The sequence below is a fragment of the Hakea prostrata genome, chromosome 9 (genome assembly GCF_041222555.1).
Source record: "Hakea prostrata isolate BN-2017 chromosome 9, UWA_Hpros_2, whole genome shotgun sequence".
Taxonomy (NCBI): Eukaryota; Viridiplantae; Streptophyta; class Magnoliopsida; order Proteales; family Proteaceae; genus Hakea; species Hakea prostrata.
In genome coordinates this window covers 10,535,937-10,608,025 of record NC_142608.1, presented here as the reverse complement: position 1 = coordinate 10,608,025, position 72,089 = coordinate 10,535,937, and the positions used below count along the sequence as shown (strand labels likewise).

At 37.1% G+C, this 72,089-nt stretch overlaps 3 protein-coding genes, 1 long non-coding RNA gene and 1 pseudogene across 5 annotated transcripts; 4 read left to right on the top strand and 1 right to left on the bottom strand.

Annotated features, from left to right (window-relative positions):
* Nucleotides 1-8,419: 8,419 nt before the first annotated feature.
* On the top strand, nt 8,420-10,291 carry LOC149004608 (polyphenol oxidase, chloroplastic-like). Its single transcript, XM_089135681.1, has 2 exons — nt 8,420-9,554; nt 9,645-10,291. Exons 1-2 carry the CDS (start codon nt 8,420-8,422, stop codon nt 10,211-10,213), a joined length of 1,704 nt encoding a protein of 567 aa, XP_088991807.1. The 3' UTR covers nt 10,214-10,291.
* A 10,311-nt stretch (nt 10,292-20,602) lies between these two features.
* Nucleotides 20,603-22,555, top strand: LOC149004607 (polyphenol oxidase, chloroplastic-like). The gene is made up of 2 exons (XM_089135680.1): nt 20,603-21,737; nt 21,987-22,555. Exons 1-2 carry the CDS (start codon nt 20,603-20,605, stop codon nt 22,553-22,555), a joined length of 1,704 nt encoding a protein of 567 aa, XP_088991806.1.
* A 10,896-nt stretch (nt 22,556-33,451) lies between these two features.
* On the top strand, nt 33,452-35,742 carry LOC149004606 (uncharacterized). Its single transcript, XR_016175677.1, has 3 exons — nt 33,452-33,489; nt 35,074-35,168; nt 35,537-35,742. It is a non-coding gene; the product is annotated as an uncharacterized LOC149004606 (long non-coding RNA).
* Nucleotides 35,743-42,791: 7,049 nt separating this feature from the next.
* On the top strand, nt 42,792-45,188 carry LOC149004605 (polyphenol oxidase, chloroplastic-like; annotated as a pseudogene). The gene is made up of 2 exons (XR_016175570.1): nt 42,792-43,944; nt 44,421-45,188. The product of XR_016175570.1 is annotated as a polyphenol oxidase, chloroplastic-like (transcript).
* An 8,347-nt stretch (nt 45,189-53,535) lies between these two features.
* LOC149004604 (uncharacterized) lies at nt 53,536-59,106 on the bottom strand. The gene is made up of 9 exons (XM_089169601.1): nt 58,605-59,106; nt 58,040-58,216; nt 57,806-57,901; nt 57,595-57,721; nt 54,964-57,499; nt 54,666-54,831; nt 54,407-54,571; nt 54,161-54,313; nt 53,536-54,049 (listed from the first exon to the last, which is right to left on the bottom strand). Exons 1-9 carry the CDS (start codon nt 58,665-58,667, stop codon nt 53,834-53,836), a joined length of 3,699 nt encoding a protein of 1,232 aa, XP_089025727.1. The 5' UTR covers nt 58,668-59,106; the 3' UTR covers nt 53,536-53,833.
* Nucleotides 59,107-72,089: the final 12,983 nt, after the last annotated feature.

Here is a 72,089-nt window from a genome sequence, read left to right as displayed (position 1 = left end):
TAGTCCAGTGAGACTCTCTGATATTATTCATAAGCCACTGGTTTTCCCCATCTCTTTGAAGTCCAGTGGTCTCTTGTTATTCTAGCTGGTTTTCACCTCTTATGAAAGTCCAAGTGAGACTCTCATGAGATGGATTATTCATGCTTACGTCGTAGCCTGGAGTTTTCCCCACCTCTTATGAAAATCCAAGTGAGACTCTCATGAGATGGAATTTCTAAGCGTCACACTTGGGACCTCACTGGTAGTCACCCTTAATAAAGGCAATGGCATCTCTCGGAGAACCGTGGGGGCTTCTCGACTCGACGAGACTTTAGAGAAATGATGGCTATCATTCAAGCGGATTGGAATTTCTTCAAAAGAAAAAACCTTCAAAGAGGTATGAGAAAAGCATTCATACACTCGGAACCGTCGCACGGAATGGGGGGCTCTGTTGTGGGGAGCTAGAGTCCCGAGTCCCCATCTCGGGAGAGAAAGGCACCCCCGTGGGCAGGTGCATCTCATCCTTGAAGAAGGTCCCGAGGGCCTCATTCGGGAGAGATACCTCCCTCTTGGGCAGGCTCGTTTCTTCGTTGGAGAAGGTCCCGAGGGCCTCATTCGGGAGAGATACCTCCCTCTTGGGCAGGCTCGTTTCTTCGTTGGAGAAGTGCCACACTTGGGAAAAATATCCAACTCTAGCATTTCTCAGAAGACTCTCTTGACTAAGTCAAGAAGAGTTAGTTACTCATAAACACTCAGCATATCTATTCCGAGAATTGGGGAGGTGAGTCATCATAACGGCGATATCAGGTGCGACAAAGAAGGAGCCGTTATTCCACTACTCCACTCACTCCTCAACTATCGATCCGGAATCTAAGGAATCGCCGCCTCCAGGTAACTTCTATATAAACCTACCTCCAACATGGAGAAAGGAAACGAGAACTTTCATCTGAGTACTTACTCATTACGTTCTTGAGAACTCTCTCAAGAACCTTTATTGTTACCTAGGCTGATTTGAGCGTCGGAGGCGGTTCCTCGGCCAAAACTAGGCCGGACCGTTCTTGCTTTCTTTGTGTGTGCAGGCATCTCAGTTATTCCAACTTGGTTGGAGAGCTCTTAAGGTGGTCATCTCAATATCCGACTCTCGAAGAAGTTCTATACGCAACAGACACAATTGAGTTACGAGATTCAATTTTGAAACTGCTCTTTGGCTCTCTCTCTCTCTCCCAAAAACGCAGGAACAAAAGAAAAGCTCCGTGAAAGTTTTTCTTCTTCTTGGTTTGATCTCAATCTTTAACCATCCATCCACAATGGTATTTGGGTTGTAGACTTTCTTCAATTTTTCTCGAAATTGTGGAGAATTTGCCAATGACGATTTTTTGTGAAGGAACGAGAACGTAGATTCTAATTAATTTTCTTCTTTATTTATTTTGGGAATAGTGAATCCAAGTGAGAATCTATCGCTTGTTTTACTAGTACGATTACCTAGATTATCTTCGATGTTAGATAGATAAAGATAGATGAAACATTGGCATAAGAGCCATAGGTTCACACGAGTACTTAATTCCATCTAGAATCTATTGATTTGATTTTGGATTGGATCCAATGTATGATCCAGGGTTTAATTTAAATCATAAATAATTGTGAAACTATATTCTTGGATTTTTTTTTTATTAGGATCCAAATGGAAGGATCTTTGTGATTTACCCTTTTTTATTTTTTTTTTGGATCTAAATGAAACTATCTCATATAGAATAACTTGCATGAATTGTTAATTCATCAAAATACAATTTCTTTTATGTTTATTGAATTTTCCCATCCCGACGGAGCCCGTTTCGTACATGGAGCATTGTACGGCCATCTGGTCCACAGACGACCAGACAAAATTTTCTTCTTTAAGACAACGATCCCTCTGACCGTCAAAGCGTGATTTGACTTTCTGGACACTTTAGCCCGACACTTTGGGTGATGTTTGGGCATTAAAAGCCTATTGGGGCTAAGTGAGAGCTATTGAGGTAGAAACGTTCTATGTGAGCCACCTTATAGCATGAACATGACTTAGTGTTTTACTTTTGTAAGTAGTAAAACAATTTTGATTTGGGTTATTTAATCATGCTTCTAGTGTAGAATGAAACTAGTATATAAATTTATATGTAGATTTATATGAGAATTTGATTGGATGTTTGTTAACATTTCTTTTTGTTCAAATGCTTATCCTGTAGGTTGACCATACTAGTGTGGATTTGTTGCTGCTTGTGTTTTTTTTTGGTATAACTCATCATTGTATATAATGTCTCTACTAGATATGGGTGCAATTAAGAACATTGTTGCTGAACTCATCAAAAGAGATAAGTTGAATAAGAGGAATTATGACCTCTGGCATCGAAATGTGCAATATCTTTTTGAAGAGTAGGACATGTTGGAAACCATAAACCAGACCGTGTCCCTACTTGAAGAATGTACCATTGCACAACATCGCATGGACTTTAAGATTTGTAATTCCTAGAAGAGGAATGACATGGTAGCTAGGATTACCATCTTGAGCTTTATGAAGGATGATTTGATGCTTTGATTTGAGAAGCACCGACTTCAAAATCTTTGTTGGTAGGCAATGAAGTTCTACCATGGAGGGACTTCTATCACTAGAGGCCGCTAGCTCAAACTCACTTTTGATGGTTACAAGATGCACCAGGGTCATACCAACATGATAAGTGAGTTGAGCCCATGTGGGCGCCAAAAGATTGATGTGGAGCAAGTCTCTGCAGTCATTAGGTCACTGCCTAAGATTTGGGAGCACATGAAGATTTTCTTAACTCATGCTGATAATGTCAAGATATTTGATTAAGTTGCCAAGCTCCTTGAGCTGGAGAGGATTGGTGATGGTAGATGCCCCTCCCACTTAAGTATTTGCTGTTGAAGCAAGCATTAGTAAGGGTGTGAGCTCTAAGCGCAAGAGGGATAAGGCTCAATCTCAGCGTTTCAGGCAAAGTAATAAGGGTGGGAATGGAAACCAGAATGGTCCCAAGCAGCGTTTCAGGGGGAACAGAGGTGGCAAAAAGAAATCACCTATAATTTACTTCAATTGCCGAAAGCCTGGTCACTTTGCTCGTGATTATACTGAGCTGGAGGTATGTACTTTGTGCTATACCTCATCTTATTATGTAACAAGTATTTCAATGTTTGCTAAATTAATTCCTCTGTGGATTGTTGATCTAGGTGCGACAGAACATATAACAAGGGAACGCTCGAGTTTTGTGGAATACCAACATATCTCAAGAGGAAGCAGAAGAATAACAACGGGGAACAATTCAAGTGTGGTGGTCCATGGTGTTGGCATGTGCAAGTTAGTTTTACGGGGTGGCCGGACATTGTTATTCCACGATGTGCTATATGCTTTAAATATAGAAAGAAAGATTACTACAAAATCGATATGGTATGTGTTCAACATGGTCGGCTGTCATGAAGGAAAAATATAGTTCAGAGTTGAAACTTGAAAGTGAGTCATTGTTTCACCTTGTTGCTCGACTGCTTTAATTTGGATATTCCTTATCCATGATGCTTATCCAAAGAAAAAAAAGCCAAAAATGAATTTATCCATGATGCTTATCTAAAGAAAAAAAGCCAAAAATGAATTCTGTAAATCCATTTTGGGCAGGAATAGAAATAGAAAATTCCATGTTTCGACAATCAATTCATAATCAGGCCCTCTCTTTCAAAAATGCATGGCGGGTATTTTTACAACCCTATTCCCTTTGAGTTCATGTTTTGGGAGGTAAATATTTTCCTAAGTGTTATTTCTTTGATCCCAAGACCCAAGCTAAGAGAGGCTCTTGCACATGAAATGCTTTAGTTTACTCTGTCAAACGACCTTAGACCCTTTGTTAATGTCTCTATAGGCCGGGGTTAATTTGCATCTTTTGACATGATCCATAAGTTTAAAATTTTAAACGACTTAAAGTGGGTGCATGACACTTTTAGTCTGAGTTGAAACTTGGGACATAGACATAATATATTGCACTGAAAGAACCCAACATTGATTTAATGTAAATAGGTTATGAATATATTACATATATTACGTACAAATGTTTCAGTCCCAATTGTTAGAGTACTTAGTGACACAATTAAGCTTTTTCTAAATAATTGCCATAGAGACAAAACTTTTTTTTTTTTTTTTTTCATTTACGAAACTAATAATAACACAACAATTATATGTGTTTTCGAGATATTTATGTGACAAATACCAATTGTTTTAACATATTAATTTTTTTTGGCAAAAATATATTGAACTTTAAGGGATTGAAATTTGTTGAAAGAGCTTTTATAATTGTAATATAACCACTATGTTCCTTAAAAATGTTTAAGCAATAAAGACTATTCAACATATCAAATTTTTTTAATGGAATTTAGATTGACATTGTTGAAAAGTAAAAATAATTGTAGGTGAGTAAGACAAGATCAGAGAAGAAAAGAGAAAATGGGAGAGAAGAACCTCGCACAAGTAAGAATCCGGACCCCCCGCGGGGCGGCGCCCCCCAGGCACCCAAAAACCGCCCCACGAGAAAAAAATTTTTAAAAGGTTGTGGGCCCCACGAGGGGCCAGGGGGGCACGCGGGCGTCCGGACCCGAGTCCGGGGCAAAAAAACCCAATCAATAAAAGAGTCAACATTTACAATATCATTATTACATATTTACATTAGATGCATTTTCACCACCTGGGTTTTAATAAGCTCACTACATAAATGGATGAGGAATTAATGATTCCCAAAACTATAGGGACTGCAACAACAAAAAAGTTTATTTAGGTAAAAAAAAAAAAAAAAAAAAAATCATACCAAAGGGAGTCTTACTACAATTATTGTACTTTCAGCCTCTTTACTGAAAAGTCTTCAAACCTCGACATCACCTACTAGTCAATATTTTGAATCGTAAAAGCCAATGAAAAATGATTTTAATGACCATTGTCTAGTGCTTTTTACGATGTTTCATACTTATTGTGTTGGTGGAAATTAGAAAAACTCAACCATATGTTTCTTTTGACAAACATGAAGTGATGTTTGACTTCATATTTTATTTTATTTTATTTATTTATTTTTAATCTTTCAATACCAACAACTTAAAAGAACATTTACGATTAAAGCGTACAGTAAAAAGTTGTATGATTCTATATTTACCCATGAAGAAGCCATTCCATTCATGCATTACCTTTTAAGGCTTCATTAGCTCTATGATATCTCCTCTCTTTGTTTAGCTCATCTTGTGGAGGATATTATGAAGTTAAGGTCAACCTTTTTGTCTTGTTCTTTCAATTATGTTTCAAGAGCCAAAAACACATAGTTGTGGGCGCTCTTGCCAAGAAGGCTCTATCACTCCCATGTGTGATGGTTTGACCAAATTTCGATCCTTGGTTCTAGGAGTTATGCTCTCTTGTAGCCTCGGCTGTATCATGGACTCCCTTTTCTGAATGATTGAAATTTTGTAAAAAAAAAAAAAAAAAAACCTCTATGATATCTGAAAGTGAATGAAAGTTCTTAACTAATAATCATCCTCTAAATTTCCATAAGGCTATCTGCTACCTCTTCATTATGCACCCAAACTTTTAGTTGACACCACGAAGGAGGCCAAGGGAACCCGAACGGGACAAGAGCGGCCGGCATAGAAGAACCCGCGGGCCACCACCAAACGGGCCAGCCGCGGCCCGCCCAACGGGACAGCCGAGGGGCCAAGCACACCGCCCCAAAGAGGAGCCCCACGGAGCAACCCAACGACACCGGGACCAAACGGGGGCAAACCGGGACGCGCCGGCGGACTTACCAAAGCACAAAGGAGGAACACCGATAGAGAAGGGCACACCCTTGGTAGAGGCCAAACCCCGAGATAACTGTGGTGCCGAGTCTTACGTCATATCCGACTTGCCACGGCGCGGCACGCCCCGCATCTAACCTTTCTGCAGGACTCATCGTCCCGAATACGAGAGGAGGCTCAGTCGGATCCAGAAGCATAATTGATCCGCATCACCATCCATGTTGCTTTGATCATTTTTTGCCACTTCTGTTGCAATTATTAAAGTTCTTACCATTGTAACTTCTCTACAAAATGTGTTAGCTACTGTAAATACAATGTTAACTTTTTTAAAATCTAAACACTTAGTTTTAATGTCCACAGGAGAAATATAGGAAATAGATGGTGAAGTTTTTCAGGCTTCCTTTACATGAAGGGCTCGAAATACAGGTGAATTTTTTTTTTCTTCTTCTGTTGGATGAATATAAGAGTAAATTGATTGTTTGTCCAAATATGAACTATTAATTTAGGAGGTCTTAAATTTATATCTCCTATTAAAAAAATAGTAAGACCAAGAAGATCTTAGATTCAAGCTTTCGTCTCTCAACACATTAACTTTCCTCTTTCTCTCTCCTTTGAGCCTATAAGCCCCTAATCCTTATAATTAGGTTGATGATGAAAAGCAAGTTTTATTGTTATCAGAATCATGAGATTGATGGTTTTTGTCAAAACCAAAAAAATAAAAATAAAAACTGACGATTGGATTGAATTTGAAAGAGCGACTTTTTTTTTTGGGTGGGTAAATGAAGAGTGAGTCTCATTGCTATAGAGAGACCAATACTGCAATTGACTTTCTCACTTGAGTAGTAGCTAGACTTGAAATTTCTGAAGTTGATTCACCTTCATCAACCATGATTAGAAGTGAATTAGAATAGAATGCCTCTAGGCACCAGCTTGTTATCTTTTTTAATTATGCAGGCACACAAGATTTAAATTTTGAGGTTCCTATGAGATTGGTGTATAGGGGGCAACTATTGTTATGAGATTGAGTGTTTGAGGATCTCTCAACTTGTGTATGAATTTATTGTTATCGACCTTTTTCACTTTTAATACAAAATGATCTACTAGCGGAAAAAAAAAAAAAAAAAAAAAAAGAAAAAAGAAGATGAGTGAGTTGCTATAATCTAAAATAGGATAATTACTATTCTCCCCTAAAATATAGCATAATTACTACCTTATTCCCTATACCTTTTGAAATTACTAAACCAACCTTAGATTTTGTTTTTAAATTCTGATGCCCTTGCCATTAAGCTCCCTTAGTTAAGCAATGATATATAATATATCATCTTTGATTTATTCAAAAACCCCAAAAAAACCTGAGGTTATATATTGGTTACTTATCCTTTATGTTAAATTACATTACTATCCTTATTAATTAGGAGGAAAATCAAACCTAAACCTAAAATGCTAAACAGGTCTTCTTCTCATCAAAATAAAAATTTTAAAAAAATATAAAAAAAAAAATAATCGTCTCTTCTTTTACCCTGTCAAAAAAACAAGTCTTCCTCATCCTATCCGTCTTAACACTCTATCCAACTCCTTCCTCACCTATTGTTTTCTGAAATTTTGCAAATAAAAATCAAAACTCCCTGTGCCAGTAAAATAAGAGGTGAAGGCTTCAGTAAATAAATATTAAAAAAAAAAAAAAAAAAAACAAAGCACAAACACAATTTTCTATTGAATAATACACCAGAATTAAGACTGTAATAGGTTCTCATGATTCCTGTGATGTAGTGAGCTCCCCCCAGCCAGTTTTCTTGATTTATGTTGGTGCACAAAAGCTAACCTAATCAAAGATAAAGTGTTTTGACTCCCATACCAATTGCGTGATGCCAATTTTGCTGAAGTCGCGGATATCGGCAGGGGAGTGTTGGGGCGTTCTCTGGTTCCGGTTTTGTGGGGGTTGCAGTGGAGGTTATGAGTGGGAACTGAGGTATGAACGTCAGCCATTGTCAGTTTTCGAGAATGACCAGGTTTTTCCCATTTTCCTTATTTATTATTTTATTTTCTTTTCTTTTTGAATATCACTGTCACTACTCTCTCAACCTTCAACAGCTCTATATCGACTTTGGCTAGGTCTTCGTCGTCTGTCGTTCTCATTGAATCATTGAAGAAGACTAAATGAAATTAATGAAGCCAAGGACAATTCATAAACGCAGCTGCTGCGAAAAACAACACATGGCTTGCCCGTTTGACTGTCATTTGCCAAAGAACCAAATTGATTTTAAATTTTTACACGCGAGCGAAAGAAAGATCTCTACTAAAACCGATGCAACAATTTCAACAAGGTCGGCTGTCATGAAGGAAAATATGGTTCCGAGTTTGAAGGTGAGTCGGGTCATGAATACCATTGAGGAGCTGTATGACTAACCATTGTTTTTACCTTGTTGCTCGACTACTTCAATTTGGATTTCCCTTCCATGTTGCGTATCCAAAGAGAAACAGACAAATCGAATTCTGTATATCAATTTTCGGCAGGAGTAGAAGTAGAGATACAGGGTTGAAAATGAGGGAAATCAAGGCTAATAAACGTGGATGAGATAGCACTATTGTCACTTATAAATGAAATAGATCCCAAGAAGAGAAACCGATCAAACTCGACCCAATGGCTTCCACTGTATGTCTCTCCTGCCATGGCTTTCAGAAGAGACTGCAAATCCCTGCTGTTGGTAAGCCAAGATATCTCTCAACATCATCACCTCGCAAGGTCTCCTGTAAATCTAGAGAGAACCAAGAAGGTAGTTCTTCGGTGAGAATAGACAGGAGGGATGTGCTGATTGGCCTGGGTGGGCTTTATGGTTCAACTAGCTTGAGCGCTGATCCTTTAGCCTTGGCAGCTCCTGTTCAGGCTCCAGATATCTTCAAGTGTGGTCCTCCAGACTTGCCTGAAGGTGCACAACCGGTCAATTGCTGCCCGCCACCAAACACCAACAAGATTATTGATTTCAAGCTTCCACCACAGAATACACCATTGCGGGTTAGGCCAGCAGCTCAATCAGTGGACGACAAGTACCTTGCCAAATTCCAAAAAGCTATAGCACTCATGAAGGCTCTCCCAGCCGATGACCCACGTAGCTTCTACCAACAGGCCAACATCCACTGTGCTTATTGTGATGGTGCTTACGATCAGGTTGGATTTCCAGACCTGGAGCTCCAAATACACAATTCTTGGCTTTTCCTCCCTTGGCATCGTTACTATCTCTATTTCTTCGAGAAGATTTGTGGAAAGCTTCTCGATGATCCCACTTTCGCCATACCCTTCTGGAATTACGACGCCCCTGCAGGCATGCAGATGCCTACAATTTATACAAACCCAAGCTCAACCCTCTATGACGAGCTTCGTGATGCCTTGCACCAACCCCCAACGGTGATCGATCTAGATTACAGTGGTACTGATACCAATGTCAGCGAAAAGCAACAAATTGCAGATAATATCACCATCATGTATCGTCAGGTGGTGAACGCCAAGACTCCACAACTCTTCTATGGTGCTCCCTATAGGGCTGGGGATGAACCGGATCCTGGACAGGGTTCGGTAGAGAACGTTCCCCACGGTCCGGTACACCAGTGGACCGGTGACCGGAATCAACCAAATGTTGAAAACATGGGGAACTTTTACTCAGCTGGTCGAGATCCCATCTTCTTTGCTCATCATGGCAACGTCGACAGGTTGTGGACCATATGGAAAAGCCTGGGAGGAAAGAGAACGGACCCCAAAGATCCTGACTGGTTAAACACAGGTAAGCCATAACCCTTAAGCATGGTCTTTTCAATAAATTATGCATATATTGGTCGAAGTAACCCATTTTATTTATTTATAATGCATGCAGAGTTTCTCTTTTACGATGAGAACGCACAGATGGTACGAGTTAAGGTTAGAGATTCTGTGAATGAGAAGAAGCTCAGATATATGTATCAAGAGGTGGACATTCCATGGCTCAAAGCTCCACCAACACCTCGTAAAACAAAAGCTAAGCCAACCGCTGACAGTGGTACTCAATTTCCAGTTTCTCTGGACTCAGTGGTGAAAACAGTGGTGCAAAGACCAAAGAAGTCAAGAAGTAAAAAAGAGAAGGACAATGACGAGGAGGTATTGGTGATCGAAGGGATCGAGCTTGATAGGGATAGGTTCGTGAAATTTGATGTGTTTATTAACGAAGAAGATGAGACATTGTCAGGACCTGGAAATACAGAATTTGCAGGGAGCTTTGTCCATGTGCCACACAAGCATGGAAAGAAGATGATGAAGAAACTCAAAACATCTCTGCGATTAGGGATAACGAATATATTGGAGGATTTAGGTGCGGATGATGATGATTCGGTGCTAGTGACTTTGGTTCCACGACAAGCGAAAGATGTCACAATTGGAGGTCTCAAGATTGAGTTTTTATCCTCTTAGATTTTGCAATTCGCCATGGATCGCAGTTCACTTTGTTAATTACTGCCTTTCTAAACCACAAGTTCTCTTGTATCTTTATCTAAACTCTAATAACAAAATCACAGTTGAGGTTTTCATGTATAAGAATCTCCGCTAGCTGCTCATCAATTTAATAATTTGACTTTTTCTTTATTACATCTGGTGAAAAGATTTTAGGCCATTATAAGCCAAAATAACCCTCAATCTTGTTTAGACTTTCACTTGTGTCTTTGATCATTCTTGCCTTGGTTCCATATTCTCGATTTAATTCAATTGGCTTAATCTAATAAGAGCCAGAACAATTGAAATACTAGTGTCTTGTGTTTGCTTTCATCAAAATATTAGAGGCTGATGTGGCACGCTGATATGGCATTTTCCACAATATATATCTACCAAGGATGTTGTTGCAAGTCAAAGAAGTGTGATCCAAAGTTTGCTTCTAATCCATCTGAGGATATGGATGAGGATGCGAGGAATAAGTGGATGATGGAGGATGGTAATCCTGTTCGATCGCTAACATCAAAGATTCTCTAGAGCTTCCCCACCCACAGACCCTATATATGGATACTTTCTGGGGGTTACCATGGACTCTCTCCTTGCCTTCTCTTCTGACTCAATTTCCTTGATTCTACAATTTAGAGCTGAAGTTGAGGCTCATCATATCATGCATATGTCTTGTTATATGTCTTGTTATGGCACAGCGAATATATTCTTGCTTCCTTTTACAACTTAGTGAAGGCGACATCACTGACAGCTACGTACCCAGGTTTTTTCTCGTATCATTGCTATAGTGATTTCTTTAATGTCTGTATTGTATTTTTATGTCTCTAAATTAGGTATTTGCTACTGCTAATTTAACAAAATTCCTTTTCAAAATCGCAACCATTTCCATGCTTGAGCTCTGTTGAGCCTAGTTTAGAGAATTGGATCCTTATTTTGGTCTTTCCTGTCCCTTGAATCTTCTAGTATATGTTGATCATTTGAAATAGTATGCTTGGAGACTGATTGAATTAATTAGATTTATCTATTATCTTTATCTATTGTTATACATCCATCCTGTGGTTGTGGTGGGTTTCAGTGGCATTTGTAACTTTCATCATAAAAATCTTATTGTGGAATGTTATTGATATACTTTTATTTATTAATAAGAAAAAAAAAAATTTGAAAAAAAAAAAAAAATTACAAATAACCTCAGAAGTTACCACTATAAAGGACAAGAAATATGGGCTGTCACTATAACAAGTTTTGTGGAGTAGGATCTCACTTCACGTAAGTAAGATTATCTGGAACTTTTTCACCAACAACAACCCAAAAAATAGAAAAAGAAGTTGATAGATTTTGAATGCTTTAGTTTTTCTAATCTTCTATCATCAACCTCCAGTCCTTGGAAGGTTTGAAACTATTTATTTTTTGTAAGATTGTTTGAGACGATTTAATAGATTTTGCTAGGGTAGTGTTACTGATGTGGTATGATGTGTCACCTTATAACCCCTTCTCTAATCCCCCCCCCCCCCCCCCCGGGGGGGGGCCCCCCCAAGGGGGGGGGGGGGCCGCCCCCCCGCCCCCCCCCCCCCCCCCCCCCCCCCCCCCCCCCCCTCCCCTTCTTTTTTCCCCCCCCCCCCCCCCCCCCCCCCCCCCCCCTCCCCCCCCATGTAGTGTCTAGCATTAGATGTTTATTACATGAATTTTATTAAATTCTAATCTCTCCAAACAAGGCTTGATTAATTTACAAGAAAAATACGTTTTCACCTAAGTTAATTATACGTGTACATAATGTTTTGAGTGGTTGGGATTTAATAAAATTCACATGCGACCATCTAATGTTGGATGCCACCAAGTATGTGACCTGCCTTGGGTGTCTACATGAGGAGATGTAGATGGAAAGTGCTTGCTGATGGATGAAGAACTGCCTGTGTTTTGCATCATGTAAGTTGGGGCTGTAGATTGTTGTGGAAGATCTTGAGAGATCTGACAATACCCTAAAGAGCAGGGTTTTGAAGTACCATACTGTACAATATACTGATATTTTCCAGGAGCATCTGAAAGAGGCCCAACATTAGGGCATCTTGCACACGCAACACTACCCAAGCAAGCAAGATCCCAATTTAACAAGCAATTGTTTGTCTGGTTCAATCATTTTCGTTTTCAACTTATTTGATATTCTACCGGTCTTTGTTCAATTTTGCACTTAATATACGTATGTAGTTCTTAGAAAGTGACATGAATTTGTGAAGATTGATGATGGATTACAAGGACAAAGAGATCGTAGTCTTTGATTCCAAAAAGATCCAAGTGTCACCTTCCGAAAGTGGTGCAGATATCTCCCATACACTAACTGGTAAGTAATTCGTGTGTTTTCCAAGGTTCAAGGTTGGTTGAGAGGAAGAAGAGAACTAATAGTCAAGAAAAGATCTAATAGTCAAGAAAAATTGTTACCTCCTCTTTTTTAGAGAGTGAATCAAAAGTTTAGAGAATCCATTACATTGCGTTTGGCTCTTTGAAATTCTAAAGAATGTGAGTTTTTTTTCTCATTCTATAGGAATTTTTTTTTCATTAATCCTTTCTCCCTTCTTTATAGGAATCTAAATGTGATTAGATGGATTTTATTAAAAGAAAAATTTTCCACTGTCTTTTATGGAAGTGCATTATATATAATAACTATAATTAAATACATTTTTGCATTTTTCCTTTTTTTATGAATGGTCTAGAGGACAAAAGAAAACATTGAAAAAAATATTGATGAAATTACTAGAGAAAGGTGAAAGAAAAAGGAGATGTAATAATTTAGGGTAAATATCATTTACCTCCCCTCTTAGTTGGATAATATCACTTACCTTCCCTCTTACCTAGTAAAGTTATCAAATGCTTCTCTTCTATCAGATTTCTGTTAAGTTCTAATTTTACCATTAAATATTTTTATAAAATTCTCTAAATTAAAAAGATGTTTTAATTTAAATTTTAAATTACCTTCGAGTAATATTATTATTAAAATCTCAAAATAGTCTTAATTATCTTAGTAATTAAAACATCAAATTACCCTTAATTAATTTTATTACAAGACCCACAAAGGCCCCTATGTCTTTTAATTTAAATGCATTTATTTTATTAAGAAAGAAAGAAAAAAAACCTAAGAAAGACCTTTAAACTTTTTTTTATTGATTTTTTTAGGTTATAGTGAAAAACAAACATATAAATAAAGAACATAGGAGCATTAAAAAATAAAAAAAAAAAAAAAAATAGAGGAAAAAAAAAAGTAAAAAAAAAAAAAAAAAAAGAGGAAAAAAAAAAAAAAAAAAAAAAAAAAAAAAAAAAAAATATATTTATTATGGATGTCCATTACCCCAAAGAGATTGTACTTCCAATTGAAGATCTCAATTACCTCAGGATGCAATATTGGTGAAGATCACAACCATCTCATTACACAATATTGGCAGTCAATATTTCCATTCTATGTACCTTCTATCTTGGGCGGCAATCTATCTTTCCATATCAAGAATATCTTTATTGTGTGCAAGAATCATATATTGTATTTCCATATCAGAGTAGATGTTCCTTCTACTATAAATATGTAATACACTCAATTGAATGAATCACTTCTGATTGAACTCATCTTGTCTTTCTTCTTTGTATCTAATATATTTTCTCTTTATTTTATAACACGTTATCGCACGATTCCGCTCGAAGAACGAATCCGCTCGAAGTATTGCGTTTTGAGAAGAAAGACAAGTAGACAATGTATCATTATGTTTTCTATTCCAAAGTGAAAATAATGATCGATCTCCTCCACGACGTTTTTGTAAACAATGGAGTTTACCTTGTCCATCTTGAAATGTAAGTGCATCATGATAAAAGGTATGTGTTTTATTGAATATAAGAATCAATCAAATAATAAGATATTATGTTGCTTTAATGATTGTGGTTTTATTTATTGTATATAGTGGCTGCTAGCTTTGCACCACAAAGATTGTTAAATGCATCCGAAGTTCCAAGATTTGAAATTGTAAATGAATATAGTTCTAGAGATGCACATGAAGTTGAAAGATTTGAAAGCGTAAATGAATACGATTACAGATGCACATGAAGTTGCAAGATTTGAAGCTGTAATAAATACGATTCTAGATGCACATGAAGTTGCAAGATTTGAAAGCGTAAATAAATACTGATTCTGAGATGCACATGAAGTTGCAAGATTTGAAGCGTAAATAAATACGATTTCTGAGATGCACATGAAGTTGCAAGATTTGAAAGCGTAAATAAGTCGATTCTGAGATGCACTTGAAGTTGCAAGATTTGAAGCGTAAATAAATACGGTTCTACGAGATGCACATGAAGTTGCAAGATTTGAAGCGTAAATAAATACGATTCAGTAGTTTTGAAATTAATTCTCTTTTGAAATTATAAGGAGAAAATATTATTCATGAAAATATCCGACAAATTTTCAAGTTTCAGATTTGTTGTTACAATAGTAATATTGTAAAAGGAGTTTTAAGAAATACTCTGAATGATATCATGCCTATTTGTGGGTGAGTAAAATAATGGACTATTAATGAAAAGTCATGAAGCTCGTCTTATTGGTTCTGTTCCATTCCCCGAAGTGAATGCAACAATTCATGATATGCCCGAAAGAAGGCAAAATTAAAATTATGGTCATGACTGTGGAAGAGGATGAGGCAAAAGACGGAATAATTACCGTCATTATTATGGAAGTAAATAAGAGAATAATAAGGATTCTCAATATAACAATTCAAGAAGTGAAGATAATATTTTTTACCGATTTGGTATGAAAGCTATTAGACATGTATCTATCATACTCCACAATATTTAATTAAGCTTTGTCAAGCCTTAATTAAAGAAATAAAAATAATGTGGAGATAAATTAGATTTTCCAAAATCATGATACTTGAGCAATTTTTGCCTATAAAAGGAATGATTTTGATGGCCTCACATGTACTACATATCTAGATGCTGCAAACTTCTTTGAAGATAATAGTTGAAGATTTGATTATGTAATTCTTTTCTCTTCAAATCTCATCTCATATGTTAGTTTATCTTAAATTTAATCTTTTTCTTCTATAAATTTTTTTTATTGACTTTCTATATATCTTTTAATATATTTTGTTTCATTTTGATGAAGAATGTGAATATTCTCTTATATCTTTGTGACGCATATTATATTGAGAGAAAAATATACATATTTCTCTTATTTGATGATACGGAAGCCAATGTTCATATAAAATCGGTAGTACAACATTGATTGGAAGCTCCGGAAGAGCTAATCTATTATTATCTGGGAGATAAAATTGGTTATAAATAATTCATTATTTTGTAGTAAGTCTCAAAGAAACTTATTAAGTTTCAAAGCTATTTGCCAAAATTATTATCAGATTGAGACTACAAATAATGGTATAAGTAAATATCTATACAAAGTTATTAGATATTTCTCCCAATTTGTACTACGAATATCGCATGGTTGAAACACATGCTTGGGTAAATCAAATGAACATTGATTCCAATAATTTTATTATTTGGCATGACCGGTTGGACCATACCGGATCAAGTATGATGCGAAAAATTATTGAAAATTCAATTGTCATCCATTGAAGAACTAGAAGATTCTTCAATTAAGTGAATTTTCTTGTATTGTTTGTTCTCAAGAAATATTTATTATTAATATTCACCAGCTAAAGTTGAGATTGAACATTCTACGTTTTTGAAACGTATAGAGGGTGAAATGTATGGGCCCATTCACCCATCATGTGGACCATTCGGATAATATATGATTTTAATAGATGCATCTATAAAGTGGTCACATGTATGTTCATTATGAACTCGCAATTTGGTGTTTGCGAGATTGTTTGCTCAAATAATGAGATTAAGAGCATAATTTATGAATTATAAGATAAAGGCAGTTTGTCTTGATAATCTTTGGTGAATTTACATCTCGGGCTTTTATGATTATTGTATAACAACCGAGATCACGGTTGAATAGCTTTGTTACTCATGTTTATATCCAAAATGGTTTGGTAAAATTATTTATTAATTGTCTCCAATTAATTGCTAAACCATTGTTTATGAGAACAAAGCATCATTTGTACGCATCGGGCCAAAAGGTTGTCATAAATTCTCCCTATTACAATTGGCTTATGGTCAGAAGCCAAATATTTCTCATCTTAAAATTTTTGGATGTGCGGCTTATGTTCTAATTGCTCCACCACAGCGCACAAAGATGAGTTCCCAAATAAAGTTGGGAATATATGTTGGATATAAATCTCCTTATATAATGCAATATATTGCCAATGATAGGAGATTTATTTAATGAATTAGTTTTTCCAACATGAGGGGGAGAGAATAAACAGTTGGAAAAAGAGATTGATTGTAATGCATTATCACTATCTCATTAGATCCTCATGACCGAGCACCTGTGAATTTGAAGTTCAAAGGATAATGCAATAAATATTGTGAATCAATTGCAGATTTCTTTGACTGCTAAGAGTTACTAAATCTCATATTCAGTTGTAAATGCTCCAATTAGAATTGATGTCCCAGCAGGACAATCTATCAGTGCAAATGAAATTAAACCACGTTTTAAATGTGGAAGATCAATCGGTTCTAAGGATAAAATCCTAGAAAAAAAGAAAGGAGCAAATGATCAAAATGATCATAAAATGGAGACAATTGATTATGAAAATCCTGAAGACATAACTTTCATGAAACCCGGAAGAGGTTCAGGTACACGAAAATAATGAAGAGATCTCGATTAGTTATGTCATTGCGGGGAAAAAGATGGAACCGAAAAGATAAAGTTGTCGACAACATTTTTGCATATTATGTTATTGTTGAAATAATACATCAAGACGAGGATCTTGAATATAAATTTGTTGATGAATATAAATCAAGAAATGATTGGCCAAAATGTAGAGACGCAATTCAAGCGGAATTGAATTCGCGAAAATTAAAGTTTTGGACCTGTAGTCCAACATCCGAAGGTATAAAGCCGGTGGGGTACAATTGAGTTTTCTGCGAAAAATGAAATGAGAAAAATAATGAAATCGTGATATATAAAGTATGAATTATGGCACAAGAATTTTCGAGATGCTGGCATTGATTACATGGAAACATGTTCTCTTGTGGTGGATGCAATCACCTTGGATATCTTATTAATGGCGGTATATGAAAATTTTGACATGCGTCTAATGGATATTATTACGGCCTATTTATATGGCTCACTCGAGTGTGAAATATATATGAAAATCCCTGAAGGATTCAAAATGAGTGAAGCATATAAAAATTCCTAGGAAGTTTGTTCAATAATGCTTCAAAGATTATCAAGGCATATATGGTAATCTCCTGAGTGGATATTTACTAAATGAAAAGCATAAAAATGATCTAATTTATTATTGTGCCTTTATTAAAGGATATGGATCTAATTTTAGTAAGTATATATGATGATGATTTAAATATCATCGAAACTCTGAAGAGTTTCCAAAAGTAGTAGATTATTTTAAGAAAGTTGAAATGAAAATCTTGAAAAGACAATGTTTTGTCTTGATTTATAAATTGAGCATTTGACGAATGAAATATTCGTTCATCAATCAACTTATATAGAGAATATTTTGAAGAGATTTTATCTAGATAAAATACATCCATTGAGTACCCCAATGGTTGTGAGATCGCTCAATATAAAGAAAGATTCATTTCGACCCCAAGAAAACAGTGAAGAATTTCTTGGTCCTGAAGTACCATATCTTAGTGCTATTGGGGCATTAATGTATCTTGCTGATAATACACAATCGGATGTAGCATTTTCTATAAGTGTATTAACAAGATTTATTTATTCTCCAATACGAAGACATGAAATGTTATAAAACATATATTTCAGTATATTGAGAAATTATTGACATGATATTATTTTATGAATGTGGATATCAACTTACTAGTTTTGCAGATGCAGGATATTTATCTGATCTACATAAAACTAGATCTCAAACATGCTATTTATTTTCAAGTGAATGTTAACTATTTTATATTTGGTTAAGATCAATGATACAACACAGTCATGAAGCATGCAGTCTTCTACTAGAAGAAGGAATTTCAACAATATTATATGAAGATTATGCTGCATGCAAAGCTCAATTGAAGGGATGATACATCAAAGAAGATAGAACGAAGCATATTTCACCGAAATTCTTCTTCACTCTTGATCTTCAATGAAATGGTGAAATATATGTTCATTGAATTCGTTCAAGTGATAACTGACGGGTTTATTTATTGAGGCGTTGCCTACTTCAAATGTTGAGAAGTTGGTATATGATAATGGAATGTACGTATTCAAAGATACTCAATGATGTTATCATCGGGGGAGTAAAATACGTCTGCACTCTTTTCCCTTAACCAAGGTTTTGTCCCACGGGTTTTCCTGGTAAGGTTTTTAATGAGGCGACTACCAATACGTATTATTTAGATATGTATACTCTTTTTCCTTCACTAAGATTTTTTCCCAAGGGTTTTTCTTAGTAAGGTTTTAACGAGTACATTATCTATTGATGGACATCCAAGGGGGAGTGTTATAAATAATATTTATTATGGATGTCCATTACCCCAAAGAGATTGTACTTCCAATTGAAGATCTCAATTACCTCAGGATGCAATATTGGTGAAGATCACAACCATCTCATTACACAATATTGGCAGTCAATATTTCCATTCTATGTACCTTCTATCTTGGGCGGCAATCTATCTTTCCATATCAAGAATATCTTTATTGTGTGCAAGAATCATATATTGTATTTCCATATCAGAGTAGATGTTCCTTCTACTATAAATATGTAATACACTCAATTGAATGAATCACTTCTGATTGAACTCATCTTGTCTTTCTTCTTTGTATCTAATATATTTTCTCTTTATTTTATAACACATAGGAGCATTTTAAAATTATAAAAAAAAAAATAAATGAGAAAAAAAAAAAAAATAAAAAAAAAAAAAAATAGGGGAAAATATAAATAAAAAAAAAAAAAAAAAAAAAAAAAAAAAAAAAAAAAAAAAAAACAAAAAAGGGGGAATTAAAAAAAAAAAAAAAAAAAAAATTAAAAAAAAAAAAAAAAAAAAAAAAAAAAAAAAAAAAAAAAAAAAAAAAAAAAAAAAAAAAAAAAAAAAAAGGGGTGTTTTATTAATTTAAAGAAGAAATAAATAATATTATTCATTTAAGGGTTTCAAATGCCATCTGCTCAACTACAAGGGAAAGTTACTAACATTTACCCAATAGTTTATTACATTTCGGGAGGATTCCGTAGGTGAAAACTTTGTGAGAAAAGTAAATATGTAAAGAATAAATATAGCCGTGAGATTGAACATAAGGAGAAATCTGACTGGTAAGAAGAAATCTGACTGACTCAGTGACTCGTCAGAATTTTGAAAACGAAATTGTCTATAAATAGATTGTGATTCTCTTCGACCAAAAAAGCAAAGAGATAGTCACACTGAAGAATCTTTTGGCCAACAAACAGACTCAAACAAACGCAAAGTTAATTCATCACTAAATTTGGTGTAGATTTTGTAGATTTTCTTTTTGAACATCGTCACTATTTCACTACACTCTCTCAATCTTTAATGATTTTCGTGAGGGTTTAATTCAGTGCTAAGCATTAAATACAAAATATGTATTACCAATTATTAAGATTTCAATCTCGACCGTCTGTCTCGCTTTTAACTACCTATAAGAGAGATGATCTTGAAATTGAAATCTCACTCAACCATTGATAGCAGATGTTGTGCATTTAGTGCGTACCATTAAATCTGCACCAACTTTGGCCTGGTTTTGATCATTTGTGGTTATCATTGAAGAAAACTGCTAAATGAAACTAAAGAAACCATGGGCCATGCATGGACAATTCATAAACGCAGCTGCAGAGAAAATCGACACTTGATTTGCCCATTTGGCTGCCATTTGCCATAAAACCAAATTGATTTTAAACTTTATCCGTAAAGCGAAAGAAAGATCTCTAGTAAAACCAATGCAACATTGGAGATGGCCTGTGTCCAACATGGTCGGCTGCCCTGGATGAAAATATGGTTCCGAGGTCAAGAATCGTTTGTCTCCAACAAATGCCAGGGAACTGGGGTAAGAGAAAAAGCCATTGAAGAAAACTCGGCACAGTTAAGCCATTGTTTTCACCTTGTTGCTCGACTACTTCAATTTGGATATTCCTTCAATGGTGCGCATCCAAAGAGGAAAGCCCAAATTGAATTCTGTAAATCCATTTTGGGCAAGTGTAGAAATAGGAAATAAGTGAAAAAATGTGAATGTGACAGCACTCTTGGCACTTATAAAAGAAGTAGATCCCAAGGAGAGAGACCGATCAACTCAACGCAATGGCTTCCACTGTGTGTCCCTCTTACCATGGTCTTCCGAAAAGACTGCAAGTCCCTGCAGTTGGTAAGCAAAGATATGTCTCAACATCATCACCTCGCAAGGTTTCCTGTAAATCTAGAGAAAACAAAGAAGGCAGTAGTTCCTCGGTGAGAATAGAGAGGAGGGATGTGCTGATTGGCCTGGGTGGGCTTTATGGTTCCACCAGCTTAGGCGCTGGTCCTTTAGCCTTGGCAGCTCCTATTCAGGCTCCAGATATCTCCGACTGTGGTCCTCCAGACTTGCCTGAAGGTGCACAACCTGTCAATTGCTGCCCACCAACCACCAACAAGATTATTGATTTCAAGCTTCCACCACAGAATGCACCAATGCGGGTTAGGCCAGCAGCTCAATTGGTGGACGATAAGTACCTTGCAAAGCTCGAAAAGGCCATAGCACTTATGAAGGCTCTCCCAGCTGATGACCCACGTAACTTCAACCAACAGGCCAACACCCACTGTGCTTATTGTGATGGTGCTTACGACCAGGTTGGATTTCCAGACGTGGAGCTCCAAATACACAATTCTTGGCTTTTCTTGCCATGGCATCGTTACTATCTCTATTTCTTCGAAAAGATTTGCGGAAAGCTCCTTGATGATCCTACCTTCGCCATACCCTTTTGGAACTATGACGCCCCTGCAGGCATGCAGATGCCCGCCATTTATACCAACCCAAGCTCACCTCTCTATGACAAGCTTCGTGATGCCTTGCACCAACCCCCAACTGTGATCGATCTAGACTACAGTAGTACTGACACCAACATCAGCAATGAGCAACGAATTGCGAACAATCTCGCCATCATGTATCGTCAGGTGGTGAACGCCACGACTCCACAACTCTTCTATGGTGCTCCCTATAGGGCTGGGGATGAACCGAATCCTGGTCAGGGGTCGATAGAGAACGTTCCCCACGGTCCGGTTCATCAGTGGACCGGTGACCGGAATCAGCCTAATGTTGAAGACTTGGGGAATTTTTACTCGGCTGGTCGAGATCCCATCTTCTTTGCTCATCACGGCAACATCGACAGGTTCTGGACCATATGGAAAAGCCTGGGAGGAAAGAGAACGGACCCCAACGATCCTGACTGGTTGAACGCAGGTAAGGCATAAACAGACGTACTTGGAAGTTAGAACCCTAATTAAGGTCTTATCTACAGAACCAGCAAATTATGAATCCAGTTCATAATTTTAACCTAGAAACCACATTGTTTAAAATGAAGCAGGAACGGAATGTTCTGTTCTTGACCTAAGCTTGACCCAGATCCAAATTTGGTTTGAATAAATATATGCATGGTTAGATGGATTTGAACTGTAACCCATTTCATTTATCATTTTATATTGCATGCAGAGTTTCTCTTTTATGATGAGAACGCACAGCTGGTACGAGTTAAGATTAGAGACTCTGTGGATGAGAAGAAGCTCAGGTACATGTACCAAGAGGTGAATATTCCATGGCTCCAGGCTCCACCAAAACCTCGTAAAACAAAGGCTAAGCCAGCAGCTGATAGTAGCACTCAATTCCCAACTTCTCTGAACTCGGTGGTGAAGATAGTGGCGCAAAGACCAAAGAAGTCAAGAAGTAAGAAAGAGAAAGACGATGAGGAGGAGGTATTGGTGATCGACGGTATAGAGCTTGATGGAGACGAGTTCGTGAAATTTGATGTGTTCGTCAATGAAGAAGATGAGACATTATCAGGGCCTGGAAATACTGAATTTGCGGGGAGCTTCGTCCATGTGCCACACAAGCATGGAAAGAACATGATCAAGAAACCCAAAACAACTCTGCGATTAGGGATAACGAATATATTGGAGGATTTAGGTGCCGATGATGACGATTCAGTGCTAGTGACTTTGGTTCCACGACAAGCGAAAGATGTTACGATCGGAGGTCTCAAGATTGAGCTTTTATCCTCTTAGATTATATTAGATTTTGCAATTCGCTATGGATAGCGCTGCAATTTGTTATTGCTTTCTAAGCCGAAGTTCTAAATTCTATCTTTATCCGAATTTTAGTCACAAAATCACACTTTGAAATTTTCATAACAATATGCTCCACTGGTTATCAATTTAACAATTTGAGTTTTTCCATTATTACATGTGGTGAAGAGACTTTATCCACCATATGCCAAAAAGTTTTAGAAGTCTCTCACTAGATCGATTGGGTCTTGTTATGGGTGATCCGGAGTGAACTGTTGCACCAGGATGGGTCCGCTCAGAACAGACCATGGGCTTCAGGATCCATGCGAGTGAGACTTGCTAGCCAGGCAAGGGCGCTTCTCATACGACGTCAGGCAGAGAAGGTGTAGCAGAGCTCGATGACAAGCACTGCCGCCCACCAACTTTGCAGCTAGCCCAACGACAAATAGGGGATTTGCAATATACCCCGGGCCCATCGCATTAATTCAGCTATGCCGTGCCCCATTTAATGATCGGGCGCTGATTCGACTTGAAGCTGTCAAAGATACAAAGCGTCACATTAGTGTGATACTTGAATTAACCCTCTAATTCACAAGGGAAATCAACAGCTATCTAGAGGACTGCTCAGGGAGCAACGTCATCCATGCTCAGAAGCCATCTCCACCATCGAATCCTTCCTCAAGGCATCAACCCGCCATTGCAGACAAAGGAGGGTCTCAGGTTCACTATAAATAACGACGGGTCACCTAGGTAGAAGGACATGCTCTCCAGTCATTACTCTTCTTCTTAACTTCACCAAGAACATTCACTTCATTAATCTCCTGCATCATCCTAGAACATTTATTCTTCAAAGAGTAATTCTCAATGTCTTCTTTTAGGACTGACTTAATCATTGGAGGTGGCTTCCCATCCTCAAAGGCGGCCCACTCTCACTTCTGTTTTGATCTCAGGAGAACCGGATTCGAGGAGAACCCGAATCAAGCGAGGAAGTTGATCCTTCCACAACAGGTCCTATCATTTATTTCGCTAGAAGGACATTTTTTTAGACAAGCGAAAAAATTATACAAAGACTAGAAAAGATGAGGAACAGAACAAACTCCTCAAACACATGGAAAAAAAGAAAAATTAGTTGCTCACTAAAAACACAAAATTAAAATCTAAATAGTGGTAGACCGGCTGTATCCCTATGTAATTCCATTTAATTCATATTATTGTAACGAAATTAATTTCAATTTGAAATTCAAATTCAAACTCAACATGAAAATGAGTATCCAATAATCTTGATGCTGCCGGGTACTTCAATCAGCTTGGTTAATCTAATTTCATCGTTTTGAAGACCTACAGTTTGTATTAAACTAAGTCTCCACCCTTGTACGTGAGATCTATCTCAAATTATAAATTTTGAAAACCTATTTTAACAACAGTTATAAATATAACCTTCAACCATCCATCTTAGTGATCCGGAAGATTTTATATTTCCTCCAAATTAATTCTGAAACTATTGAGCTTTATCTTAGTATCATTTGGTTGTCACTTTATTTTTTTTAGGGGGTGGGGGGTTGAAGGATAATTTATTTGAATTTAAAACAAGAGGTAGATACAAGCAAGATTGTCATATAACATAGGCCGACAGAATAGAAGGGAACACTAGAAGAAAAAAGAGAAGCTCGGGCTTTCCTGCTTGACTCACCAGCTGATCTGCAACAGAATTACCCTCTCTTAGAATATGGGAGAATTTGATCTCGTTAAAAGATGGGATTAAAAACTTCACATCTTGAATTATAGATCTGCACTCTTAGAGTTGAGAAGATGAATAAAAATAGAGTTATCCCCTTCAATGATTACTCTTGTTAGAGCAAGCTGTTTGGCCCATATTAAGGCTTGTTTGACAGCCACAGCTATAAGTGAGAGCACACGGAACCACATCCTTCATAGAAATAGAATATCATCCTCCCATGGAAGTCACGAGCCACACCACCCATGCCTGCAGAAACAGAGTTGCTATTTTGAATTGACAAGCCATCCGCATTGATTTTAATCCAATCTCTTGTTGGTACCTCCCATTTAGTACTTACTGAAACTTTGTGAACTTGAGGTAGTAATGATCTTGATGAGGGAAGATTGTTTACAGTCTCATAATCTCCTGCTCTAGCCTTTGCTAGGGAAGCAATATGAGTTGGGGAATCTACAACGTTGCTGTGAGCTTTGTTATTAAAACTCTTCCAAATCAGCCTCAGTGCATTGAAAATTTATCCAATGTAAGAGGGAGCTGTTGATTGGATTGCACTTTGTAAAATAATCTCTTGAACCATAAACTAAGAAGGTTTTTGAACTAGTGTACTAAGACCCATGCGCCTCCAAACAACCTTACTGAAAGAGCAATAAAAAAAGATATGATTTGCAGTTGCTTGTGCTTGCTCACAAAGCACATAGACACTTGGGATATTAAAACCCTTTTGAATTAGCAGATCAGGAGTTGCGAGTTTACCCAATAAAATCTTCCAAACAAAAATCTGTATTCTAGGAGGAACTTTAAATTGCCAAAGTCTCCCAAGTCTGTATGCATGCAGAAGCAACTGAAAATTTATCTGAAGAAGTTGGACACCACATGATTTCATCTTCTTTATCAAAAAGAGGAATAGGAATATTACAGATCTCAACTACATAAACACAGTTGAAAACCTATTTTAAAAACAGTTATAAATATAACATTCCACCATCCATCTTAGTGATCTGGAAGATTTTCTATTTCCTCCAAATTAATCCTGAAACTTAAGGGTGTCAATATGGTACGGTATCGGTAATTTGGTACAGTACAGTACCGTACCGCATTTCAAACCATCCAACCAAAACCGTACCATACCATATAAATTCGGTACTGTATGAAAATGGTATTTTAAAAACGGTTCGGTACGATTTCGTTATGAAATCGGTACAACAAAAACGGAACGGTTCGGTATATGGTACGGTATGAATTCGGTATAAAATCATATCACTTTGCTAATGAACCCTAATTTAGAAGGGCACTAAAAAAACGAAAGACCTATTCAAAAAAATAAAAGACGAGTATACAATCATATGTACCAATTGCAAAGCCAGTCTAAATTGCAATTTGGTAAAGCCAATCAATGAACAAGTGATAGTATGAATCTACTACAGGAGTAGACCAGATTGCAGCCACTAAAGAAGCTGGAGCCTGGGGCTCAATAGATATGGTCTACTCATGTTTTGATGATGCTAAGTAGCCTATGGTAGGATGGGTTTCAAGTTTACATTTTTCTAACTTCTAAGCAACCTTTTATCGAACATCTAGAATGCAGCATTTCAAGTAAAATGCTCCATTTTTGGACGTACATCTCCATCAGATGAGTTCATGCATATGCATACTTAGGATTGAAACACAAACAAAATAGTTACCTTCTCACCGCCCGTATGCATATTTTCACCCTGCCGCTGCTGCAATCACCTGGTTCTTCATCTTGAAGTACCTCACTCACCCCTCACTGGCGACCAAACTGAAAAACACTCGATAACAACAACTGGAAAGAGAGGCGATGTGCTTACCCTTACTCCTTACCCAGACGGAAGAAGGAAGAACGAGAGGCGACTGACGAGAGCTCTTTGCCTCTCTCCATCTAGTACAACTATAGTCCTTTAGCACCTTGGTTATTCACCTATTAGGGTTTAAAGGTTAAACTAAAATTACAAAACTAACCTTAAAAAGGGTATGAAAAACGGTATTTGGTAATTTGGTATGTACCGACGGTATACCACTAAAACCAAAACTGTACTGTACCGAATTCCAGAAAATGGTTTCGGTACACACCGTACCGAAGTTGAATCGGTGCGGTTTTAAATGGTACGGTACGGAATGGTTAAACGGTTTCAATACTGTATTGACACCCTTATTGAAAATATTGAGCTTTATCTTGTATCATTGCTGGTGATTTTTTTTTTTGGGGAAGGATAATTTATTTGAATTTAAAACCAAGGATAGATATAAGCAAGATTATCATATAATATAGGCCGACAGATTTGGGGGTACATTAGAAGAAGAAAGAGAAGCTTCGGTTTCGCTGCTTGACTCGCTGGCTGATTTGGAGCAATTACCCACTCTAAAAATATGGGAGAATTTGACCTCGTTGAAAGATGGGATTAAAAACTTCACATCTTGAATTATAAATCTGATTTTCCACGCAGGAAAATCACTCTCAAAATTGAGAAGGGGGATAACAGTAGAGTTATCCCCTTCAATAGTTACTCTTGTTAGAGCAAGTTGTTTGGCCCATATTAAGGCTTGTTTGACAACCATAACTACAGCTATAAGTGAGCACACGGAACCACATCCTTCATAAAAATAGAATATCATCCTCCCATGGAAGTCATGAGCCACACCACTCATGCCACTCAGAAACAGAGTTGCTATTTTGAATTGACGAGCCATCCACATTGATTTTAATCCAATCTCTCGCTGGTGCCTCCCATTTAATATTTACTGAATCTTTGAACTTGAGGTAATGATCTTGATGAGGGAAGATTGTTTACAGTCTCATAATCTCATGCTCTAGCCTTTGCTAGGGGAGCAATATGAGTTGGGGGATCTACAACGTTGTTGTGAGCTTTGTTATTAAAACTCTTCCAAATCAACCACAGTACATTGAACATTAATCCAATGGAAGAGGGAGCTGTGGATTGGACTGCACTTTGTAAAATGATATCTTGAACCATAAACTGAGAAGGTTGTCAAACTAGTGTACTAAGACCCAAGCGCCTCCACACAGCATTATTGAAAGAGCAATAAAAAAATATATGATTTGCAGTCGCTTGTGCTTGGTTATAAATGTCACACCCTACCCGCCGGTCTCGGTTATCCACTCGACAACTCGTGGGAGTGAACCGTCACAGGATCCACGGTCTTACCATCAATAATCATAAATGCAAGTAATAGATAATCATGAGCAAGAATAAGTGTAATAATTAATAGAACGATTACAGGAGTCCAAATACTCTAATAAAATAATCAAGAAAATAATCAATGATAAAAAAGAATAATAAGTTCAGCGGAAACAAATCACAATAAATCAAATAATATTCTTTCCAGTTTCTTTCTCTAAATCTAAGAACTGGGACTCAAGTTTATCAAGGTGAGGGGTTGTCCAATTCCTCTCCATACGATCGGCAAAATGCCTGGCGACTCGCCTCCTTGGTCCATCAATGGGCGCTATAAGCGCACTCTATGTGAAACCCGTCCCTAACCTTAACCCGGATACTCGATTGTTTGTAGGTCTGAAGACCTAAAGTAGAAGTGAAAGTCAACTATGGGCCATATTAGTAGAAGACATGGTGTTCGACTCCGAACCTATGGAGATTGACGATGATGCCCCATACTTGAAGACCTTGTCGGATTTGGAAAAGAGACTACGCCTTGATGAAGAGAAGATTGGTTGATGACCTTAGAGCTTGGTTAGATATGATTTGAAGCCATTTTCTTATGCTAGGTAAGTTATAGTTTATGTGTTTAAAGTTTCGTTTGATTCCGATAAGAGAAAGGCCCTCAAATCCCTGATTCAGGCTGTGCTAACAGCCTGGGTTGATTGCTTGGGTCGACTGGGTCAATCAACCCAGCCAATCGATCCAAGGATTGCTGAACTCGAGCAGAATCTTCTATTTAGCTTATATTGCTATATATACCATAGTACTTCGTATTTTTAGTATCCCTAGCCTCTAAATCACTTAGAGAACGAAATGAACTCCTCTCCAAGCCTCCAAGAGTGTTGAAGAAGATCAAACCTTGCAAACTTGCAAATTCTCTCTCTTGTTCTTAAATAAAAGGTTAGTATTCAATCTATTATGTTATTGATTTATTCTTTCTATGATCATTCTCTTCTCTGAACTGAGATCATGAAGGAGATGTTGCATCCTTGTAATCATATCTTCTACAATCTCTTTCCATTCTCTATGCTATGATCTTCATATTCATTCTAAACATGATTCTTATGATTTCTTCTTAAATCTATAACCGTATTCTTATTTTGATTTCTTCTAGCATTATAGATGCATCTCTATGATTATTCATACTTCTGATTTACTGTATTCATATATTAGAATGAGATCTCATCATCTCTAGTTCATCTCTTTCATTCATAGCATGTTTTCAATGAAAACTATGTTTTCTACCAATTTAGAAAGTATGATTCTAAATTAGTAAGTATTGGTTTTTATCGCTGTTTGATGTCTAACATGTGCTAGATAGTTTTAGAATATTGTGTTAGACATTCCCTCCAAGTTTTGTAGCATTCCAGATTATGTAGAATAGGTTTCGGACCAAAAATCTGATTTCTGACTCGTATTGTTCACTGGGCAGATTGCCTGGGTCGATTGGATCAATCAACCCAGCCAATCAACCGTAGGTGACAGAATGGGATTTTTTCATCCATTTTGATTCGTTTGATGCTTATTTTTTTAGGACTACTTCTTAATGATTGTATGATGCTGTTCTAGGGTTTGTTTGCTAACCTTGGATCCATTCTCTTGTCCGTCTAGAATATATTCGAATCTATTTAAGGTAAGGACAGTTATTACCATATTAACATAGATTGCATGAATCTTAGTTTCTAAATTGGGAACTACTTAGATTTGCTACTGTTATGATAGTTTCTATTATGATATGAATGTTGCAAGTACAGTAGGATCTTATTTCCTTAATTACTTTATGTACTTGATCATGTATGAATACTTACTCATGTATGTTGCTTATTCATTCGATCTTGTCTTATTATACTCTTCTATTTGATGAGATATCTGTCGTGGATGATATGACTGAATTGGGATTGCGATTGTTTAGGTATGATTTGGGATTGGGGAATGTCCTTTTGACATTTCTGTCCTTGGACATCAGTGGGAATAATATGGGATATTTCCATGTTGCCCTTTGACATTTTCCCAGATTATTGGTTGTCATACTTAGGACTTGTCTAACAGTGTTGGCTAGGATATTCCCTGTTATATCAGACCCAAATCGGAAGGGTATTGAGACCGAACGACCCGTGGTAGCAATGGGGATTTATGGGTGCTCAAGACCGGTAGCCAACCTATGAGAGGACATAAATCATATTGTGGGGGCCATTTATTGGTAGGGTTGCATTTAGTAGGCTTGGGCTCATGGGCGCTCAAGACCGGTAGCCAATTTGTGAGGGGACATGAGAGCTTCCTGTCTACTACTCGTGGATGACCAATAGGGTTGATGAGTCCGTAATCTGGGATTATGCTGACTCTAGTGTGAAGGATACCAGAAAGGATTGCCAGGGGCGAGGAATGGACGTATCTGAATATGAGTTGATATAACCAACACTACAACAAAAACCCCTTTTTTTTTAACCGAAGCTACAAGTCTCTTCTAACTACAGTTTTTTCATGTGTAGTAATATAAAACAATTATTGATGTAGTATGTAACACCTGTAGTAACAAATATATTTATAGATGTGCTTGTAAAAGTGTAACTAAAAATTGTAGTAATATGAACAATTTTTTACTACAGTATTCAAAACCATAGTAATATATTACTTCTAACTGCAAAAATATTACTACATTTATGTATTGCAGTAATTTAAAATATTTTTAACTACAACATTCAAGACCATAGTAATAAAAAAACATTGTAACTACGGAAACAAAACTACAACTAAAAATTGTAGTAATATATGAAACTTATTACTATGGAAATAAAAGTGTAACAATATTAAATTTTTTAGCTACTAAAATAGAACTACATTTTGAAATTGTAGTAATATAGTTTATATAATAACTGCAATATTTAAAATTGTAGTAACAATTTCTTTTTAGCTGCGGATATAAAACTACGGTTAAAAATCATAGTAAATACATTCCCTCTAGCTACAGATATATAATTACAGTTATGTATTGTAGTAATTTAAGATATTTTAGATTATAGTATTTAAACCACAACAATAAAAAAACGCTATAACTATGACAACAACACTAAAGTTAAAAATTGTAGTAATATGATAAACTTATTTTTATGGTAATTAACAGTGTAGCGACATCAAGTTTTTTAATAACTAGAATAAATTACAATTCGGAGGGTGGAACCCAAGCCCGACCCAACACCAGGGTCAAGTATTATGTAACCCTAACTCACCCTTCAGGTCGAATTTTGCCTGTGCTTAGGGGGTTAGGGCCGGGATGGGTCAACCGAGCTTTATTGACACCCCTACATTTCAAACATGGAAAGAGGGTCAGAAGAAAATTTTAAAATTTTTACAAGGGAACGGGAGAATATTCAAAAAATTTAAATTTTTTAGAAATTTATCCTTTTTGTTTCCATTTAAATCATAAACCTTGTTACACTTAGACCTATAAATGGATAGCCAAAATCTGCTTCTGAATTCGCATTCTTATTATTTTAAGTGTGTATGTATCCAGAAATTTTCTTGCCGAAAAATATTTGTATCCATCTGCTAAGCAACCGGATTCGAATTATTGCTTATCGGATCGGATAATATCTGGAAATTTTTTTCCCCGGATAAAGTAAGGTAAAGTATTCAACATTATTTTCTCTAAAAGTGGATGATAATCCGATTCTAAAATCGGTAATTAGTAACCGGATAACCAAAAATCGAAATTATCCGGTTAAAGTCAAGTATTAAACATTAATTTTTCTAAAAAAGTGTTGATATTGGGATTCGGAAACCAGTAGTCAGTAACTGGAAATTGAAAATCGAAAATAAAAAATTAAAAAAATGACAATCATCAATCAATAATCGGATAGTTTATCGAATATCCGATAAAATTCTGATTTGAATTCGGATGCCTTTTCTAAATTTCCATTTGATTTGGACTTAGATAACGGTTTTGTTAATTGGATTCGGATATTGGTGTATCTGAGCCAAATCCGTTCCGTTTATCGGTCTAGTTACACTCATATACCTAATTATTTAATACTACAATTAAGAGTGCAAGTTTGGCCTTGACCAACGGAATCCACCTTGGCGAATTTTATTTATGTAAAATGTTATTTTTTGAGTACTGAGACACTATAAGAAAAGACACAATTGGTGACCCTTTTAATTTTTCAATAGTGGCAGTTTTATGTAAATCGTCATGAATAGATAGAACCTTGCGAGCCAAATCCTGATACTATAAAACACAATACATCAGTATTGGTTCGCTAAGTATTGGATTATTAGTGGTGTTTTTTGTAAAGCGCCACCAATTGTTTAGACAGAACCTTGCGAGCCAAATCCTAATACTATAAAACATGACAAGGGGGTTTGTCTCTTGGATTATTAGCCACGGTTTCTGGAAAGGGTCTTGCTGTCAAGCCATGCATTTGGGGCACACGGATTGAAATCTTGGTTGAAATTTCGATTTTGACCATTGAAATTCAACTGTCGAGACCGAGATTTCGGACGAGATTTCGGATCCGACAGCCGAAATCTCGGCTTGACGGTCATCCAAGCTTTTTACTAGTGGAAAATAATTTTTGTCTTCCCGCTTATACTTTTCGTCTTCCCGCTTAAAGGTTTCTCTCTCTACCACCTCTGATGGCTTATACGTTTCTCTCTCTCATTCTCTAAAGCTAACGCTCATTTCAAAAACCTATTTTCAGAGCAAGGCGGTGAAACGCAGAAACGGTAGAGCAGAGTGGAACAAATCACTCTCGGTCGAAGGCAGTCAGTTGCAGCACTATGGTTGAAACATCTCAATCCCTAAGCTGGCTCCCAAGTGAGGGTTGAAAGAACAGGTATGTCTACCGATCTAGTTTTCCTTGTTCTTGATCTCGTTCTTGACCTTGCAATGGTTTAAGGGTCTATCAATTTCCTCTGATTACTGGTTAATTCCGTGCCATTAATCTCTATGTTATCCCCCATTTGGTTTTTTTAGTTTCTTACCTCTTTGGTAGCGATGGGCTTCCCAATCCTACAAATCCTTCTTCCTAAAACCCATCTCTGTTTCCTAACTTCTTTAGAAATTCTCTCCCCAAAAGACCTTGGGCTCTGAGAGTTTCCATCCCTAGCAGACACAAAACCGACTTTGCATTTGTTGAAAGTCCTGTGGTCAGAGAGCGATGATTGCTTATAATCAATTCGATGAGTGGTATCACTTGGTTGCATTAATCTATGTAACCTATGTCTGCCCTGCATATAAGCCACTGACTGAAGAGTTGATAATTACTCAAGAAGATGCAGCTTTTAACATTTTAGAACTTTGATGTAGTGATTTTCTTCATTCCTTGTCAAATAGATCATGCATCAAGGCAGTTTATCTAAGATATGTAAGGGTTCGCTGTAGATTATATTCTGTTCAATATATTTGTAATCAGTTTTAAGCTTTGGTGATTGACTTGGAATAAGTCGGCATAGCAACTAAGGCTAGTGGACTTCCATTAGTGAATTTCAGTTAAAGCAACTGAGTAGAGCAGATTTCATTGTTGAATTCATACTCCCATATAATCTTATCAAAAATGAACCTGACCCTATTAAATCACATACCATCTTTTCCAACAGAGGCAGGTTTGGTTGGAGACTATGCCATTGCACCAACAATGGTAGATCATGACAACGAATGAGTGAGGCCATTCCTGGACTTGATGTAGTCTGAATATAATAATGGTTCTACATCCTTCATGGTTTTCTAGATTCCATCTGCATCCTATTGCAGCAGTGCCACCAATTTCTCATTCAAGTTTATCTTTGTCTTCACTGTTGAAAAATGTACTTTTTGGGTAGCTTTTGGCTCATAATCCAGGCAATAATCCAATGAGGGATTCAATATGGAATAAAGCGCCTGCACAAGTGTGGAGATCCTGCAATGGAACAGGTGTGGAGATCCTGCAATGGAGCAATTTTTTTTGCAAAAGGAGGGGGACCATCCAACAGAAAAGAGGCACTGTTTCTGTTACTTCATGTTTTAAGTATGTGATTCTTCATTCTAACTCATCTTGTTTTCCCACTTCTGCCTTGAATTATGCTGTATGTTTTTGCATGTTTTCTGCTTTACTTAAACAGTTGAATAGGAAATCAACCAAAAAAGAAAAAAATAAATATGGAATAGGTGTAGGCTACATAGATTGGTATTTTTTGCATGGTGTGATGTCTCCTCCTTTTGTGGTGAATATTTGTTGTCTAGGCCTTGAACTTTTAGCCTTTTTAAATTTAAAAAGAAAAATAGGGATGGTATGGAACCCCAAACACTACACCTTGGCACTCTGAATCAAGGAAATTTCTCTGCACTTTAAAGAAGAAAGGTGGCCTGGGATATATCATTAGAAATGAAAGAGGTAAGCCAATTGCAGCAGTTTCTCTGGCCAAACAATTTGACTCAATTTTAGGAGGAGAAGCTTTAAGTGTGGGAGAAGGTATGTTGGAAAGTATATCTGAAGACATCAAGCACTTGTGGGAGGAATCTGATTGCTAGGCTGCAGTGCTAGCCCTTAATGGGCTAGATCACTCCTTAGATTGGTCCCTTAAAGCTTCTCTTCAATTTTGTTTTGTCTCTAGGTCTGAAAACTATTTAACAGATCATCTTGCAAGATTTTTGAAGCATTTTGGGTTATCTAGATGTTGATGGTCTTCACCTCCTCCTTTTCCTGTAAACAATTCTGTTTGTGCCTCTAGCAATATTTATTTGGAGAGCCTAATATAATAATTTCTTTGACCAGAAAAAAAAAATTGATTGTCAAAGCAATGACTAACATGCTGAACAGCAAATCCCCTGTTCCTTATGGGGTGAGAGAGGTTATTGGAAGACATCCAGTTCTTAGCTTCTAAACAGGCAGTTTGAATGAGTACTCAAAAAATGAACATCTCTTCAGCACCTAGCAGCCTGCAGGAACGGAATCACAACATTACCTGACCTATTGAATTGCCTTAATAAAGTTTTATAGGAATCACCACGGAGAGGTGTATATGACCTCATTCTTCATTGGGAATTCACAATTAGTTAGTTTTATAGGTTTCCCACTGCAGGTGAGAGTTTCAAACAGTAGATTATTTGGATTAATCTGGACTTACCCAATAATGGGAAACTAGTTATCTAGGGGCAACTCCCTGCAAAGGATTGAATAGAGGAGTTGCTACACTTACAATAGGTTGTTAGCCCTTTTAATCAGTAGTATAGCAGATAAAACTACCTATGTAGGTCAAGCTATTATCATTAGAGTTGGAGTACTATTGATAGATAATCTTCTTTCTACATGTAATGTGGCTGCTCCCTTCATATTGGAAGTATAGTGTTTTGGCATGCAAGAACTCAAGAGTCTTATGCTTGTATTCTTCCCATGTTTCTTCATTTTCTTTTGGACAGGTGCTACTACCACTTACATAAGGTTATTTCTTGAAATAAAGAACTATGATAATGGAGTTGTGATTTTATTGTTTCAAATCATTATAGCCTAATTAGGTAATTGTAGATGGACAGGGGTGTGCTATAGGATGCTTATTTGGTTTCAAAATTCTTTTATAACAATTAATTACTTATTTAGCATTTTTGCTTGTAGGGTCGTCTTACAAGAAACAAGAATATAATCGTAAAAATCAAGGTCCACCTCATACTGTAGGTCAGAAGAGTTTTGTATGAATCCGCCATGAAAAGGTAATATTTAAAAATGCTGACTATAGAACTCTTACATTTTATATATTCATAAATATTGTAGTATCAAATATTTAACTGTGATATTTACAATGTTAAAACAGTTGAAAGAAATTGGAGTACAACTAGACTTTGCTGGTTTGTACATAGTTACTCATGAACATGCAAATGGACGTCCAATTCATGAGATTGCACAAAAAATAATTGTATATATATGTTTTCCTTTGTTTATTATTTTTTTTTATCAAAATACCAACCAACTAATTCTTTTTCCAATTGCAGGAAAAGATTTAAGGGAAAGAAAGTAGAAATAGATGCCTTCTCAAGGCAATGACGAGAGTAATAATTGAGACACTGACATCTTTTTTCAGGTATTAAGAAAGATAAACGTAAACGCATTCAAGGACTAGGATTGGGAGCTAGGCTTGCCTCTAAGGAAAATAAAAGAGAAGATGATCCTGAACAAGTTACTTTCTGAAAAATAAAGTTAATATGGTAGAAGCTCAAGCCACCATAATTTTGTCGTTTGTTAAACAATCAAATTCAGGTTGTCAGATAGAAGATTATTCATCTGAGGAACAGGTAATGTTACCAAAATTTTATCAATCTCTAAAGTTTCTTTTATTCCTTAAACTTTATGATTTTTATTTTAATTGATTTTGCAAATATTGTATCTTTGTGATAGGAGCTTAATCACTTTAATAGTTCCGAAGGAAATCACCTTCTAGAAGAAATGATGCATTTTGTTCTCATAAAGGTAATGTGATATTCTAAGCTATGGGTTTCTTATGAATTTTTATGACAATATTATTAATTGTTATTTTTTTTATATTGATTGCAGGATTATTTATTAAGAAGTGAAGTTAACCACCGCAGAGTTCCACATAGCATAAAGGCTTAGATCAACTAGTTGATTCTTGTGTTTTTTTTTTAAGTACACTTTGAACTTCAGCATAGACTATTTATCTAGATTTAAGTTTTAATTTGCGGTTATTCTAGTTTGAATCAGTTGGATTATAAATAATTTCTTTTATTTATTTATTTTTAATTGATATGTATGGATTTCAGATGATGATGAATTCAATAAATGTATATTTTGTTTCCATACATTTGTTGCAAAGAAATGTATATCTATTAATTCGTGCATCAATAAATAGTTTGTAGTTATAAATTTTATAAGACAATCCACACTAATATTGGTATCAATAGATGACTTGTGAATACATTTGTAGAATAAAATCTGTAGCTACATTTTCATTGTGGAGGAAATACCTACAAATAAATTTCCACACCTATAGTATTGTAGCAAAAATATTTGTAGTTAATATACGGAAGCTATAAATTAGCCACGGAAATGTCAGTTGCTACAATGTGTATACCAATAAGTGAGATGCAAAAACATCCGCAGCTAAAAGATATATACCCACGGAAACATCTGGCGCTACAATATGTGTAGTTAGAAGTTAGCCGCGAAATATCCACAGTTATAGTTTTCGTAACTACAAGGTAGCCGCGGTTACATTTGTAGTTATACTTTCCGTAGCTAGAGGATATATAACCATAGAATTATCTGTCACTACAATATGTGTAGGTAGAAGTTAGATGCGAAAACATCCACGGTTATGTTTTTCGTAGTTATAGGGTAGCCGCGGAAACATCCACAGTTATTTTTTCCGTAGCTAGATGATATATAACCACGGAAATATCCGTCGCTTCAATATGTATAGCTAGAAGTTGGATGTGGAAACATCTGTAACTAACAATCCGTAGCTATAGATATAGCTACAGAAATACCTGTAACTAAAAAACCATAGCCATAGACAACCTTGTACATGCAGTATTTTATGTGTAGCTACTGCGTTTGCGACGGAGCCTGTTGCGACGGATAATAAACCGCATGTAATCCGTAGCTATAGGCTATTACTACAGTGCGCCGCGGTCCCTTTTTTTTGTGGGGGGGGGGGGGCCTTGGTTGTGGCGGGGCCTTCCTGGGCAGGCCCCAAACTTTGTGTATGGGGGTGTGGGGGGGGGGGGGCCCACCACCCCCATCCAATGTGAGGATGGGTGCTCCCCCCACCCCCCAGATGCCAAGATGGCTGAGGGGGAGTGAATGACCTTCCTAAAGAAGTATGGTGCTATGACTTAAAGCATGTCTACCTATAGAGACCATCATACATAAAGTTAGACTCATTATGCATTGGATGTCTCATATCATATCGCATCATGCTATGTTTATGCCATCATGTTATTAATGTTGTTATGGAATGACTTGCCTTGCTGAGTTCTCTTGAACTCTCTCCTTTTGTACAATATCTTTTGTTAGATTATTCTACAGGTGTAGATGACTATGAAGGCCAATATGAAGAAGCGCAAGCTGAAGAAGTGTACTACACGCAAGGTATTGGCAACTATGAAGATTACGTTGATGATTCCTCGTGTGATCATGCTTCGTACCATGATTTGCCCTACCGTGGTGTCGGAGCGTTTGAGCTTGATTGATGAAGTCTATGTCTATGAAGACGTTCTTTATAAAGTAGAATAGACTCTAAATTAGTTGAATATTATTTCTTTCTTGTCTTTAGAATCAGTTGTAATATCCTTTTGACTTTTGAACTACATTCCGCTGTACTCGTGGAGTGAGATTCCGCCTCACTTTACATTTTGATTATATATATCTATTGATATCATTTCCACACTCTGATGATTATTTCGTTACTTTGTTTTGATTTATTAATTTACATTGTTAACCTTGATTTAGTCTTGTTCTTGATTATATTATTATGAATGTGGGAGGTTGATTTCCTCGATACTAATCTTCGGGACTGTGGATCACATACTCGGGTATGCCAGATAAGATACCGGCTGGGTGGATGTGACACTCTATGCACTCGCAGGAGCTCCCGCACATGCTATCTCCATCTCCCATTGCCGATACCACATCCTCTTCATACGAGAAGGCTCCTTCATGGGGTACCAATCCAATTTCCAACGCAAGACCTCCATCTATATAGGCTAATATAACATGGAAATAAATGAATGAGTTCTGACGAACTCAGTAAGGACAACATAATTCTTATCCATATGTCAACACCATCAGCAATGCATATATGATATGTATGAAATGCAAAAGTATGAATGCTACTAAGATCTAACTGTGCAAGTCTCTAACAATTGACATGCTTTATGATATACACCAACCCTCCTCTGGATATGTCTAGTCACTTTGATCCCGCAAGGACTGGATATCTCTGTAGGGATCCTGGGTAAAGGGGTAAGTCCACACCTGGCTCTCAAACCGTAGCTGAGGTTTAAGTCAACACTCTCTTACCATGACCATTGGCATGAGTACTGGCGCAGGGTTCCTAATCCAATGCAAGTCATAATGTTAACACACTACATGAAGTCTAGATATCCCTATGGCACCAACCAACTCGGTTCAGTATCCTTTGCAACCTAGGAATGAGAACCCTCACGGACTGGCTACCGCTATTGGACTCCACTCCCTAACCCTATGGTCATCCACATATTGTTGGGGCGGAAAACTCTCATGACTCCTCACGACACCTAGTCCGCTCCTTGGACGTCCATGAGCCCCACCCTATATGCAACCATACCATTGAATAAACAACAGTGGACCACTGAGTCTCTGCACAGACTGGTTACCGCTGTACGATGAAACAAAGTCACATCACCATCGTCACGGGTCATCCGGCTTCAATTCCCCTACCGAAAGGGTAGTAGTATGTGGGGGTGCCTAGCCATGCAACTCTAGACTCTACCTAGGTATGTCATCTTGTAGTTATGATAGCGTTAGAGGCATCAGTGAGCATGTGTCCCATACCACAACCCTCTGATATCTCAACCCAAGATATCCCAATGGAATACCCTTTCAATCAGAACCACAAACCATCAATCATCACCATACCACAATCATAATTGATAAAGTACATATAACAACAATACAAACAACAAGTATACAATAAGATCAACATGCTTTATACAATAACATCAGAATATACAATTAAAGAACAGTAAGAAAAGACATTGATCTAGCATGTTCAAGTCATTGCATAAAGATAAGTATGTATATCCTTACCCGTAAATAAGTAGAAGTCCTTTAGAATGCAAACAAAAAATAATTATAAGACTTTTAGTAGAAACAGAGAACACTTATATACAGGGTTACAATATTATATAAGTCAAATGAGTCAAATCAGAGCCAAACTCAAATCTACACCGTCACTGTGACCCAACCAGTCGCTTGGGTCAAGCGACTGCCACTAGTGACCGCCCCAAAAACTGAATGCTTTCAATTTGAAACTCAGGCTTTTGATCATCCGATTTCAATCCGCTTTTGGGATGATCTCAATCCAAATTTCGAACCTAACGCACCCATAACCAAGGGGTAACACGTAACCTAAAAATTAACACAGATCGGTCACCCAAAATCCTTCCCTTGATTAGATTCATCATTTTTACGAAAGCAGGGTTTCGTTTTCGAACAGGATCTCATCAAGAGCATTAAAAAGGGGATACCGTAATAAAATGATCATGAACAACCAAAGAGGGGACAATACTACACTATTCATAGCTGAAGAAAGAGACTGAGTGAATGGGAATTCACTTACCTCAACCAGATCAGCAAGAATAGGAGGGAAAAGATTCCAAATCACCAACATCACTTCGCCCACCTTCCAACACGTGTCCACTACCTCCTAACCACAAAAAACAGCAATCCTGAATATAATATTCGTTAATTGGGCGAGGGTTGCTATTTATAAAAGTCTAGGGGCAAATTAGAGCGAAACCCCACAACCAGAACCAGGCGGTCGCTTGGTTCAATCAACCGCCTCAAGCAACCGCCCCCTAGTATATTGCTATACAAGGGTGCTTTGCTCAAGGGGTTGAAACCCAAACACAACCTAACCCTAATCAACACATGGGGGAAGTCTTACCTTCAATCCAGACATCTCCAGACTCCACTTGCCTTGATCCAGAGATCCAACTTCCAAGTAAGGCAGGTTCATCGTCAAAAGAATCTAGATCCATGGGTTCAGGGTATGGATCATGGGCTTCTATCTGGACACTCCACAAATTTACCGGACTAGACCTTCGGGTTCTCGGACCTGCAATACGGATCCCGGGTTAGAAATATGGGGGTTGTTACAATAAAGCACACAGACACTTGGGGTATTACAACCCTTTGGAATTAGCAAATCAGGAGTTGCGAGTTTACCCAATAAAATCTTCCAAACAAAAATCTGTATTCTAGGAGGAACTTTAAATTTGCCAAAGTTTTGGCCAAACTTTGGGAGAGAGTGAAGAACTGAAATTGTCTCCAAGTCTGGTATACGAAGCAATTGAAAATTTACCCGAAGAAGTTGGACACCATATGATTATTACATATTCTTTATCAAAAAGAGGAATAGGAATATTAGAGATCTCAGCTACATATTCAGCGGGCCACAAAGCTCCTAGTAATTATTTGTTCCACATTTTAGTGGTGAGATTTAGAAAATCTAACACTTTAGATGGAGCATCAAAGGGATCAAAGGGAAGAAATATCCAATTTAGGCAGGTTGGGAATCCACCAATCACTCCATGGATTGATATCACAACCATTTCCCATGAGCTTGAAAACACCTAGTTTCATGAAATCCCTTGACAATAAAATAGATTTCCAGCCCCAATAATCATTAGATTTGGCTATAATGGTAAAGAAGAATCTTGCTTCAAGTATTTTTCTGTGAATAATCTGCTCCATAGAGATTGAGAAGAGAGTGAATAAATCAACTCTAACCTTGAGGGGTGGCTCAGTTGGCAAAAGATCATTGCTTCCACATAGGAGGTCAGAGTTCAGATCCCACACCCCCCAAAAAAAAAAAAAATCCCAAGATTTCGTGGGAAACCATAAAGTGTATTCCCTCGTGGCATTGAGTCACATAAAGTGAGAGATTTGGACCAACAATAGAATGATATATAAAGTGTCATTAGTTGCCACACTACCATATTGCATCCACTTCCAGTAAAATTAAGATTATTTGTGACCATGGATGGTCCTGTGTCACTTAAAAGATCAATTATTGCCATGATTCAGTACTTAAGATTCTATGTGAAGGGATTGAGTTTTAGGATTATCCTTAAACCGATATAAAGTTGTGTACATAAAAGTCAAAACGTTTTTCAACTGTTTCTTTTTTTTAAAACAAAGAGATATTTTGTTTTGCTCGATTGTGTCACAATCAATATAGCCCAAGTGGGAGAATGCTAGAATATTAATAAAATGTTCCATATAAGATGGACTTCATTGATTGTGTTACACTGATTTGGTTTCTTTGTTGGTCTTATATGGGTAATATATAATTACTAAAACTTTTTTATGGACTGGCTAGCTTGGTAGGGACCGTTAGATTTTGATGGACGATTTAACGGATTTGCCTATATAAAGGATGCTAGGTCCTTCCTCTAAACCCTAATTGATCAAATTATTTTCTACATTAGTTTAGAGAGATTATTCCATCAAGCTAGTGAATATGGATGAGTCTAGAGGAAAAGATCTAGCACCAAGTTGATCATAGAATCAACTTCAAGATCATTCCAAGTGGGAGATTAAAGAAGAGATTTCATTGCACTTCGTCTTTAGTGGATCCTAAAGAAAGTATGTTCGTCATCATCTTATATTGTTATTGTACTAAGGTATTTTTAATCGATCTATGTGATATTGGATAGAAATATTTTTACATTAGCAACTGTGATTATAAAGGCAGAAAGATCACACCATTAAATTTGGAACAAAATCTGAAACCGATTTCTCCCATGCATCAAAAGACTCAATAATGAAGAAATATCCCTGTCCTCTCTCAACCCAGACTAGTTCTATATCCACATAGAACTGGTCCTCTGGTCACCAATCGTTGAACAAAAGTACACGAAAGAAACGAAGGAAAAGTAAAAAATGCAGCTGCAGAGAAATGTGGTGCATATATGGGATCCAGCCACTGAGTGCTGTTTCTGTGGCTGTGATTTGTCCATTTGCCAAAAGCCAAATCAGTTTCTATACTTCTAAGCCGTGAGGGAGAGAAAGATCTCTGCAAGATACAATGTTAGATTCATTGTTGCATGTGTTCAACATGATTGCATGGTGGTCCTGGAAGAAAATGTAGTTAAGAGCTGAAGGTGAGTTAGGTCAAGAATGTCATAGCTAAATGATGGGTTAGTAAGGCCCAATCACCCACCGGGGAGATCTTGGATTCGCACCCATTTGGTAGAATTAATATTCTCATTTACATCCTAGTATATTAGAAGTTTTTAATCCAGAAAAAGGAAAGACCATTTTTTTTTCTTCTTCTTTTGATAATAAGAATGTGAAGTTATTAAGCACAAATATTTCAACTTATTCCTTGTCAGTCGACTAGTTCATTTTGGATATTCCTTTCATGATGCGCATCAAAAAGAAGAAACCAAATTGCATGTATTCTGTAAATCCATTTTGGGCAGGAGCCAGGAGTAGAAATACACGGTTGAATGTACCCACCGAAAAAAAAAGAAAAGAAAAGAAAGGGAAATACTGGGTTGAAAATAAGGTGAGATGTGCTATTTTCAGTTATAAAAGAAGAAGAGCAGGGAGAGAAACTGTATCAACTCAACGCAATGGCTTCCACTGTGTGTCCCTCCTACCATTGTTTTCCGAAGAGACTGCTTGTCCCTGCAGTTGGTAAACAAAGATATCTCTCATCATCATCACGTCGCAAGGTTTCCTGTAAAGCTAGAGAGAATGAAGAAGGTTCCTCACTGAGAGTAGACAGGAGGGACGTGTTGATTGGGCTAGGTGGGCTTTATGGTTCAAACAGCTTGGGCGCTGATCCGTTAGCCATGGCAGCTCCTGTTCGGGCTCCAGATATCTCCAAGTGTGGTCCTGCAGACTTGCCTGAAGGTGCACAGCCCGTCAATTGCTGCCCACCAAACACCAACAAGATTATTGATTTCAAGCTTCCACCACCGAATACACCAATGCGGGTTAGGCCAGCAGCTCAATCGCTGGACGATAAGTACCTTGCCAAGTTCGATAAAGCCATAGCACTCATGAAGGCTCTCCCAGCCAATGACCCACGTAGCTTCTACCAACAGGCCAACACCCACTGTGCTTATTGCGATGGTGCTTACGATCAGGTTGGATTTCCAGATCTGGAGCTCCAAATACACAATTCTTGGCTTTTCTTCCCATGGCATCGTTACTATCTCTATTTCTTAGAGAAGATTTGTGGAAAGCTTATCGATGATCCCACTTTCGCCATACCCTTTTGGAACTATGACGCACCTGCAGGCATGCAGATGCCCGCCATTTATACTAACCCAAGCTCACCTCTCTATGACAAGCTTCGTGATGCCTTGCACCAACCACCAACGGTGATCGATCTAGATTACAGTGGTAATGATACCGACATCAGCAATGATCAACGAATTGCGAACAATCTCGCCATCATGTATCGTCAGGTGGCGAACGTCAAGACTACACAACTCTTCTATGGTTCTCTGTATAGGGCTGGGAATCAGCCGAATCCTGGAGCGGGTTCGGTAGAGAACGTTCCCCACGGTCCGGTACACCAGTGGACTGGTGACCGGACTCAACCAAATGGTGAAAACATGGGGAACTTTTATTCGGCTGGTCGAGATCCCATCTTCTTTGCTCATCACGGCAACGTCGACAGGTTGTGGACCATATGGAAAAGCCTGGGAGGAAGGAGAAGAGACCCCAGAGATCCTGACTGGTTAAACGCAGGTAAGGCATCAACAGACTTACTTAAAACCCTAATTAAGTCCTTAATTAACAAATTACCAAATCCGGGTTCATGTCCTTGTACAATGACCACATATACCATATCCCTGCAGTGGATTTCATGTGAATGTCCATTTACGTATGTTAGACATCTTTGTACAAGAAGACGTACGATCTCGACTCATAAGGTTCGTACAGGTGTAAAGTTTCTATCTCAAATATTTGTGGTTGTAAATTATAACTACTCATATAAGGGGTGTAACATAGGCTAATCAGTGGCTGATGATATGAGATTCGTTCTTATAACTAGTGAAAATTATATCCTAAGTGCCAAATAGTTTAAAATGAGGCATGAAACGCACACATACATCAATAATGAAAATTAGTATCTTTTGTCCTTGATCTAACCAAATCTAGTTTGAATTTTGAGATAGATTTAAACTCTGACTCAGTTTTTCATTTATTTATATCACATGCAGAGTTTGTCTTCTCTGATGAGAATGCTCAGCTAGTACGAGTTAGGGTTAGAGATGCTGTGGATGAAAAGAGATTAAGGTACACTTACCAAGAAGTGGAAATTCCATGGCTGAGAGCTCCACCAAGACCTCGTAAAAAAATGTTAAGCCGACTGCAGCGGATGGTGGTGGTGAGTTCCCAAGGTCTCTGGACTCGGTGGTGAAGACAGTGGTGCAAAGACCAAAGAAGTCGAGAAGTAAGAAAGAGAAAGAAGATGAGGAAGAGATACTGGTGATTGAGGGAATAGAGCTTGACAGAGACAAGTTCGTGAAATTTGATGTTTTCATTAACGACGAAGATGAGACATTATCAGGGCCTAGCAATACTGAATTTGTAGGGAGCTTCGTACATGTGCCACACAAGCGTGGAAAGATGATGATGAAACTGAAGACATGTCTGCGATTAGGGATAACGGATATACTAGAGGAACTAGGGGCTGATGATGATGATTCAGTGGTAGTGACTTTGGTACCAAGACAAGCAAAAGATGTTACAATTGGAAGCATCAAGATTGAGTTCGACTCTGATTAGATTTTGCAATTATTTTTCTGTGGATAGTTGCGCTTTGTTATCGCCTTTCCAAACCACACAGTTCTGTCGTATCTTTATCCGAATTACAGCCAGAGACTCAGCTGATATTTTCTTAACAGTCTCTGCTGGTCATCAGTCTAGTAAGTAGTAGTAATTTTGACGTTTCCTTTGTTGCATGTGGTGAAGAGATTTTGGTCCGTTATAAGCCACAAAAGTTTGTAACTGGAACACATTTGATTAGGTGTCATAGAATAACTTTTTATTTGAGAAAAAAATAAAGGGTAAAAGCGAAGTTGGCTTCTGAACCACTTCAGCCTGTGATGGGTTTTTTTCCCTCTTCCAATGGAAATATTCCTTATATACCTTGAACCAAATTCATTCTTGAATGCATTCTAACAATTGAAAGGGTTGAAGGTTTAAGAACTACACCCAACAGGGAGAAGCTATGTAGAATTCGGATCTATTTGCGTTTAACATCCTTCCATAGGTCCTCACTAAGGAGGGCGGCTATCGGACCAAACTTGACAAATAAAAACCGGCATAAAACACAAGGGCTGCTGCTCAAGTGAAATAGAAATAGAGAGGGCCTGAGAGAAGGAGAAGAAAAAAAAAAGGGGGGGGGGGGGGAAGGGGAAGGGGAAGGGGAAGGGGAGGAAATAAAAGTGTCATATCCTCCCCATCCCATCTATAAATTTATTTATTTTTATTTTTTGGGGGGAGACTGGAGAGGGGGCTTGTAACATACCACTAGAGGTGAGAAAGACCACCTAAAGAGTGTGCAGAGTATTGAGCAAGGTGTTTCTAGAGTTGGAGTAGATTAGTGGGTAAAGTTTGTAATTTCTTTACGGGTTGATAGCATGAGTTGAAAGAGTGTACATGCAACGTCGGGTTTCGTTATAAATTCAAGCATCGTACAAGTTACATGTCTCCATTCTTGTAATGAAGAAGCCCCATTATGCCCATGAATGTGGACAAAGCCGAATCACATAAATTTTGTACCTGTGTCTTTTGTGGTTACTATTTTTGTAATTTCTCGTAATACACATGTGAGTCCCACATAGACACTATTCACAAGTATGATACTTGTACTTTATTTTTCTTCGTCGAGATTTTACACAAGTTGAAAGAATTAACTGAGTAGCGGTACTATTTTTTCCAGCTAGTGGTATTAGAGTGAGGTTTGCATGATCATTCTTAAAAGATGTCGGCGGAGGCAAGCATTGTAGGACGGATAATCAGCTTGAATTGGAGCAATGGGATGATATGAAAATCAAAGATTGGAGGATTTGTTGTATTGTGAAGGCTTGTATTCTCCCGTAGAAGGTGCATCATCAAAGCAAAAGAAAATGTCTAAAGCAAATTGAAAAGTCCTATATCAAAAGGCCCTAGTTGCATTCGCTAATGGTTAGATGATTTTGTTTACCATCATGTTTCCACAAAAAGCTTAGAGAATTCAATGGGAAAAGCTAAAAGGTCTGTATAAGAGAAAGTTCGTCTGTAACAAGGCATTTCTTATTAAAAGACTAGTAAATCTCAAATACAATGAAGGAAGCTTTATGGTGGAACACTTGAATGAAGTAAAAAGTATAGTTAATCAACTCACTTTTATGAAATGATACTTGATGATGAGCTGCAAGCACTATTGTTGCTTAGTTCGTATAGCTAGGAGGCCTTAGTAGTACCCCTAGCAACTTGGCCCTAAAAGAGAAACTCAAGATGAACATCGTGACTTGAAGCTTATTGAATGAAGAGAAAAGGAGAAAATCCTCCATCTCGTCTCACAATAAAGCACTTGTTACTAAGAAGCAGGGGAGAAATAAAATCAGACCACCTCATCATCATGAGAAATCATGAGTGATACAAGTTGAAAAGCAAGATTACATGCTACTACTATAAAAAGGTAGAGCATATGAAGAAGGATTGCGAAAATCTTAAGCCATGAATGGAGAACCAAAGTGAGGACATAGAATACAAAGAAACCAATGCTATTAGTTCAAATGGAGATATTAGAATTGTCTCAAATGTGACAAATCTTGCCTCACTTCTACATGCCATGACTCATATTGAAACAATCTCATTACAGATTAACGCTTACAATGAACTGGTGATCGAATTCATAGAACATTTAATTCATTTACTACATTATTTTTGACAATTATTTGAAATTTATTAAAAATGTTATTATCAATTGGTCGTTACGCTTCCTATAGTTATATGTCAAAAAATTATTATTAAAAATAAAAATCAATTTTATTTATGATAATAAGTCCATATAATTATTAAGTGTCATCACCACCTCTCCAAATAATTTACAAACTATTTTCTTACATCTTCTTCATAATTTTAATATAGTGGAACATATCCTCAGTATATAAGATCAATTTCTAACCATTATTTTTTATAGTTTTTCTCAAAATTGGATCCCCATCATGATTTGTAGCGGAAACAAAACCTCCTTCTCTGACATGGACTCTCGAACACGCTCTAGGGCTTCTTAACTGCTAAACAATAAAATGATTCATTTTAGAGTGTCAAGAAATAAAATGAAATAAAATAAAATAAAATAAAATAAAAATAAAAAAAAAAAAAAAACCCAATCTACCATTTGTTGCTTGAGGGCCCAAGTGGGGGTTGCCACCCGGTCAACCTCCACCTCCAACTTCTCACAGAGTTGGGGACTTTTGGTCCGATTAATCTACAACACAAGTATAACCTTGTAAACCAAGTTAGGGCCTCTTACCTGGGCTCAAGGGCTCTCCAACTCCATCTCCCGTGAGATATTTATCCACCTTCATAGTCCATCCAAGTTCATGTAGATCTTCTTTTAAAATTCAGCAAAGTGTCAGATCCTTCATCAACATCATCTGTATCCATGGATTTTGTTCATAATCCAATGGTCTCTATCTGAATGGCCTAGAGTTGTCTTACTAATACTCAGGGCTCTTAGACTTATAAGTAAGATTTCAGGTTAGGATCCTACACAATTCACAAAAGCACAAGTTGCATTTCTCCATTCTTATAATGAAGAAGTCCCATTATGCCCGTGACTGTGGGAAAAGCCGAACCACATAAAGTTTGAGCCTATGTCTTTTGTGGTTACTATGTTTTTAATTTCGGGTAATACACACATGGGTCCCACATAATCACTATTCACATATACAGTATTTGTACCTCATTTTATTCATGGATCTTTTACACAGGTGGGAAAAGTGAACGGGCATCAGTATTTTTCCAATACCTTCCTCGACTCCTTTGCTTCGAAATTTTTGTCGATCAAACATAGTGAGTGGCTTTCTTAAGTGGAACTGAGCTTCAAGTATTCAAGGCAAATTAATGAAGTTCTTTCTTTTGAGATTTGAGGAAAAGGAAAAGAAGAGATGTAAATACTATAGGGATATATAAAAACAAGTTGATTTACCCATCGAGCTGGGAATAGAGTGCAAAATGTAACAGAAACATAGCCTTGTACCTGAGTCATGAAGAACTTGCTGGATGAAGTCGACAATGGCTCGCGTGGAACGGCAACAATGTCGTCTAGGTCAATTGCAATGAGGCGTATTGATTAGTATTTGGATGGAAGAAAGATGGTTTCAAGGGTTTGATTTTCTTTCTTAGAGAAAGCTTGAAGAATGGATCAATCTTCTTTCCGTGATTTTTTTCTGTTTCCCATATCTCATTTTTTTTGTTTTGGTTAACTATATCTAAATCACTTAAACCACAATCTCCATTTGCAACTGTGAAGCGACTTGACGGCTTACTCAAACTCATTGAAACAATGCATCTTTGGCTCAGTGACTCTTGATGGATCCCAATTGTGTGTTTTGTAGAACTATGCTAAGGCAATCTAGCTCACACACGGTTTTTTCATCTGAATGCATTAGGTGTTTTTAAACTATATGACCTCTGGGTTTGAGAATTGAGTCTCTCTTACAGTTCACTGTTTCATCTGTGTCATCTCTCCTCTCCAATTTTTGATAGTCCTTCTCTCGGTGGATGTTTCCCTAGTGAATTTAATTAATTGTCATTTCGTTTGAATGATGCATAACAATATCAAATTCAACAGGAAATCTCCTAACCCATTATGGGTAATTTAATCGGTTAAACAATGGTTAATGGACCTTAGTCTTTCTCCCCTAATAGTAGGGATAGTATTTGAATAATGTTGTTATGCTTTTAGTTCTTATTAGTTTATATTCACACCCCACATTTTAATGTCTGCATAAGTTCATGAGCTACAGTTGAAAAATTATCGTAGGATTTATGGAATTTTTTTAATCCAGTCATTAGTTATAGGTGAATGGGATAAGACATTTTTCTGGAAGCGAGCTAACTTGCATACAACATCATGCACAACTTGTCTCTTACTATTTTAAAGAGGTAAGATGTAGTGGGAAAGGTGTCTTTAATCTTCTCTGAGTGCCTAATAAGTCACATTGGCCTCTTAGACAAACATCTAGCTTTTTGGACTTAAAGGAGAAATGCCAAATTCAGAACTGCCTTTTTTGTGTAAAAACGAAATTCATTCAATAATGGAGCTAGTACAAACAATGGCCTCGGCATTACAACGATTCAAAGCTTCTAATAACGATTTTTCTTTAGGAGGTTTAAAAACATTGCTTATAATCAAGGTTCGACATGTTGACTCGTGTCGCTAGGGTCCGACACGGCGACACGGGCGACATATTGCCAAAAGTCGGGCGACTTTTGGCAAGGGTTTAATGAAAAATCGAACCCTGTTTTGAAGGGTATTTCAGGTCATTTTGACATGAAATTTGATGTGTAACCTAATTTGAGGCCAATAAATACATTGGGAGTGTTATTTTGACCTAAAACATCACCTAACCTAAAGTTTATAATTGGCACATGTCCAGCTATATGCAGGCAAAACTTGAAGTTTAGAAAATTCATATAAACTAATATAAATATGCAAAGAGAACACAAATACACAAGTAGTAAAGAGATGTACTAAAGTTTACAATTCATTATACAATTATGTTGAGCATGGCTCATGCTTCACATATTGTTGCCGACGGACACAGGTCCCGACACAGGGCGATATGTCGCAATATATGACGAATGTAGCGATATATCGTCGAAAAAATCAGCGATATATTGACTTGTCGGCGACATATATATCGCCGACATAGGGCGATATGTCGCCGATATTTGGTATATATCGTGTTGCTGGTGGGAGTCGTGTTGCCCCCAGCAACATGGCGACATATCACTCTATGTCGGTGATATGTCGCCAACACAGTGAAACATGCTTATAATATGGCGACCTCAATGGGTAAGATCTTATCCGGGCAAACCAGAAGAGGATATTGTGCGTCCTAAAACTATGACCCGACGCAGGTGTGAGAGTTAGGGGCTGACCCAATTGGGTTAACCACTTGCGTGTAGCGTAGAGTAGACAGATCCGTTCTTCTCCCCATTGTATGATTCTTGAGATGGTTTCCGCATTTAGTATGCCAGCAGCCCTTCAAGTGGCGACCTAGATGATGCCGCTTTGCTTGTCAACCTTAAATTCATTGCTACAAATGGAAATATAGAAGAAAAACAAAGGAAGCTTAGACAGACATGAGCAAGAGTAGCCATTAGGGTTTGAAGAGAGATCTTCTCTATACTCTCCGTCTATGTTTTTCCATTTCTGTGTAGGGTTATCTCGGTGAATGTTGATCCATAAAACCATGCAGAGAGACGTGAGCAAGATTAGCTTTTGGGAAGACTGAAGCCTTCCATGCCGCATTCATGTAGTTAGGCATCCTCGCATTTGGGAGAAGGGACAGGGGCAAGGTGGAACTTAGAGGAAGTGTATTGGTAAGTGTTGGTAAAAATTATATATCTCTATTCGATAATAGAAGGGGAAAGATCTTTACTTAGATTCGTTTTTTTCTAAAATAGAATTACCGCAATGGAAGTTAATTTGGATTCACGTCATCCTTCCTCCACAAACTTGTCACCGGTTTGATTCCACAATCACGAAGAGAGGCTGAAGAAAGTCGAGACCAAAAAATTAAGGAGAAAAAGGTCCACCAAGTATCTCCTTTCTGCATTTCTTGGAGAGAGGGAAAGAGAGAGAGAGAGAGAGAGAGAGCCGTCTTTCTTTAAAAAACTCAGTGATAACTTACCCATAAGTGAGTTTTCAATTTTGCCCTTGGGCATATAATTATATTAATAATTAATAAATACCAACATTAAGTTTTGTTTGGGAAAAGGAAGAAGATGGGTGAATAGGATATTCTTTCACCTAGCTCTATGAGGTTAGTGATGGGGCATCTTTGTCTTTAAAAGGCCACAATGTAAACTCAGTTCCTAGGGTTTGAAAATAAAGATAGGAGTATAGCCCTTAAGCTTTGAAACTAAAGGAAATACTCATCATTTACCTAAGAATTTTTGAATTTTGAGTACATCAACTGTATTCAACTCAACTCATGTTGAAGTGAGTGAAAACTTAGGAGTGGCCCATTAGAGTAGAAATACTGTTTCTCTTTTCTGGCTGGATTTTTATTTGCAGCAGCTAGCAGCGGTGGCGATCGTGCCACGTAATTAAAATGGGATTGGATGGTTGAGAATCAAATGGCAGGGGTTTAGTTATAAATAATATTTTATATTGGAATGGTTAAGAACGTCACCTCTTAGTTGAGGGATTGTGGGTTCAATCCTTACCGGCGGCATATGTAATATTCTCATTCCCAATTTCCCTATATATAAAGCCTTTGTTACAAATTTTTTATTTTATTTTTTATTTTTACAATTTAGGGGTTTAAAATTTACTAATTTGCAAAATCATACTTCTGTTCATTCCAAGGCAGGGTTACCTCGGAGTACTTTTTCTTGTTCGTCCAAGCATCGATGGGGAACTCATGGATTTCTGAGTGTTGAAGCGAACTATTGGAAGCCATAGGAGAGAAGTTCGAAATTTTATTGTTCACTGCAGGATTAAAAGAGAGTATGCTTCTTTCGTGTTGGATAAGGTTGATCCCAAGGGTTTGATCTCTGACTCTACAAGGATTCTTGCAAGGAAACAGAGGGAAAGTTAGTGAAGGATTTGTACGATAATCCAAATACCTACATTTTCCAATCTGAGAATGCACTCCCTGTGCATCGCTTCACCAATGATCTTCAAGCTCAAGAGCTTCAACGGGTGATCAGGTCTTTTGGAATTCTCAGATTTCTTGACGACATGAGAGATGCCATCAAGAATTTACTCTTATGCTACGGTCAATCAGAAAAACAAGGGAGAGAAACAACCTCTTATGTTACTTCTTAGAACTTCTCTCATACTGGGGATCATCAGTCTTACCTTTAATTGTATTTTCCTTCTAAGATTCTTCCTTTAGAGGTCATTTTTCTTTGGCAATTTTAACCAACACATATCTTCCATTTCTGCTATCAGGATTTAGGGTGAGGCCTTTCGAGACGGGAAGGAAGAAAACATCGATTATAGGAAAATAAAGATAAAACCCCAAAAGCAGGAAGATGGAAGTTCAATTTTTATTTATCATCAAGACATCAAGTTTAGAGTACCGGTGGAGAGAAAGAGGGTCAGACAAAATGAAATAGGTTCGTTAAACAAGGGGTTTAATATTGTAAATTAGTAAACTATAAACACTTAAAATGTAAACATAAAAAATATTATTTACAATAAATCCTGCAATTTGATTCTCAACCGTCGGATCTCATTTTAATTATGTGGCGCGATCGCCACCGTTGGCAACAAATAAAAATCACTCTTTTCTCGCAAGCTTCTTGCTCATTTAAATAAAAAAATAATAATATTTAATTTAATGTTTTTTGGTCAAAAGAAAAACCTGAAAATTTCACTAACATAATGCATCATTGGAATAGAATCTGGATGTCAAAAAAACAAGGGAAACAAGGGAAACAACGAACTTAGGTGGTTCTACCACCAGACTTCAGACAACCTATGTTTCAAGCAACCAGTAGCTAAGAAGTGTACATAAATATTCAAAGACCCACTAATCCATCTAAAACAAACTGAAGAGAGAGTTTGGATATCCTCAATGATATCTGAGGTGGCTTAGTCAACGGAAATTGGAACATGATTGAGTGCTGCAACTAAGGCTAAACAATCAAAGAAGATTATACACTTGTCAATGTAAGTTGGAGAGCATCTCAGATAGATTCAGCCTCTACAGCAGCAGCAGAGAAACCTGAAGCAAAGACTCTTTTGACAGCTATGAAGTTAGACCCAGGATCTCATATGTAGCAGCCTCTACCACAGAAACCAGACTCAAAAGAGCAAGCCCCATCAGTGAGTATTGTGCAGAAGTTGTCCTCCAGAAGCACTGTATCAAGATTTAGAAGATGTACAGACCATAATAACTAAAAAACTATGATTTTGGCTATAAATCAAATATGATAATACTTCCATACAGTCACTTCTTTCTGCCTCGCTTTCTTGATGGATGATACAGCAACTACAAGTGGGAATAGAATTCAAAATAAAAAAAAATAAAAAAAAAAAAAAAAAAAAAAAAAAGCCAAAAAAAAAACAACTCTCACCAGGTATATATATATATATTTATGTATATATATATATATATGTATATCTATATACTCACAAGCCTCAATAAATGTTTCTAATCTATGGTCATGGAATCCCTCGGTTACTACTATAAATTAGAGAATTGACTAATAGATTGATGCCTAACACAGTGGAGTAGGAGCTTCTCTTATATGTATGTGTTCCATTCAACCTCTTTGGTTTATTAAGATCATAAACTCAAACGCACATTTGCTCACTGATCCTCAACTGTTAACTTCCCAAACAAAAATGAAGGAACCATCCCCTGCATATTGAGAGATGATCTGATCTCTCCTATATTTGAATAGGATGGTTCTGTATTTCATGAGCCAGTTCCTTGGATAACGTGTCAGCCCGATCATCTTGTCCACCAGCAAAGGAATACACCTTAAAAGCTAACTGAAAAGCCCTCCATAGCATCTTTACGCATGCCTTTGATCGGTTTTCAGCCTTGGCTCCAGCCTTAGCTCCAGTTACTTCATAGGCTGCAGCCTTTGCCTCTCTTTTCTCCTGGAAAAACAATCCAAAATATCCTTAAATGAGTCAATATTCATTCTGAATCAAAGTATAAATCTGTGGAGGAACTAAATGGGTACAGGAATTTCTATTAATGGACTTTACCTTCAGTGCTAACTCCATGCAATTTGATGAGACATCGACCATCAATTCTTTGATTCGCACCAGGATATGAAAGTCAAAATGGATGTTGTAACTTTGTAATTTCTTAGTTTCTTCATCTTTGGTTCTTTCCACTGCTTCTAATTCTACCTTGATCTGTTTCATAGATTTGTTTAATAGTGATGCAAACTTGATGATAATGAAAAACATTATACGGATATGATTTTGTAGAAGCGAACAAAATTTTACCTTATTGAAGTATCTCTCAAAATTTTCAATAAGCTGAGCTAAAGGAGGCACCATCTTCCAGCTCTCTAGGTTGGTGACTATTCCATTCAGCTTTAAGTACAATGCTGCTGCCATCCTTAATGCTTCCAACTTCTTCATTGGGAAGTCTTCAAACCTTGATAATACCTGCAAGTCAATATTTAAATGGTATAAGCTAATAGAAAGGAGGTTAATGACCTAGCTTTTGTATGTCAAATAGCAGTGTTCATGCGAACGTGACCTGGCTTTCATCCGTCAGCTTCTCAAGACGTTGCTCGACATGTTGGTGGAACTTAAGCAGCTCAGTCGTATCCTTTATTTGGATTGAAATAAGGTCTTTTTTAACTTCAATTATTGATTTTGAATAGTTCTTAATATCTTCTTCAATTTGTAGGAAGTAGGATGATCTGAGATAGCAAAGAAAAACACTTTGAATAATGAAATAGGGAGAGGGGGGGCGGATATCAATAGAAGTCGTCGATAAAAATCTTATACTTTTTGTAGTCCATAGTATTTAGCCGGTGAAATGAAAAACATACCTTTTCGTCATCTCTGCCAACGCATCAGCCATGCTCTGTTGGCCAGTACCACTGGAGGCTCCAGCCTGGTTCTTCTTTGCATGAGATGATTTTCCGTTAACATTAGAGCCTTCAACCTTTCCTCTGAGCACTCGATAGAGGTTACCCATGTGGGTTGATCTCCTCAACTTGGTATTTGCTTTCCTGGGACGCAGTGCTTTTGCTGCTCCAAGTCCAGGTGGTGGTGGAGGAGCTGCTCCTTTTCCATGTGGCATGGGGGGTGGCGGCACTGATCCACTTGGTCGAAGTGGGGGTGGTGGGGGTGGTATAGCTGCTCCTCGTCCTGCTGCTGCTGGTGTTCCTGATGTTGGAGGTGGAGGAGGTGGTGGTGGTGCTCCTAGTGTTGGAGGTGGAGGAGGTGGTGGTGGTGCTCCTCGTGTTGGGTGTGGAGGAGGTGGTGGTGGTGGTGGTGCTCCTTGTGTTGGAGGTGGAGGAGGTGGTGGTGGTGGCGCTGTTGCTCCTAGTGTTGCATGTAGAGGTGGAGGTGGAGGTGGTGGTGGAGGTAGAGGTGGAGCTGCTCCTGCTGGTGGTGGTGGTGGTGGTGTTGCTACTGCATCTGATAGTGGTAGTGGTTGAGGCGGTGGTGGCAGAGGTGGAGTTGCCACTTCACCTGATGGTGGTATTGCTGGTGGTAGTGGTAGAGGTGGTGTTGCCACTTCACCTGACGATGGTAATGAGTCTGCTGTAGTATTTGGAGATAATGGTGGTGGTGGCAGTGGCGTTGTAATTGCTCTTGATGGCGGTCTCACTATATTCTGAAAATTGGGCACTGATGCTGAGCTTGTTGTAGTATCCAGAGGTAGTGTGGGTTGTGAAGGTGGTGATGATACTTCTCTTACTGGTGGTGGAAGAGGTGGCGGTGGAAAAGGTGGTGTTGCTGTTGCTCCTGATGGTGGTGGTTTTGATACATCTGACAGCAAAACGGGCACTGATGCTGAGGTTTCTGTAGCATTTGGAGTCAGTTTTTGCGGTTCAGGTTTCAGAGGAGCTACTGCTGGGAATGCATTTGGTAGATTCTCATGTTGTAGGGATAGGGCTGTGGTTTCAATTTCTGGTACCATTGTTGGTGCTAGTAGTTTTGCTGAGACATTTGGTGGGAGTGAGGGTGGTTGTCGAGATGGTAAACGTAGCTGGGGTCTATCTATAAGCGATGAAACTAGAACAGATGGGCCTTTCTTCTTGGAGGATTCACGATGGGGGACATTGTTACACTCATTTCTGACCATCTGATCTGAGTCACCCATTGTAATCTCTCGACCTACAGCTGCAGCTTTGACCTCTCTGATCTCTTTCTTGCTCCTTGATTTTTGAGATAGTGAGTGTAGCTGGGATTTACTTGCTTTGAGTGATGAAAGTGCACCAGAAAGCACTCTCTTTTTGGAAGATACAGAATTGTTGATGTTCCTACTTTCATTTTTGGCCATCTGCTCTGAATCACATTTTGTAATCTCTCGAGTTACAGCGGCTGCTTTAACTTCTCTAATCACTTGCTTGCTCCCTGATTTCCGAGACCCAGACTGTAGCTGAGGTCTATTTGCTGTAAGTGATGAAACTGGAGCAGAGGACCCTCTCCTTTTGGAAGATTCGTAGCCAGTGACATTCCTACCTTCATTTTTGGCCATCTTATCTGAATCATGCATTGTAATCTCTTGAGGTACAGCAGCAGCTTTAACTTCTCTAATCTCTTGCTTATTCCTTGGTTGTCGAGATGGTTTCTGTAGCTGGGGTTTATTTCCTGTAAGTAATGAAACTGAACCAAAGGGCCCTTTTCTTTTGGGAGATTCACCACAGGTGACATTCTTACCCTCATTGCTAGCCATCTGCTCCGAATCACACACTTTAATCTCTCGAGTTACAGGTGCAGCTTTAACATCTCTGATCTCTTGCTTGCTCCCTGACTGTTGACGTGGAGACAGTCTTCGTGGTGTATTCAGTGAAAGCGACGAAACTGGAACTGAAAGCTCCTCTCTTCTGGGAGAAGCAGAATGGGTGACATTCCTATTCTCATTTCTTGCCATCTGAGTTGCAGCTGCAGCTTTAACATCTCTGATCTGTTGCTTGCTCACTGGATCTGGTTTTGATTCCAAATCACTCTTTCCTTCTTGGGCCTCTGACAGAGGTTCATCCAGTATCCTGCTACTCTGATTCTCAGGGCTAGAAGCTTGAGATGATACATGAGGGAAACTATGGAATGCGAGTCGCTTTACATCAATGGGCTTCAATTTTCCAACAGCCTGGATCCGGAGAGGCATTAAAAGAGGAGGCGAATAAGAAAAGTCTGCCAATTCAACACTTTTGGAGGGATTGTGGTTCACCCCTGGAAGTATTGAAGTTGGGGTGTCTGGAGAGTTACAGAAGGGGAATTTATTGTTTGAGTATGATTCGCTGAACATGTTTCCTGCACTTTTATCGCTCTTCTGTTCTTCCTCATCCATTACATCAAACATTTCTCTTGCTATCATGATCATGTAAGACAGCTTCTCCAACACTTTTTCACCTTCAGCACAAAAAATTATCAACTTCAGTTAAGGCATCTACTTGACCTCAACTAAGACAATTTGTTTGTTCATCACTCGGGAAAGAATAACATACCAAACTCCTCTGAAGCAATGTCATCCATGTTAACATCTTTGTTACATTTAAATTTGGTCAACCACTTATGATTCTCAGTCCATGAATCTCCAATAGATATGAGCGCTTTGTAGAAGGAGACCAGTGCCTAAAAGAAAAACATTGTTTAATTAGCTAAAGGATGTCTCACTAAACCATTTTCATAGACAGCTTTCATGAACAAATGGCAAACCTGTTGCACAGTTGTACCACCCGTATCTGACATCGAAATGCTAGCTACGACTTTGGGGTAAAGCATATGGAGTTCATTGGTAGTTCTCAGCAACAACTACAAAATGATGCATAAAATTAAATTTCGAATAAGTGGCAATGAAGCAATGCTACTCTCCTCTGTGCTGATTGCTGAGGAGAACATAACAGAAAAAAAGAGGTTGTGAAGGTTAAAAATCACATAGTACTCTGTTACCTCCTTGATGGGGCCAGATCCATTATAAGAATCAAGGTCAATTATGTCTCTAAAGATTAGGATCTTCTTCCGAAGCTCAACCATGAACATCAAATTTCCAGCCCATCCGCATGACTGGCTTACCATCCAATTTGCCATCTTTTTTTTATTTTTTGGTGAATCATATTTCTTAGTTGCCTGCACGAAAAAAACACATATTATACACATGGGGTTGTTTCTCTAGGATCTTGAGCAAATAACATTTTTCAATTTTCAACATGAAGAAACCAATCAATTTAGTTGATTTGGTAACAATGGCTAGATGGAATGCTCAGCAAATGATTGGAATAGCTAGCAGCATAGCCTTGTGGAGGGATTATCCATTACATGCTTTCCATTTTCTTTTCCTTCTGGATACATTTTGTAATTCATTTTTCTTTTTTCGTCAATTGAATTCTTCAATTGATCAATAGAACAACCACAAAGCTGCATCTTTCTGCATGCCTAGTTATTGCAACCATAGAGGAATAAAGAGAAACAGGTAAAAGGTATAAATGAAAAAAATACAAAGCCAAAAAAGAGGTACCTCGCATCGATCAGATTTATGAGGAATCGATATCGGTTGAAGCTGATGAATTGCGGGTGCCATTAATAACCCTTGATAATGCCTTACTATTGGGAGGAGAAAACGATGAATCAATTTAACTGGGTTTCTGGTTGTGTTTTGGATACCATGATTGCCTACTTCACAGGGTCTCTGACCAAGTTTAACAAGGGGAATAAGGAGTGTTATAAAGAGGAGGACGAGGAGAAGAAGGGGTTTGTGGGTCCAAGGCTCCAGACTTTTGGTGGAGAGGATAAATTACAAACTAACAAACAAACAAACAGGCATTCCTACTTCAAAATTGAAACTGCTTTATTCAAAAGGAATGGTTGAAAGAATGAGGGAAAAAATATTGAAAAGGTTCGGCGCAATGTCTTGGTTTTTACTTTTCGTTTTTCTGTTTCTCCTTGTTGCTATTTAGCAAGCTCCAGGAGAAACCCAGAATTCTGCAAGTTTCAGAGTCTAGACAGAGAGGGAGAGAGAGAGAGAGAGAGAGAGAAAGAGAGAAAAGAAAGAATTGAAAGAACCTGAGAGAGGAACTGAATAAACAAAAAGAAGAATCTAAAATGGTCAAATCGAGAGAAACGAAAAAAAGACTGAAATATGTAGTTTGTTATAACGGCGGGGCTAAGTGGGTAAGAGCCGAAGACAACAACCGGGACAGTATGCCTGTTTCACGGGGTGTCGAGAGATTCAAAACCGCGTAGGCGTGCCTGTCACCAACTATCCGTTAGGGACATTTTTGAGTTTGAGATTTTTTTTTTAGGGTGTTTTCTGCTCATAAAAAATTCCTCTCTTTAGGGATGGCCTAAATATTTTTCTTCTTTTAAGTAGAAGATGGCCTAATAACCATTCTATATTGTTGAGTTAGAGATGGAAGTTTATTTCACTATGGTTGGTGGAGGGCATGTTAAAATCATTTCTCTTCTATGTAAGATAATTCAATCTTGCATGGGAGAGTAACAATGTCATTTTATATAGATACAAAAATAGATCATCAATTGGTTTTGAGAATTTAGCATGAATTTAATTTAAAAAAAGCGAAGCCTCAAAATTCAACATATCAAGTCACTAACTAATTTCATACATAGTTTCCTTTTCCATCAATCAATTTGAGAAAATTTGTATTTTGAATGAATTTACTATGGTAGTAAGCATCATTTTCCGTGACAATTTTTCTGTTGGATATATAAACCTGTATTTGAATTTGTTGAGAACTTATTGACAGTGTAACCTGAAGTTCAACAAATAACAAACCAACGTAATGACAACATCAACAACTATGTATCAACAACACCCATAAAACTATTCACTTGTGTGTTTTCTCTTTGTAAGAAACATCTTTTGAAAAGAATGCTTTCATGGGGTATCTCTTTCCTATATTAGAAGATATCATTATACTACGTGTGATTTTCTAAAGTGGTTGCTTTGTTTTGTTTAATTTATTGTACTAGTTCTCATTCAAATTGTCTTCTTCGATCTATAAGTAAAATTAAGAGTTTAGAGGGATAATGTTAGAAAGTGTGTTACCTCTTGCATGCATAAGCTAAGCGATGTTCTAACTTGACCCTTGCAGTTGCACCATTAAGGTTGTCTTTGGTCTTCAGGGTTGTGTTAAGTGATGTGATTCATTCACATTAACTATTGATATAAGAGTGTGTTATGTTTTTACCTAAATTCTTGTAGCCAAGTTGGAAGATGGACCAGCACCGACATATCTTGGTGTGCAATCCGATGACCCGTTTGCAGAGATCTATGGTGTAAGCAGAGGATACGGCCAAGCTCGAAGGCCACCACTAATCTAGGTTTGTGGAGGGGGTGTGGGGGCAAAGCCCCAGCAGTGCGGTATGACCAAATCCAATGGGTTAACCCGTTTACCCGATTGGAGTCTATATATGTGTGTGTGTGTGTGTGTGTGTGTGTGTGTGTGTGTGTGTGTGTGTGTGTGTGTGTGTGTGTGTGTGTGTGTTATAACACCTACCACATTATTGAGAAATTTTGGATTTTCGACTAGGGTTTTAAGTGAGAGTTCTTATAACATCGTTCTTGGCGATTGGCTGTGAGATCTCCTTCTATTCTTCTTCTACATAGTAAAAAACTCTTCTTCTTCTCCTGTGGACGTAGCATACCACATCGGTGTATGCACCACTTTAAATCTCTATGTGTTTTATTTTGTTTTTATTTCAATTCACTATTTTGTGGTGTTTGTTTTAACAAACTAGTATCAGAGCTCTTGGTTTTTTTCGATATGTACATCTATGACTTCCACATCAACGAAATACGATATTGAAAAATTCGATGAGAGCATTAGTTTTAGTTTATGGCAAATTCGGATGTTGGTGGTTCTTATTCAGCAAGGAGTGAAGAAAGCCATGTTTGGGAAGACAAAGAAACCTGGGGCTATGTCTGAAGAAAATTTGAATGATATAGATCATCAAGCTCTCACCGCAATTCAGTTATGCCTATCAAAAGAAGTTTTGCATGAAGTTTTCTTGGATAAGACAACGGCGGAATTGTGATCATCATTGAAAATTTTATACCTCACAAAATCCCTCACTAACAGGTTGAGGTTGAAGCAGCAGTTATATACTTTAAATATGGATGAAGGTATTTCTCTCAAATCTCATATTACTACTTCTAATTTTATCGTTATTGATCTGCAAAAGATAAATATTAAAATTGAGAATGAAGATTTAGCCCTAACATTGTTGTGTTCACTGTCTACATCATACAAGCACTTTAGAGACACCATGATTTATGGTAAAGAAACAATCTCAATTGCAGATGTTATTATGAATCTTCTTAATAAACAAAAAAATTGATGATGAATTGATAATAACTAAATATGAGGGTGTTGGTTTGACAGTTAAGAGTAGAATTACAGAGAGAAATTTGGACAGTGACAAGAAGAAGTCTATGTCAAAATTAATGAATAAAAAATTTACTTGTAATTACTACAAAAAAGGACCATATCAAATAAGAGTGTTATAAGCTTCAGAACAAGCAAAAATTAAGTGGTGGTGCCACCTAACCAAAGAAAGAAAACTTTGTAGAGACTGATGTTGCCAAAGATGGGAGTGATTTTGAGATGCTATTGGTGTCTGATAAAAGGGTTAGATCAAAGAATAATAAAATATTGATTACAAGTGTTCCCACCATATGTACCTTAACGGTGAGTAGTTCTCTACTTATGAACCTTTTCGAAGTGGAGCTGTGTTGATGGGGAATAATTCTCCTTATAATACAGTTCGGAAGGGAAACATCAAAATCAAAATGCATGATAGTATTATCAGAACTCTAATTGTTGTTTAGCATGTCCTTTAGTTGAAGAAAAAATCTCATTAGTTTGGGCACCTTTGATACAAACAGGTGCAAATACACAGGTGAATGTTGAGTCATAAAGGTTAATTAGGGTGCCCTCTTATTAATGAAAGGAAAGAAGGTTGGTAATTTATATGTCTTACAGGGTACTACAGTCGTTGGATCTGTTCTAGCAGTTTCATCAATCTCTGATTCAACAAAAGAGGCAAAGAGGCCACAAAATTATGGCACCTGAAACTAGGCCATATGAGTGAAAGATGGATGGTTGCATTAAGCAAAATGGGTGTATTGTGTAGTCAAAGTACAAGAAAGATGGAGTTCTATGAGCATTGTGTGTTCGGGAAGCAAAAGAGAGTTAGTTTCAGTACTGGTATTCATAAGACCAAAGGAACTCTGGATTACATTCATTCAGATCTGTGGGGGCCATCCAAGGTTCCTTCAAAGAAAGTTGGTGTCAAATATTTACGTGCCTTTATTGATGATTATTTTATAAAGGTCTAAGTTTACTTTTTGAAGCACAAAAACGAAGTAATGTTACTATTAAGCAATATAAGATTTTGATTGAGAAGCAAACTGAAAAGCAAATTAAAAGATTGGGAACATACAATGACTTAGAATTTTGTGAAAGAAGAGACTTTAATGAATTTTGCAAAAACAAGGAATTACAAGACATCATACAGTTGTGAAGACACGTCAGCATGCAGAATGGAGTTGTAAAGCGTATGAATAGAACTTTGTTAAAAAAGGCCAAGTGTATGTTATCAAATGCAAGGCTTAGCAAGGAGTTTTAGGCAAAAGCAATAAACACAGCAACATGGTTGGAGAATAGGTCTCCCTGCATGGCTATTGAGTGCACAAGTGAATGATGGGAAGAAATCTAGGGCTAAGAAGTATATTTTTCTTGGATATAGATTTAAATTTAAGGAATTCAGGTTACGGTATTATGATCCACATAGTCCTAAATTCATTATTAGTAGAGACATAAATTTTGTTGAATCTCTATTGTGAAAAATAGCAATGCAAGTGTACATTGCCGTAACAAATAATATAATGATAAAAGAATCGTTCCCTCAAGGACTATAGATTAAGTATCAAATTAATTATACCAATTTTATTCAAAAAAAATAATAAGGAAAAGAATTATTCTAGAATATAATGCAAATTAAAATTTAAATTGAGATCTGTGAATAACTAAAAACCTAGGGATCAGATTTCACCATAACTAAGCATTTCCACCCTTTGATCCATCTTTATAATCTGAAATATGTTTTTCTGATTGATAATCGAGATTCCCTTCCCAATCTACTAGTCTCTCTAGAGTACTAATAAAAGTTCCCTCAATTGCTAACCCACTATATCTCTATGTGGGTTAAAACAACTAAGAAATCATTAAATTCTATGAATTTTCATGTAACAACTACACAAACCATGTAAGTATATTTTTATCTTACATGTAATTCATGGCTTTTACTCCAATGAACTAAACACATAAATCCCCTCTCAGTTCATTATGATTAACGAATCAGTTGATTAGTGACCAATTAATCAAAAGCATGGAAAATAGAAGTAAAAACTCAATCAAAGAAAACAATATTCAGAATTATATTAATGAATTCAAGAGTAGAAATTCAAAGATAGGCTACATCTGATCCCAAGAAAAATTAAATTAGTTCATACTAGAAATTAAAAACTTCACAGAAGAGTTCGATAACATTGAAAGAAGATGAAGAAAAACTTATTCCCAAGCTTCAGGTCTCCAAAGCCAACTAACGTCTCCAAAATTCATCTTCTATGCTCCTCCAAAGCTCCCAAAAACCTTCCCTTTTGCTGCAGTACGCTCTCCTTTTATAGAATAATTTCCTAGATTAAACTCATAATTTGAATCAAACTCAGAGTTTCTATCTAACTCAACCAAGGAGAATTTTGGCATATAAATCGGACTAACTTTGGGATCTTAAATGCACAATCCTACCGTTGGATTTGAATATCAAGAAGTTGTGAAGCTCGATCGGACACCAAATGACCATCCGATGAAGGACTTGATCGAAACTAGATAGAGACACTCAAAAACAGGATTTTCTCTTAAAAACTTTGAATATGATTATTTTTCCTCTCTTTCCTTCTTTGATCAAGTCTCAAATAGGAAATAAAATATTGAAGCATGCAAAAACTCATTCTCTCCATGTTTATGATTTGAGGAAACTTTTATAGTGTACTGTAATTTGATGAACAAGACTATCCTTTATGGAGTGGAATAAAATCCAACTTGGTTCCATTAGGACTCTCTTTACAAAAAATTTTAATAATACCTTTGCAGAGTTTATTGATAATTTCCTACATGTAAAAGTAATAAATCTTAATTAGAATTTGCTAGGAAATATATAAAATCACCAAAATTATAGAAATTAAAGGAAAGGGTGCAACATATTCATTTTCATATCATATTAGAGTAAATTGATATAAAACAATTATAAACACATGGAAATATAGTAAATCATTCGTCTAAAATAATATGCATGAAATCAACTTATCATCTGCTATGTTGAATCCTATAAAAGAAACTCATATTCACAGAAATGAAAATCCAAAGTTCAAAAAAAACACAATCAACTTCAATTCAATTGCCCACTCTTATTGAAAAAGAAGGTGCTTTAAGGAATCAGAAAGAATAGGAGTATAGCATTATCAAAAACAGACCAAAAAGAAAAATACTCGGCCACCACAAAAATATGGGCATGCTGAAATTGTTGCTCATGCATTGTTTGTTGCAGATACAATTGATAACAATAAACTTACAACATATTCATAAGCTATTTCTTCAGTTGATTCTTCAAAGTGGTTGTTGACCATGAATGAAGAGGTTGAGTCTCTTTATAAAAATTAGACATGGGAGCTTGTCAAGTCGTCTAGAAGGAAGAAGATTTTCTATTGCAAATGGGTCTACAAGAAGAAAAAATCCACCATAGGTGATGGAGATGCTAGATGTAAGGCATAATTGATTCTAAAAGGCGGATACAATCAAGTACAATGTGTTGACTTTAATGATGTGTTTCACCTGTTGTTAAGCATAGTTCCATCCATGTTTTGCTTGCTTTTATTGCTATACATAATTTGAAATTAAAGTAACTTGATGTAAAAACTGCATTCTTGCATGATAAACTAGAAGAATAGATTTATATGCACCAACCTAAGGGTTTTAGTATAGAAGGAAATGAGGACCATGCTTGCTTGTTGAAAAAATCCCTATGTGATTTGAAGTAGTCTCATAAATAATGGTATAAGAAGTTTGTCTATCATAGCTACTTTGAGTTACAGTACTGTTATATATACTTTAGAAGACTTTTTAATAGTTTATTTATATATTTGCATTTATATGTTGAGGATATGTTGATTGCTATAAAAGATATGGATGGTACCATCAAAGTTGAAACAACATTTAAGCACTGAATATGAGATGAAAGACCTGGGGGCAACAAGAAAGATTCTTGGTGTGGAAATCAAGAGGGATAGAAAGAAAGGTAGGAAAGTTATGGCTATCTCAATAAATATACATGGAGAACGTGTTAGAGCGTTTTCGCATGAAAAATGCAAAACTTGTTAGTACTCCAATTGCATCTCACTTTAAGCTTTTAGTTGCTTCATCACCTTAGATAGATGAAGAGGTGAGTTATATGTCATGTTTTCCATACTTTACTGTAGTTGGTTCCAATATGTATGTCATGGTGTGCACTCGACCTGACATTTCATAGGCAGTTAGTGTAGTAAATAGATATTTATCATATCCAAGTAAAACTCATTAGGAAGCAATGAAATGGATGCTTAGGTATCTGAAGGGAACCTCTGGTGTGTCTTTGGAGCTTGAGAGGAATGGTGACAAATTGACAGGTTATGTCGACTTAGATTATGCAGATGATCTTGACAAAAGAATGGTACTCACAGGGTATGTGTTTACTTTGAAAGGTTGTGCGATCAGTTGAAGGGCTACTTTACAAGCTACAATTGCATTATCTTCTACAGAAGCAAAGTATATGGCGGCGACTGAAATAGTTAAAGAAGCTATTTGACTTGGATGCTTGTTTGGAGAACTCAACATGGTTCAGGAAATGATTGTTATCTAGTGTGATAGCTAGAGTACTATTCACTTGACTAGATATCATATGTATCATGAGAGGACAAAGTACATTGATGTTCAATATCAATATATTAGAGAGGTAGTTGGTGAAAGCAATATCTAGGTATTGAAAATTGGTATTGAAGACAATCCAGCTGATATGTTGACAAAGCCATTATGTACTGACAAGTTCAAGTATTACTTGGACTTTATTGGAGTTGGTCACATTAGAACTTAGCCCATGAAGGGGCTTTTGGAGAAGAGGAAGATTATTCAGCTTTTTGGGAGAATTAAAGTCAAAGTGGAGATTTGTTATGTTCTAACTCAAATTCTTATACTCGATTTGGAAGATGGACCCGCACCAACATATTTTGGTAGGAGACCTGAACGACTCGTTTGCAAAGATTTGTGGTGGAAGCAAAGGGTTTGGGCTGATAGACCCAAGCCTGGAGCCCACCACTGATCTCAGTCTGTGGAGGGGGTGTGGGGGTAGAGCCCCCCGCGGTACGATACAACCCAACCTAGCCCAATGGGTCGGCCCGTTTACCCAATTGGAGTCTATATATATGTATCTTATGTTCGCCTACCACATTATTGAGATTTGGGATTTTCAATTAGGAATTTGGGTGACAGCTCTTATAATGCAGTTCTTGGCGATTGGTTATGAGATCTTCTTCTATTCTTCTTCTACATAGTGAAAAACTCTTCTTCTTCACCCTTAGATGTAACGTACTACATTGTGCGTGCACACATTAAATCTCTATGTGTTTTCGTTTTGTTTCTATTTCAATTTGCTATTTTATAGTGTTTGTTTTAATATAATGATTTATAAGATTAGCAAGTTCATTGCTAAAATTCAGGTATTAAAGCATTGTATATATCTATCATTTTGGCTTGTCTTAAAATATAAGTTTGATCATCTCTTATTAAACATTATTATCAATTTAACTTATTTTTATCTCTCCTTCTTGATCATGTGAGGGAGATTTCTAGTTGTTCATAAAACAAAAGAAATGTATCGTCACACAAAATTATTTCCTCAAGCCCGAAAAAAGGGATTTTTTAAAATTATTATTTTTTGAAGAGGTGGTAAGAATAGAAAGACATTTAGGACAAGGCTTGTTATTGTTGTTATTGTTGCATCAATACTCCCTCTTTTAGACTTTCTAAGAGCTAGAAGGTCTTGTTAATTTTCCAATGGTGATTTAATTACATTCCTTTTCCTTCATAACTTAAAAGAATTTTTATATTTAAATTAAAATGAAATATATTATTTTAAATTTGTGCATATTTTGAGATTTTATTTTTAAAGACGATGCTCATTCAATGAATTGTAACTGGATGATGCACATTAGGTTTTTTGCTTGTTCCACTTCCTAGTAGCTTGCCACATTTTCCAAAACTAGGAAAAACCATCCCACAATTAATTATCTCTCTTTCCTCCGTGTGGGTTTACAAATACCATATTATTTTTTGCAAACTGAAATGTTGTGTGAGATAAACAGTTTTCCCATAAGAATCTTGAGTCTAATCGTCCACCCATATGGAAATGAATTAATTCTAATCCACATGAGTGGATGGTTGACAAGTATCATTTTTTAAAAACATGAATCATTTTTGTAGGAAATTAATAAAAATGAATTGTAATCTCCTTAACCATAGTCAAGCGTCCATTTTTGTTAATATGGTTACAATTCATTTTTGTTAATTTCCTAAAAAAGAGGATCATGTTTTTAAAAAATAACACTTGTTTGCTAGAAATATGTTTAAAACTTTATGTATATTGTTTTTTTATTTAAATATATGTTTTAATTATTTCTTTTATTTTATGATTTTATATAATGGAAATTTAGTCCCACATAAGGCAGAAAAGAACTAATTATCTCATTTATATATAGTAATGACCTATGTAATACATCTTTCGGGTTAAGTATTGAACCATGTGTGACGAAAACCAAGCCTAAACCCAGGTGTGACCCAACTATGGTTATATGATTCTATATGACCTGGGACTTGGGGACATGGGTCATAGGCCTTGATCTGGAATGCCCATTTTGTCATGGGGTCTAATCCGGAAAGCCCACTGGCTGAAAGTGTGGAGATCCCATTAGAGAGGTACTTTCCCTTAGGGAAGTCAGTTGAATAGGTACCCTCACAAAGGGAGAAGCGTACCCTTTCACCCACAACCTTTGAGGCTCTATATAACTCATTTTTGAGTTCATTTTTTACATGGGTTTTCGAGTTAATTTTTTGCATAGAATATTCTCTCTCTCTCTCTCTCTCCCCCTCCCCGTTGTTATTCTATTAAGTAGTGAACATAACCTGATTACACCTTAAGTAACCTTTTTGGGGTGCAATCTTAAAGGTTTAGGCTGACTGATCTTGTGGTGAAGACACATTTGGTACTTGTATTGCACAAATCGGGGTGTCTAAATACCTTAAAGAAAGTACCTCTGATATGTTTCAGCTCTGACAAAATATCGTGATTATTTCAACCTTTCAAGTGTTCGTGCAATTTCTTCTAGAAATACTCAACATTGTCAACCATTCACCCATGTGACTTAGAATTAATTCCTCTCCATGTTGGTGGAAGATCCAGACTCAAGAATCTTTACCTATGAAACCAAAATTTTATCATGCATTATTATTTCTCTTCTTAATTTTCTTGTGTAAATCCTTCTTAAATTTCAAATTTTTAGTTTTCTACATTTAATCATACTTGAAAAGGAGTAAAACTTAGTATCAAAGGGTTGGATAGTTGACAATGACCACAACTCTTAATAAAAAGGTCGTGAGTTCGCTCCCCGATGGTACATGTAATAGTCTCGCACTCTCTAATATAAAAGTTCTCCGTTCCTTAAAAAAATAAAAAAAAACAAAAAAAAACACATCACACAACACGGTGACCGCATAATGGGATTCACATCCTCTGTAATTCATACCATCACCTAATTCAAACTAAATCGGATTCATTTTAAATCCACCCATATTTTCCTCTCTCCTCTCTCCTCACGAAAAATCAGAAAAATCCAGGGTTCTTTGCAAATTTCTCGTCTCTCACTCTCTCTTCTATGGAAGTTAAGCTGCAAGAATTCAGAACAATACAGAAGGATGTTGTCATTATTTCTCTTCTATTATTGTTGTCATAAAAATGTTTAAGAATTAAGGGACAAATGCCAACAGGGGAATGAAATACCAATAAAAAATTCAAAGATTACTCCCAAAATGTTGTGATTTAAGTCTGACACTGTCATTTCATTTCCTCGGAAATCCACTGAGGACCAGCCAGAAGAACTAATTAGACAAACTATCTTGAAAGCAAGACACTATGAGAAGCCTGCCTTACGAGTGTGTCATGGGCGATAGAAAAGAACAGAGGTTATGTTTAGGGATATTAAAGGCAAAGCAGTGCAAAGCAGATGTTTTTCGGACGAGAGAACGAGGAGGTGCTTCAATTTCTCTCTCTACCCTGTGAATAGGGTTTCTTTTCTACCCTGCGAATAGGTTACCCTTTGATAGGGTTTTTCCCTTCTGTGTTAGGGCTCTTTTCCAGCGGCTCTGGACTGTTATACTCCCTCTCAGTCATCATCGGAGGGCACCGGGTTTATCAGGTAAGTGTTGATTTCAATCTCCTAGCAACTTTTTCTAATCTTCTACTTTATTGCAACGTTTGTAGGATTTCTGTTTTTTAACAAAAGCAGTCCTAAATTGCAGGCTGTTTTAACCGTAGCATTTTTTCTGTAATCTTCTAATTTGCACCGTTTTTTATGATTTCTGTGTTTGTTAACAATAATCTTCCTAAATTGCAGCTGTTTTGCCATAGATGTTTTTCTCTTTTTTATTTCCTTTTTCTTTCCCATCCCCAAATGCTGGCTCTGGAGTTTCATCATCGTCCTTTCCCCTTAATCAATTTTATTTGATTGCTTTTTATTTTTCTTTTTGTTTTGCTGTTTTCCCTCCCCTACTCTATCTGGATTGGTTTCCATCATCGATCAATATTCTATTTCTATTTTTTTGTTGGTGCGTTTCTTCTTAGTTTATTTTGAGCAGGGGTTTGAAAATACTTTCATGGCCTCCTCTTTTGTGGATCCTTCCATGGATTCTCGACCCCCAAATGTAATATTATCAGTAACATTTCCCAGCTTCGAAGACCTTATACGGTACGAAGTACTCTGAAGTTGTACCTTGGTTTCAAGTGATCTGCTGGAAGATGAAAGATATGGGAAATTGTTTTGATATTTGAGCAAAAATCCTTGGTTATTTTTTGAAACCTATGATATGGAAGACAAAAGTAGGTGCCATTTGAGTTTTTCTTTACAACTCTTTAGGGTGAGATAGGCTGCCCTTATTCAGCCCCCAAGGGAGTCATGAAGTTTCTATCCTGGAACTGCCAGGGGCTTAGCCCACCCTTGACTCAGCAATATTTGTGGAAAGTATGCAGGAACGGGAGGCCCAACATTGTCTTTCTTATGGAGACAAAACAAAACAATGATGTGATACATCGTGTGGCAAGGAATTTAAGGTTTAATGATTTTTTTCTCTGTTAACCCCATTGGTTTGTCAGGTGGTATTGATGTTTTATGGAATGGTAATGTTTCAGTCATTATTCTTTCATCTTCTTCAAATATTGTTGATTTGCAAATTACCATTTCATCGTTTGGTGCAATGTTTCGAGCCACTTTGGTATATGGTCACCCTCAGGTTGAGCATCGACAACGGATCTGGTATGAATTGTTAGTTGGGTTCCTTTGTAAGTTCCCCTTGGCTTGTTCTTGGTGATTTTAATGAATTATTGTCAAATGATGATAAATTGGGAGGGATCCCTAGACCCCAATCACAATTAGATGCTTTTAGAATGACCATTGATAGTTGCCACCTCTTTGAGGTTAAGTGCACTTGGCCTAAGTTTTCTTGGTCTAATAAGCGTCAGGGGAGGGATTTGATAAAGGGATGTCTCGATAGGGCTTTTGTAAACATTGAGTTTCTTGATATTTATGGAAGTGTTCAAGGCCATAGACATGCCATGGTGGGTTCTGACCAAACCCCCTTGGAAATTTCCCTACACCTTGCAAACAAACGCCATATGAGATTTCATTATGAGACCCAATGGGAAGATCATCTTGACCTTACTTCTCAAATTTCCATTGGTTGGACCTCATCTAACTTTGGCTCTCCTGGATACAAATTGTATCAAAAGATCAAGAATTGCACAAGATCCTTAAGGTTATGGAGTAAAGATACTTTCCATAATGCCTCAAAGGAAATTTTTAGGTTATCTCAATTGTTGGAAGAGTGTCAAACCAAATCTATTTCTAAGAGTTCCGTTAAGGAAGAATTTGAGCTGAAAAGAGAAATTGAGAAACAACTATTAGTAGAAGAAAACTTTTGGTGCCAGAGATCTAGAGTCCAATGGTTACAAGAATGTGATAGAAATACAAAGTTCTTCCATGCTTCCACTGCACAAAGGAGGCAGGAAAATTCTATCACAAAAATTAAAAACCATTTGGGTAATTGGTTGTCTGAAGACTCTCAAATCAATTATGCAATATGGTTTCATTTCAATTCCCTTTTCACTACTTCTCACCCTATCCCTCCCCAGGAGTTTCTCAGTTACACTCCTGCATGCATTACAGCTTCAAATAATTCTCTTCTTTGCTCACAATTTTCTTCTGATGAGATTAAAAGAACTTTGTTTCAAATGAAGGGCACTAAGGCTCTTGGATATGATGGGCTCTCTGCTAGGTTCTTTCAAAGGCACTGGGATATCATTGGTATTGATCTCACCATTGTTGTGCAACACTTCTTTAATGGGGGATATATGTTGTGCAGTCTTAATAAAACCATTATATCTCTCATTCTCAAAAGAACCCACCCTCAGGATGTCTCTCACTTTAGACCCATCAATCTATGCACTACTCTATATAAAGTCATAGAAAAATGTTTGGCTAATAGATTAAAACCCATTTTGAGGTCCATTATTAGTCAGACTCAAAGTGCCTTTGTTCCAAGTCGTGCCATTTCTGATAATATATATC

Excerpts from the sequence above, each read along its gene's own strand:
- LOC149004608 (XM_089135681.1), top strand. The coding sequence starts at position 8,420 with ATGGCTTCCACTGTATGTCTCTCCTGCCATGGCTTTCAGAAGAGACTG. Across the intron at positions 9,555-9,644 it reads TCCTGACTGGTTAAACACAG|AGTTTCTCTTTTACGATGAG; the intron begins GTAAGCCATAAC and ends TAATGCATGCAG.
- LOC149004607 (XM_089135680.1), top strand. The coding sequence starts at position 20,603 with ATGGCTTCCACTGTGTGTCCCTCTTACCATGGTCTTCCGAAAAGACTG. Across the intron at positions 21,738-21,986 it reads TCCTGACTGGTTGAACGCAG|AGTTTCTCTTTTATGATGAG; the intron begins GTAAGGCATAAA and ends TATTGCATGCAG.
- LOC149004604 (XM_089169601.1), bottom strand. The coding sequence starts at position 58,667 with ATGGCACCCGCAATTCATCAGCTTCAACCGATATCGATTCCTCATAAA. Across the intron at positions 57,722-57,805 it reads GTGGTACAACTGTGCAACAG|GCACTGGTCTCCTTCTACAA; the intron begins GTTTGCCATTTG and ends TTTTTCTTTTAG. Across the intron at positions 54,832-54,963 it reads TTGGCAGAGATGACGAAAAG|ATCATCCTACTTCCTACAAA; the intron begins GTATGTTTTTCA and ends TTGCTATCTCAG.